General features: G+C 47.8%; 2 protein-coding genes and 1 long non-coding RNA gene across 6 annotated transcripts; 1 reads left to right on the plus strand and 2 right to left on the minus strand.

The window, feature by feature from the left end:
• Positions 1-16290: 16290 nt before the first annotated feature.
• sprn (shadow of prion protein) lies at positions 16291-16734 on the minus strand. Its single transcript, XM_072282084.1, has one exon. It carries the CDS (start codon positions 16732-16734, stop codon positions 16291-16293), a length of 444 nt encoding a protein of 147 aa, XP_072138185.1.
• LOC140212209 (uncharacterized) lies at positions 16734-29944 on the minus strand. 3 transcript variants are annotated; one of them, XR_011889668.1, is made up of 4 exons: positions 29740-29944; positions 28362-28525; positions 26719-26796; positions 16734-16753 (listed from the first exon to the last, which is right to left on the minus strand). It is a non-coding gene; the product is annotated as an uncharacterized lncRNA (long non-coding RNA). The 3 variants fall into 3 exon arrangements; XR_011889667.1 differs by lacking the exon at positions 16734-16753 and adding an exon at positions 21683-22409; XR_011889666.1 differs by lacking the exon at positions 16734-16753 and adding an exon at positions 21683-22494.
• Positions 29945-35779: 5835 nt separating this feature from the next.
• Positions 35780-57895, plus strand: echs1 (enoyl CoA hydratase, short chain, 1, mitochondrial). 2 transcript variants are annotated; one of them, XM_072282918.1, is made up of 8 exons: positions 35781-35953; positions 40820-41017; positions 42869-42996; positions 45073-45172; positions 52093-52197; positions 55528-55647; positions 57550-57617; positions 57702-57895. In XM_072282918.1, the coding sequence occupies exons 1-8, from the start codon at positions 35863-35865 to the stop codon at positions 57765-57767; spliced, it is 876 nt and encodes a 291-aa protein (XP_072139019.1). In that variant the 5' UTR covers positions 35781-35862; the 3' UTR covers positions 57768-57895. The 2 variants fall into 2 exon arrangements, with proteins under 2 accessions (XP_072139020.1, XP_072139019.1); XM_072282919.1 differs by lacking the exon at positions 52093-52197 and having other exon boundaries at positions 35780-35953.
• Positions 57896-71712: the final 13817 nt, after the last annotated feature.

Here is a 71712-nt window from a genome sequence, read left to right on the forward strand (position 1 = left end):
TGAGGAAAGGTGCAGCTGACTCATATCGTTCCATATCACCAAATCATATAGTTCCCCCGTAGCCCGGTAGCACATGCTTTGCGGCCCGGTGGTTGGGGACCACTGTTCTAGACTCCCCCACCATGGGAAACAACTTTGCCACTTCCACTCTGTCCATGCCTTTCAACATTCGAAATGTTTCTATGAGGTCCCCCCTCATTCTTCTAAACTCCAAGGAGGATAGCCCAAGAGCAGCCAAATGTTCCTCATATATTAACCCTCTTTATTCCTGGAATCATTCTAGTGAATCTTCTCTGAACCCTCTCCAACGTCAGCACATCCTTTCTTAAATAAGGAGCCCAAAACTGCACACACTACTCCAAGTGGGATCTTACCAGTGCCTTATGGAGCCTCAACATCACATCCCTGCTCCTATACTCTATTCCTCTAGAAACGAATGCCAACATTGCATTCGCCTTTTTCACCACCGACTCAACCTGGAGGTTAACCTCAAGGGTATCCTGCACAAGGACTCCCAAGTCCCGTTGCATCTCAGAACTTTGAATTCTTTCCCCATTTAAATAATAGTCTGCCCGTTTATTTCTTCTACCAAAGTGCATGACCATACCCTTTGCAACATTGTATTTCATTTGTCACTTCTCTGCCCATTCTTTCAATCTATCCAAGTCTCTCTGCATACTCCGTTTCCTCAGCACTACCAGCCCCTCCACCTTTCTTTGTATCATCAGCAAACTTAGCCACAAAGCCATCTATTCCATAATACAAATTGTTGATGTACAACATAAAAAGAAGTGGCCCCAACACTGATCCCTGTGGAACACCACTGGTAACCGGCAGCCAACCAGAATAGGATCCCTTTATTCCCACTCTCTGTTTCCTGCCAATCAGCCAAGCTTTATCCACGTATGTAACTTTCCCGTAGTTCCATGGGCTCTTATCTTGTTTAGCAGCCTCATGTGCGGTACCTTGTCAAAGGCCTTCTGAAAATCCAAATATACAACATCCACTGCATCTCCCTTGTCTAGCCTACTTGTAATTTCCTTAAAAAATTGCAATAGCTTTGTCAGGCAGGATCTTCCTCTAAGGAAACCATGCTGGGTTCTGCCTATCTTGTCATATGCCTCCAGGTACTCCGTAACCTCATCCTTGACAATCAACTCCAACAACTTCCCAACCACCAATGTCAAGCTAACAGGTCTACAATTTCCTTTTTGCTTCCTTGCCCCTTTCTTAAATAGCAGAGTGACATTTGCAATCTTCCAGTCCTCTGGAACCATGCCAGAATCTATTGACTTTTGAAAGATCATCGCTAATGCCTCTGCAGTCTCCACAGCTATTCCCTTCAGAACTCGAGGGTGCATTCCATCTGGTCCGGGAGATTTATCTACCCTTAGATTATTCAGCTTCCTGAGTACTTCCTCTGTTGTAACTGTGACTGCGCACACTTCTCTTCCCTGCCACACTTGTATGTCCAGTATACTGCTGATGTCTTCCTCAGTGAAGACTGATGTAAAATACTCATTCAGTCCCTCCACCATCTCCTTATCTCCCATTACAATTTCTCCAGCATCATTTTCTATCGGTCCTATATCCACTCTCACCTGTCTTTTACCCCTTATATACTTGAGAAAGCTTTTAGTATCCTCTTTGATACTATTTGCTAGCTTCCTTTCATAGTTCATCTTTTCCCTCTTAATGACCTTCTTAGTTTCCTTTTGTAAGCTTATAAAAACTTCCCAATCCTCTGTCTTCCCACTAATTTTTACTTCCTTGTATGCCCTCTGCTTTGCTTTTACTTTGGCTTTGACTTCTCTTGTCAGCCACGGTTGCATCCTTTTTCCATTCAAAAATTTCTTCTTTTTTGGAATATATCTGTCTTGCACCTTCCTCACTTCTCACATAAACTCCAGCCACTGCTGCTGTGCTGTCCTTCCTGCTAGTGTCCCTTTCCAGTCAACTTTGGCCAGTTCCTCTCTCATGCCACTGTATTTTCCTTTACTCCACTGAAATACCGACACATCGGATTTCGGCTTCTCTTTCTCATATTTCACAGTGAACTCAATCATGTTATGATCACTGCCTCCTAAGGGTTCCTTCAACTCAATCTCTAATCATCTTCATTACAGAATACCCAATCCTGTACAGCCGATCCCCTAGTGGGCTCAAAAACAAGCTGTTCTAAAAAGCCATCTCATAGGCATTCTACAAATTCTCTCGAGATCCAGTGCCAACCTGATTTTCCCAATCCACTCACATGTTAAAATCCCCCACAATTATCATAACACCGCCCTTCTGACAAGCCTTTTCTATTTCCTGTTGTAATTTGTAGTCCACATCACTGCAGCTGTTTGGAGGTCTGTATATAACTGCCATCAGGGTCCTTTTACCCCTGCAATTTCTTAGCTCAACCCATAAAGATTCTGCACCTTCCGATCCTATGTCACCTCTTTCTAATGATTTAATATCATTTCTTACCAATAGTGTCAGAATGGGAGAACACACATCATCTACTCTCATCCTGAACACCGATACACCACAGGAGTGTGTTCTCAGGCCCATCCTCTATTCTCTTTTCACCCATGACTGCTCTACCATTCACTCCACCAACACCATTGTCAAATTTGCTGACGTTACCACCCTAATAGGTATCATATCAGACTGTGATGAGACAGCATATAGGGAGGAGGTACAGCATTTGACAGAATGATGTTGTCATAATAACCTGGACTTGAACATCACAAAAACCAAGGAGCTGATAGTAGACTTCAGGAAATCAAAGCGCATCGAGCACTCTGCTCTGCACATATACGGGAAAGAGGTGGAGAGAGTAGAGAGTTTCAAGTTCCTCGGCGTCCACATCTTGGCTGACCTCACCTGGACTGCCCATATCTCTTATCAGGTGAGGAAGGCCCAACAGAGGCTCTACTTCGTAAGGAAGCTAAAGCACACTCTCCTCCCTCATCACCTGCTGATCAACTTCTATCAGACAACTATAGAGAGCCTCCTGACGTATTGCTGTGCAGTGTGGTTTGCCAGCTGCACAGAACAGAACAGGAAGGACTTGCAGCGGGTGATGAGGGTAGCAGAGCGGGTTATTGGCACAACATTACCCTCCCTCAGAGACATTTATACTGGCAGACTTCAAAAGAAGGCTACTTGTATTTCAAAGGATCCCACTCATCCTGGACATCACCTGTTTTCCCCTCTACCTTCTGGGAAGAGATACAGAGCACTAAGGACGAAAACAAAGAGACTCCTTAACAGCTTCTACCCACAAGCAGTGAAATGTATAACACCCCCTTCCCTTCTCCTGCCCCCCTCCTAAGACGGCGGCAGCTAAATGCATCACACTTCCAGGAATGGCAGGTGTGCAATAGTCCTACCCCCCCATCCATATATTGTTAATTTTGGACTGCATTCCTGAGGATTTAGAGTTTATTTTATGTATATATTCTTTGTCATGCTGCAAAACGTTGAGCTGCTAAACTGTGTTTCATTGCTCCACAACAATGACAATAAAGATATTCTATTCTATTCTAAAGCCACGTCACCCCCTCTGCCTACCTGCCTATCCTTCTGATACACCGTGTATCCTTGGATGTTCAGCTCCCAGAGACATGCATCCTTTAGCCACGTCTCAGTGATGGCCACAATATCATACCTGCCAATCTACACAAGATCATCCACTTTATTCCTTATGCTGCGTGCATTTAAGTATAACATCTTAAGTCCAGTATTTGGTACTTTTTGCTTTGATTGCACTGCAACTCATCCCAATGGCTGCAAATTTGCCCCATCACCTGCCTGTCCTTCCTGACATCTTCATTGCTCATTATGTTAGATTTATTTCTGTTTTCCCCCTCCTCTGCTCTATCATTCCAGTTCCCATCCCCCTGCCAAATTAGGTTAAACCCTCCATAACAGCTCTAATAAACCTTCCCGCCAGGATATTGATCCCATTCGGGTTCAGGTGTAACCCGTCCTTTTTGAACAGGTCATTCTTCCCCCAGAAGAGATCCCAATGATCCAAGAATCTGAAGCCCTGCCCCCCGCACCAGTCTCTCAGCCACGCATTCATCTGCCTGATCCTACTATTCTTGCCCTTGCTAGCACGTGGCACAGGTAGCAATCCCGAGATCACTACCCTGGAGGTCCTGCTTCTCAGCTTCCTTCCTAACTCCTGGAAATCTCTCTTCAGGACCTCCTCCCCTCTCCTATCTATGTCATTGGTACCAACATGTACCAAGACAGCTGGCTGCTTGCCCTCTCCCTTCAGAATATCCTGGACCTGATCCGAGACATCTTGTACCCTGGCACCTGGGAGGCAACACACCATGCGGGTATCTCTATCAGGCTCACAGAATCTCCTGTCTGTTCCCCTGACTATGGAATCCCCTATGACTACCGCATTTCTCTTCTCCCTCCTTCTCTTCTGCACAACAGTGCCAGGCTCAGTGCCAGAGACCTGGTCACTGTGGGCGTCCCCTGTCAGGTCATCTCCCTCAAAAGCATCCAAAACGAGATATTTGTTGCTGAGGGGGATAGCCACAGGGGTGCTCTCCACTATACGGGCATTTCCCTTCCCTCTCCTGACAGTCACCCAGTTTTCTGACCCTGTAGCCTAGGGATGACTACCTGCCTGTAGCTCCTGTCTATCACCTCTTCACTTTCCCTAATAAGCAGTAGGTCATCAAGCTGCAGCTCCAGATCCCTAACACGGTCTCTGAGGAGCTGCATGTCTATGCACTTGGCGTAGATGTGGCCATCAGGGAGGCTGGAGGTCTCCCAGGATTCCCACACCTGACATCCTGAACAAAGTACTAACCCTGCAGACATGCTACCTAATTCTACAGGAATAAAACAAGGAAAAATAAGTCTACTCACCCACTTACCTTGCCAAACACATGAACTTTTTAAACTGTTAGCTCGTACCATTAGCTGTGTGAGCCCTGCTGTTCCTCTGTCTGTCCGGGCCGATTCGCCAAGGAGAAAAAAGAGTTGGTGCCTTGCTCTCGCCTCTTCTGGTTAATGCCTAAGCCCGTTGAGCCAAAGCCCTACACTCCACTGCCCACTGTATAGGGTGGTCTTTTTTCTCAAACTCTCTGCGCTGTCCTGTCTATGTCACATGCCTGCGCAGTCTCATCCTTCTTGTACTCAAAGTTTTTAAAAAACTTCACCGGCACCAGCACGTGTCATGAAATTTGTTAACTTAGCAGCAGCAGTTCAATGTAATACATAATATAGAAGAAAAAAAACAAAAATAAAATAATAAATAAATAACAGTATATGTATATTGAATAGATTAAAAATCATGCAAAAGAACATGGTATGGGAGGCGGATTTCCCATGCAGTGAGGTACGGGAGATGGATTTTCCGCGGGTTACCCATGCAGTGAGGTAGGGGAGGCAGATTTCCCATGGGTTACCCAGGTGGTGAGGTACGGGAGGCGGATTCCCCATGTGTTACCTGTGCAGTGAGGTACAGAAGGCAGATTTCCCCCAGGGTACCTGTGCAGTAAAGTGCGGGAGGTGGATTTCCCACAGGTTACCTGTACAGGGAATTGGCACAGAGGCAGCAATCAGTCACATACCTTCCTACCCACCCAGAGGTTTCAAGGTCTTAGTGTTGGGTGTTGGTGGGACCTTTGTACATGGGTGCAGGCATGAAGAATGTTTCTCCAAGACTTATTCAGCCAGCACATCAAGTCATCAATCATACAGGCAAACATATCAAACTTCACACAGTACATCAGCTCGGTTCACAAACTCACTGAAATTGACATCAACAATAAACACTGTGCATAAAGTATTTTATTTTAGGTACTGTAAATATTTCACAATGCTAAAGCACTCCAAACAATGTGGAAAACAGTAAACAGATCTTACAATATATTGGCACTATGTGTTACATCCGTGTTTTCTGAAAGGCTTTCCAATCCATCTAACATTGAAAAGTGTTACAATTTATCATGTATGTATTATACAAATACCTCAAACATAAATGTTTATGCAATGATTGTTCATCAAATTGTTTTTTCAGTGGTCATGTTAAGTACTATTACTTAATGCTGAAATATAAAATAGAAATATTCTTCCTGTCACAAGACTTCATAAAAGTTTCTAAAGTATCACTTTGACCACTATTAAAACATTTCAAATATCACTTCCACAATGTAAATATTAAAGAAACTACAAGCAGCTTACCTACCAATAAGACAGCCACCATTATGGGCAGGGCATAATTCCCTGATCTTTAATTTTTAAAAAACTTTCTTGATTCTTCTACTGGGAGAAGAAACACGTTTAAAGAAGAATTATGTCAGATATTAACGTTTTGTCTTTGAAATTTTCAAGACTCAGAAATATTTAAGGTATAAAGGAGCAGGTTGCTAGCTGAAGTTATCAATCCTGATCTACAATGCATCTGTTCCAATGCTCTTATTTTGTGCCAAGAGATATGATTAAATAAAATTTCTTTGTGAAAATTGCAATGTTAGTAAAATCCACTTATTAAAACCTACTAATGACAAATCAGCAATCTAATTGTATTGAGATATTCCAAAGTTAATCAGAATGAAGCTTATTTTAAAACTAAGAGGTTGCAGAGCTCTGGCTGAACTGGGCAAAGGATGGTGATTTTCAGCTCTCTCGCTGGTGTCCTTGTGTTGCTCCTTGCTGGGACGAGTGGTTTCTGAAGGATCATGCATACTTGAAAAGTTATTTATTTACTGATACACTGCAGAATAGTTCCTTTCAGCCCTTTGAGCCACATTGCCAGCCACCCCTAACAACCCCGATTTAACCCTGAGCTAATCACAGGGCAATTTACAATGACCAATTAACCTACCTGGTACATCTTTGGACAATGGGAGGTAACCAGAGCACTTGGAGATGATCTGTGCATTCCACGGGGCAGCGGGGGGGGGGGGCGCGCAAATACCAACTCCTTACAGATGGTGCCTTGCCCAGTACTGGTGGATAAACAGTTCACACACAAACTTATCTCCTATACACACAAACACTGCATATCACTGTAGCAACTTGTGTGCTGGGACCCCACTGACAATCAAGCACCTATCTATACATTTTTTAATATAAATTTTGATTGTTTTGTTTTTGGGAAAAACAATCAATTGGAAGGAGATGCATCAGATTGGCAGGAGATGCATCCATTTCATAAAATTATGGTTAGTCTAATACTAACTTCATCTCCGCATCCAGCCCCTTGCTGACTGAGAATCTATCTGCCTCCGCTTCCAACATATTTCAAATATTCTTCCACTGCAGAAAAAAATTCCATAAACAACCTGAGTTTTAAGACTTAGCATTAACTGGGCCACAATGTGTTTTCAAAGAGTGAAATGTCCAGCTATTAACCACTTTGGAACTGCTTTTAGCCCATAATTCATAGGAGCAGAATGAGCCCACCGAGTCTGCTCTGCCATTCCAGCATGGCTGATTTATTAAACCTCTCAGTCCCATTCTCCTATGTTCTCCCTGTAACCTTTGACACACTGACTAACCAGGAACCTATCCACCTCTGCTTTAAACATACTCAATGGCTTGGCCTCCACAACTGACTGGGCAATGAATTCCACAGATTCACAGCCCTCTAGATAAAGAGATTCCTCCCCATCTCTGTTCCAAAGGGACATCCTTCCTTTGAGGTTTTTCCCTCTGATGCTAGACTCACCCACTATAGGAAACATTCTCTCCACATCCACTCCATCTATGTCTTGCAAATTTTGATGAGATCCCTCTTCATTCTTCTAAACTCCAGCACATTATTTTCCTTCTTTAAACGTTCCTACAATCTTATCTAAAACCACTTGCTGTGAAAGTAAGTTTGCACAAAGCTGATTGAATAAAGATTAAGTTTAGCTTGCTTTATTTTGTTGAATAATCTCAAGAGAATGCTACAATGCAAATTTCAAGTCTCAGTAAGAGTTAGATATGGAGATAGATTAGAGATAAACTAAAAATTTGGGGAGAATCTGAGACAAGTACACTCAGTGGCCACTTCGTTAGGTACACCAATACTCCTGCTTGTTAAACTGTCACGGTCCGGTCCATCGACCCTTGCTCCAGGTTTTCCTGTCTACCTTGTTTCTGTTCTTGTTGAGCTCTAATTGAGGCAGCTGATGCTCGTTGGGGCTGGCTGCATAAATACCTTCAGAGACCAGGGTGTGGCTGCTGGATTGTTCTTGTCCTTACTCCTTGTATCCCTTCCTCTGCCTTCTGTTTCCTCGCCTGAAGCCTTGCCGGTAACTCTCTCCTCGTCTGAAGTTCTCGTTTCGCCTTGCATTGCCTGAAGCCTTGCCTCGTTTTGCTGGTAAGTCTCGCCTCGCCTGAAGTTCTCGTTTCACCTTGCAATGCCTGAAGCCATGCCTGGTCTTACTGGTAACTCTCGCCTTGTCTTGTCTACAGTCTTGTCCTGAAGCCACCCGTACTTAGCTCCCTTCCTAACCCTTGCCTCCGTCGGGTAAGCCAGGCCGTATTGCCGTTACCTACGGTTGGTTCTGTCCCTTCCTAACCCTTGCCTCTGTCGGGTAAGCCAGGCCATCTTGCCGTTACCTGCGGTTGGTTCTGTCCCTTCCTGTCCCTCGCCTCCATCAGGTGGTGATCCGCGCCCTGCCCAGGAGAAGACCCCAGCCTCCAGCCTCCTGCCAAGCCTCGCCTCAAGTCTCCAGCCTCCTGCCAAGCCTCGCCTCAAGTCTCCAGCCTCCTGTCAATCCTCGCCTCAAGTCTCCAGCCTCCTGCCAAGCCTCGCCTCAAGTCTCCAGCCTCCTGTCAAGCCTCGCCTCAAGTCTCCAGCCTCCTGCCAAGCCTCACATCAACCCTCCAGCCTCCTGCCAAGCCTCGCTTCAAGCCTCCAGCCTCTTTCCAAGCCTCGCCTCAAGTCTCCAGCCTCCTGCCAAGCCTCGCCTCAAGCCTCCAGCCTCCTGCCAAGCCTCGCCTCAAGTCTCCAGCCTCCTGCCAAGCCTCACCTCAAGTCTCCAGTCTCTAGCCTCAAGCCTGGACTCCAGTCTCCTGCCTCCTGTCAAGCCTCGCCTCTAGTCTCTAGCCTCAAGCCTGAAGACTCCAGCCTCCTGCCAAGCCTCGCCTCAAGTCTCCAGCCTCTAGCCTCAAGCCTGAAGACTCCAGCCTCCAACCAAGCCTTGCCTCAAGTCTCCAGCCTCCTGCCAAGCCTTGCCTCAAGTCTCCAACCTCCAGCCTCCTGCCAAGCCTCCCCTCAAGTCTCCAGCCTTCAGCCTCCTGCCAAGCCTCGCCTCGTCTCCAGCCTCCAACCTCCTGCCAAGCCTTGCCTCGTCTCCAGCCTCCTGCCAAGCCTCGCCTCAAGTCTCCAGTCTCCTGCCAAGCCTTGCCTCAAGTCCCCAGCCTTCAGCCTCCTGCCAAGCCTCGCCTCAAGCCTCCAGCCTCTTTCCAAGCCTCGCCTCAAGCCTCCAGCCTCCTGCCAAGCCTTGCCTCAAGTCTCCAGCCTCTAGTCTCAAGCCTGGACTCCAGTCTCCTGCCTCCTGCCAAGCCTCGCCTCAAGTCTCCAGCCTCCTGCCAAGCCTCACCTCAAGTTTCCAGCCTCCTGCCAAGCCTCACCTCAGGTCTCCAGCCTCTAGCCTCAAGCCTGGACTCCAATCTCCTGCCTCCTGCCAAGCCTCACCTCTAGTCTCTAGCCTCAAGCCTGAAGACTCCAGCCTCCTGCCAAGCCTCGCCTCAAGTCTCCAGCCTCTAGCCTCAAGCCTGAAGACTCCAGCCAAGCCTTGCCTCAAGTCTCCAGCCTCCTGCCAAGCCTCGCCTCAAGTCTCCAGCCTTCAGCCTCCTGCCAAGCCTCGCCTCGTCTCCAGCCTCCTGCCAAGCCTCGCCTCAAGCCTCCAGCCTCCTGCCAAGCCTCGCCTCAAGTCTCCAGCCTCTAGCCTCAAGCCTGAAGACTCCAGCCAAGCCTTGCCTCGTCTCCAGCCTCCTGCCAAGCCTCGCCTCAAGTCTCCAGCCTCCTGCCAAGCCTCGCCTCAAGTCTCCAGCCTTCAGCCTCCTGCCAAGCCTCGCCTCAAGTCTCCAGCCTCCTGCCAAGCCTCGCCTCAAGCCTCCAGCCTCCTGCCAAGCCTCGCCTCAAGTCTCCAGCCTCTAGCCTCAAGCCTGAAGACTCCAGCCAAGCCTTGCCTCGTCTCCAGCCTCCTGCCAAGCCTCGCCTCGTCTCCAGCCTCCTGCCAAGCCTCGCCTCAAGTCTCCAGCCTCCAACCTCCTGCCAAGCCTTGCCTCGTCTCCAGCCTCCTGCCAAGCCTCACCTCAAGTCTCCAGTCTCCTGCCAAGCCTTGCCTCAAGTCCCCAGCCTTCAGCCTCCTGCCAAGCCTCGCCTCAAGTCTCCAGCCTCCAGCCTCCTGTCAAGCCTCGCCTCGTCTCCAGCCTCCTGTCAAGCCTCGCCTCAAGCCTCCAGCCTCCTGCCAAGCCTCGCCTCAAGCCTCCAGCCTCTTTCCAAGCCTCGCCTCAAGTCTCCAGCCTCCTGCCGAGCCTTGCCTCAAGTCTCCAGCCTCTAGTCTCAAGCCTGGACTCCAGTCTCCTGCCTCCTGCCAAGCCTCGCCTCAAGTCTCCAGCCTCCTGCCAAGCCTCACCTCAAGTTTCCAGCCTCCTGCCAAGCCTCACCTCAGGTCTCCAGCCTCTAGCCTCAAGCCTGGACTCCAGTCTCCTGCCTCCTGCCAAGCCTCACCTCTAGTCTCTAGCCTCAAGCCTGAAGACTCCAGCCTCCTGCCAAGCCTCGCCTCAAGTCTCCAGCCTCTAGCCTCAAGCCTGAAGACTCCAGCCAAGCCTTGCCTCAAGTCTCCAGCCTCCTGCCAAGCCTCGCCTCAAGTCTCCAGCCTCCTGCCAAGCCTCGCCTCAAGTCTCCAGCCTTCAGCCTCCTGCCAAGCCTCGCCTCGTCTCCAGCCTCCTGCCAAGCCTCGCCTCAAGCCTCCAGCCTCCTGCCAAGCCTCGCCTCAAGTCTCCAGCCTCTAGCCTCAAGCCTGAAGACTCCAGCCAAGCCTTGCCTCGTCTCCAGCCTCCTGCCAAGCCTCGCCTCAAGTCTCCAGCCTCCTGCCAAGCCTCGCCTCAAGTCTCCAGCCTTCAGCCTCCTGCCAAGCCTCGCCTCAAGTCTCCAGCCTCCTGCCAAGCCTCGCCTCAAGCCTCCAGCCTCCTGCCAAGCCTCGCCTCAAGTCTCCAGCCTCTAGCCTCAAGCCTGAAGACTCCAGCCAAGCCTTGACTCGTCTCCAGCCTCCTGCCAAGCCTCGCCTCAAGTCTCCAGCCTCCTGCCAAGCCTCGCCTCGTCTCCAGCCTCCTGCCAAGCCTCGCCTCAAGTCTCCAGCCTCCTGTCAAGCCTCGCCTCAAGTCTCCAGCCTTCAGCCTCCTGCCAAGCCTCGCCTCGTCTCCAGCCTCCTGCCAAGCCTCGCCTCAAGTCTCCAGCCTCTAGCCTCAAGCCTGAAGACTCCAGCCAAGCCTTGCCTCATCTCCAGCCTCCTGCCAAGCCTCGCCTCAAGTCTCCAGCCTCCAGCCTCCTGCCAAGCCTCGCCTCAAGTCTCCAACCTCCTGCCAAGCCTCGCCTCAAGTCTCCAGCCTTCAGCCAAGCCTCGCCTCAAGTCTCCAGCCTCCTGCCAAGCCTTGCCTCAAGTCTCCAGCCTCCTGCCAAGCCTCGCCTCGTCTCCCGCCTTCAGCCTCCTGCCAAGCCTCGCCTCGTCTCCAGCCTTCAGCCTCCTGCCAAGCCTCGCCTCAAGTCTCCAGCCTCCAGCCTCCTGCCAAGCCTTGCCTCAAGTCTCCAGCCTCCTGCCAAGCCTCGCCTCAAGTATCCAGCCTTCAGCCTCCTGCCAAGCCTCGCCTCAAGTCTCCAGCCTCCTGCCAAGCCTTGCTTCAAGCCTCCAGCCTCCTGCCAAGCCTCGCCTCAAGCCTCCAGCCTCCTGCCAAGCCTTGCCTCAAGTCTCCAGCCTCCTGCCAAGCCTCGCCTCAAGCCCCCCGCCTCCAGCCTCCTGCCAAGCCTCGCCTCAAGTCTCCAGCCTCCTGCCAAGCCTCACCTCGTCTCCAGCCTCTAGCCTCAAGCCTGGACTCCAGTCTCCTGCCTCCTGCCAAGCCTCGCCTCTAGTCTCTAGCCTCAAGCCTGAAGACTCCAGCCTCCTGCCAAGCCTCGCCTCAAGTCTCCAGCCTCCTGCCAAGCCTCGCCTCAAGCCTCCAGCCTCCTGCCAAGCCTCGCCTTGTCTCCAGCCTCCTGCCAAGCCTCGCCTCAAGCCTCCAGCCTCCTGCCAAGCCTCGCCTCAAGCCTCCAGCCTCTTTCCAAGCCTCGCCTCAAGTCTCCAGCCTCCTGCCAAGCCTCACCTCGTCTCCAGCCTCTAGCCTCAAGCCTGGACTCCAGTCTCCTGCCTCCTGCCAAGCCTCGCCTCTAGTCTCTAGCCTCAAGCCTGAAGACTCCAGCCTCCTGCCAAGCCTCGCCTCAAGTCTCTAGCCTCTAGCCTCAAGCCTGAAGACTCTAGCCTCCTGCCAAGCCTCGCCTCTAGTCTCTAGCCTCAAGCCTGAAGACTCCAGCCTCCTTCCAAGCCTCGCCTCAAGTCTCCAGCCTCCTGCCAAGCCTCGCCTCAAGTCTCCAGCCTCCTGCCAAGCCTCACCTCATCTCCAGCCTCTAGCCTCAAGCCTGGACTCCAGTCTCCTGCCTCCTGCCAAGCCTCGCCTCTAGTCTCTAGCCTCAAGCCTGAAGACTCCAGCCTCCTGTCAAGCCTCGCCTCTAGTCTCTAGCCTCAAGCCTGAAGACTCCAGCCTCCTGTCAAGCCTCGCCTCAAGTCTCTAGCCTCTAGCCTCAAGCCTGAAGACTCCAGCCTCCTGCCTCCTGCCAAGCTTCGCCTCTAGTCTCTAGCCTCAAGCCTGAAGACTCCAGCCTCGTCCTGCCTGCCAGCCAAGCCTCGTCCTTGCTTAGTTCTGGGGTCTGAGCCAGAGGCAAGACCCAGGTACTGGGTCCTTGTCCAGTCTCTGGCTCGGAGTCCAAGCCCGGGCTCCTAGCTATCTTGTCCAGTCCTGTTCTGGGTTCCCGGTTTTCATGTCCATGTCCTTGCCCTCACCCTGTATCCTAGTCCTGTCCCTAGTACTTCTGTGTCTTGCACTTGGGTTCGTCCCCAGCCACCTCCATATGACATAAATGCAAATTTCTAATCAGCCAATCATGTGGCAGCAACTCAATGCATAAAAGCATGCAGACATGGTCAAGAGGTTCAGTTGTTGTTCAGACCAAACATCAGAATGGGGAAGAAATGTGATCAAAGTGGCTTTGGCTATGAAATGATTGTTGGCACCAGATAGGGTGGTTTGAGTATCTGAGAAACTACTGCTCACCTGGGATTTTCAAATACAGTAGTAGAATTTAGTGAGAATGGTGTGAAAAACAAAAAAAGTATCCAATGATTGGCAGTTCTGTGGGTGAAAACACCATGTTAATGAGAGAGGTCAAAAGAGAATGGCCAGACTGGTTCAAGACAACAGGAAGGCGACAGTAACTCAAATAACTACACACTAAAACAGTGGTGTGCAGAAGAGCACCTCCAAATGCACAACACATCGAGCCTTGAAGTAGATTGGCTACAGCAGCAGAAGAAAATGCTGAGTTCCATCAGGTACCTAATAATATGGCCACTGACTGCATACACAAGTGGTCTGAAGAATGGGAAGGAGCATATTAATGGAGAAAATATAATCTGTGTTAAGAACAGGTGGACTGAGTTGAGCAATTTGCTGAATTTTGAGATGCTCCACTTATAAAAATGAAGCCAACATAAGTTATTTTTTTGACTTTTCAAGTGAAATAACTTGCATAAACTTGGTATTAAACTTAAACCAATCACATTCATTTATTATAAATTATCACAACAAATGCATTATTTTCCCCTCAAGTGCCCAACAGTAAAGTGCTAGACAAATAAAATGTTTACAGACCCCTGCCTGTGACCCATGGGGAGATCTGGGGTTAGTGAGAGATACTATTAGCCACGGCCTTTGTGGAGAAGGTTCATGTGTCCACAGCTAAAGATGGACAGGAAAAGTCACTACGGAAAATACCCACCCTACAAACTACAGGAATTCTGCAGGTGCTGGAAATTCAAGCAACACACATCGCTCCCTACGCAACTCCCTTGTCCATTCGTCCCCCCCATCCCTCCCCACTGATCTCCCTCCTGGCACTTATCCGTGTAAGCGGAACAAGTGCTACACATGCCCTTACACTTCCTCCCTTACCACCATTCAGGGCCCCAAACAGCCCTTCCAGGTGAGGCAACACTTCACCTGTGAGTCGACTGGGGTGATATACTGCATCTGGTGCTCCCGATGTGGCCTTTTATATATTGGCGAGACCCGACGCAGACTGGGAGACCGCTTTGCTGAACATCTACGCTCTGTCCGCCAGAGAAAGCAGGATCTCCCAGTGGCCACACATTTTAATTCCACATCTCATTCCCATTCTGACATGTCTATGCACGGTCTCCTCTACTGTAAAGATGAAGCCACACTCAGGTTGGAGGAACAACACCTTATATTCCGTCTGGGTAGCCTCCAACCTGATGGCATGAACATCGACTTCTCTAACTTCCGCTAAGGCCCCCCTCCCCCTCGTACCCCATCTGTTACTTATTTTTATACACACATTCTTTCTCTCACTCTCCTTTTTCTCCCTCTGTCCCTCTGAATATACCCCTTGCCCATCCTCTGGGTCTCCTCCCCTTGTCTTTCTTCCCGGACCTCCTGTCCATTGATCCTCTCGTATCCCTTTTGCCAATCACCTGTCCAGCTCTTGGCTCTATCCCTCCCACTCCTGTCTTCTTCTATCATTTTGGATCTCCCCCTCTCCCTCCAACTTTCAAATCCCTTACTCACTCTTCCTTCAGTTAGTCCTGACGAAGGGTCTCGGCCTGAAATGTCAACTGCACCTCTTCCTAGAGATGCTGCCTGGCCTGCTGCATTCACCAGCAACTTTGATGTGTGTCACCCTACAAACTGCCTCTTCCAAAACCTCCCTTCTGGAAAGTGCTAGCACACTATTAAATCAGAAAATTCACATTATCTTAAAAGTATCTCCCTCCAGGCAGTTTATCTGATCAACCATTCTAGTTAGCCCCCTCCCAGCCTCCTCTATTACACCAGTCACTGCACTGTACACACTTTAAACCACTTTTCATAATGCTGTTTACATTGTAAATACATGCTGGTAATTATTAATTTATGCACATTTTATTCCATATCTGTGTTTTAACCTCTAATTTTATTTTTATATAATTCTTTGTTATAATTGTTGAATGATGTTTTTTTGTTGGATGTCGCATCCTGACCATGGCAAATTCCTAATACATGTAAATGTCTATGGTGAATAAAGTTGACCCTTGACCTTTGACCCTTAAGGAAATGGAACCTGCTCCTGTTTCTCTTTCCTGCATCCTCTTCCTGTCATATATGAGTCACTTTAAGTGTCACCTAGCCCTCAACTTTCAAAGGTTCAAGGCTAGAAACTCTACACAAACACACTATAGTAACAGTTACCTTATTAAATTAATGAATACAAAATAAAGACATGGTTTTTACTCACCAGAATTTGTCCTAGATGACAATTCAGCAGCAGGAAATTGTAATAAGAATGGGCCTATGTTACTTGCAAAGTGGAGACATTGAGTATTGATTAAGTTTTATTTTATGCCCACTTTTGACAACATTTCATTCACTGATAGGCGTATTCGTACAAGCCTGGATTAATTATTGGAAATAATAGCAGCCTGAGTATTCCTTTCTCAGTTAAACCAATGGAGTTACAGGGGGCTGGGTCCATGCATCATCTCCAGCTGTTTTGGTTACAAGATAATGCCCAATGGAAAAACACAAAACTTTAATCCGTTGCTGAACTCTGTAACATCTGAATTCAAGGGTGAAATCTTACTTTTTTTGCCAACTTTAGTGAAAATCCAATGTTTATAAAGTACCACAACACTGCCACCTGCCCACAGTTGAGCTTTTGGGGAGATTTATGAGGAGGGTAGGTGCCTGATGGGGAAGTTGTACCTGAACCTCAGCGGTAACTGCAAAACTCTGAAACTATTCGTCATATTTTTATCCACTTGTACCCAGATAACGACAGAAATTTCCTAATAACCGTGTTTGCATTACTTGGGGAACTGCTCTGGAAATTTTACACTCGATACTACATATTACATGAAACCATTTGGTGCTACAACATTTAGGAGACTAAACTAATGAACCTTCCAGAGAAGGGCTTGGCCACTGCAGCAGTGATAAAGTTAGAACTGGAAACCACACTTACAAGTGGAAATATTTCAAGGTCAGTAGAACGCACATGGGTGGTAAACTAGAGGAAAACCACAATGTCACAGCAGAAGATGTCCACGCCCTATAACCATAGACTCCCGCTTCTGACGTGCAGTTCCTCTCCAGAGAACAGTTCTTGCTTACGTACCCCTGGGTGCCCTCGTCCCAGGTCAGCCTGGATCTCTGCAGCCTCCCGGCCATGACTCCAGCTGCAACACCGGCAGCGGCCCCTGCCGCAGCCACCCGCGCCCTGGAGCCGTAGGACCGGCTCCAGCTGGAGTACTTGGGCCGCACTCGCGTAGCGCGGAATCGCCCGCGAGCTGAGCCACGCGCCGAGCCTCGAGCTCCTCCTCTCCCTCCCTTGCAGGTCACACCTTCGCAAAGGATGGCCACCAACAGAACGAGCATCCAGCACGTGGCTGTCGTTTTATTCATCACAAGGAATCCAGGTGACCTGGACAGATGAGAGTTAACCATGAACACAAGAGATTCTGCAGATGCTGGAAACACACACAAAATGCTGGAGGAACAGGGCAGGGCTGGCAGCATCTATGAAAATACACAATCAGTCGTCGTTTCAGGCCGAGAGCCTTCATCAGGACTGGAAAATAAGGGGAAATTGCCAGAATAAAAAGGTGGGTGGGGAGGGAAGGAGGACCCTCCTCTGTTTTTTTTCCTCTTTTATTTTTCCCCACCCCTTTCCCTCTTTTATTCCTCACTCTGGCCTCTTACATCTTCTCCTCACATGCCAATCACCTTCTCATGGGGCCCCTCCTTCTTTCCTTTCTCTGATGGTCCACTCTCCTCTCCTATCAGATTCCTTCAGTGGGCTGAGAAGTGGCAGATGGAATTCAACCCGGAGAAGTGTGAGGTGGTACACTTTGGAAGGACAAACTCCAAAGGAGAGTACAAAGTAAATGCAGGATACTTGGTAGTGTGGAGGAGCAGAGGGATCTGGGGGTACATATCCACATATCCCTGAAAGTTGCCTCACAGGTGGATAGGGTAGTTAAGAAAGCTTATGGGGTGTTAGCTTTCATAAGTCGAGGGATAGAGTTTAAGAGTCGCGATGTAATGATGCAGCTCTATAAAACTCTGGTTAGGCCGCACTTGGAGTACTGTGTCCAGTTCTGGTCGCCTCACTATAGCAAGGATGTGGAAGCATTGGAAGAGGAGATTTACCAGGATGCTGCCTGGTTTAGAGAGTATGCATTATGATCAGAGGTTAAGGGAGCTAGGACTTTACTCTTTGGAGAGAAGGAGGATGAGAGGAGACATGATAGAGGTGTACAAGATAATAAGAGGAATAGATAGAATGGATAGCCAGCGCCTCTTCCCCAGGGCACCACTGCTCAATACAAGAGGCCATGGCTTTAAGGTAAGGGGTGGGAAGTTCAAGGGGGATATTAGAGGAAGGTTTTTTACTCAGAGAGTGGTTGGTGCGTGGAATGCAGTGCCTGAGTCAGTGGTGGAGGCAGATACACTAGTGAAGTTTAAGAGACTACTAGACAGGTATATGGAGGAATTTAAGGTGGGGGCTTATATGGGAGGCAGGGTTTGAGGGTCGGCACAACATTATGGGCCAAGGGGCCTGTACTGTGCTGTACTTTTCTATGTTCTTCAGCCCTTTATCTTGGCTTCATCTATCATCTTCTAGCTTGTTTCAAAGCTTCAAAGTAAATGTACATTTTGAGCAGAGACATTCCGGGCCGAGATCCTTCTTCAGAACTAGAAAGGAAGGGGGAAGATGCCAGAATAATAAGTGGGGGTAGGGGAAGGAAGTTAGTTGGAGATGATAGGTGAAGCCTGGTGTACGGGAAAGATAAAGGGCTGGAGAAGAAGGAGTCTGATAGGAGAGAAGAGTGGACCATGGGAGAAAGGAAAGAAGAAGGGGACCCAGGGGAAGGTGACAGGCAGGTGAGAAGAAGACGTAAGGGGCCAGAAGGGGGAACAGAAGTGGGAAGAGAGAGGGGAAAAGAAAAGGGAAAACAAAAAATTAGGTGTAACCGATGTTCATGCTATCAGGTTGGAGGCTACCCAAACAGAACATGAAGTGTTGTTCTCCACTCTGAGAGATGGTCTCATTGTGGTGGAAGGGGAGACCATGGAGAATTAATCAATTGTAGAAAGACCCAAAAATGGGTAGGAACGTCACACGAGAAACTGGCAGAAGCACAGAGTTTGGGAAAGGTCTTTATAGTTGAAAGGGTGTACCTTCTGCCAACAGGCCTGGTATGAAAACACCAATGCCCTTGAACAGAAAAGCCTACAAAAAGCAGTGGATTCTGCCCAGTCCTCCCCACCTTTGAGCACATCTACATGGAGCACTGTTGCAGGAAAGCAGCATCCATCATCAGGTCCCCCATCACCCATCACCCAGGACATGCTCTCCTCTCACTGCTGTGATCGGGAAGGAGGTACACGAACTGCAGGACTCACACCACCAGGTTCAAGAACAGCTATTACCCCTCAAACATCAGGCTTCTGAACCAGAATGGATAATTTCACTCATATTCACTCAATGCACCATTCGCACAACTTATGGAATCACTTTCAAGGACTCTTCATCTCATGTTTTCCATACTTATTGCTTTTTCTTTGTTTCTTTGCATTTACTGTGAACACCCACAAGAAAATGAATCTCAGGTTTGTATATGGTGACATATGTGTACTTTGATAATAAATCTACTTACTATACTTAACGTAGATTGAGGCTTTTCACTGGTTCTGAATGTACACTGGACCAATGAAGTTTCAAAGGCTCGAAGATTCATTATAATATCAGAGAATACATACAGTATACAACCTGAAATTCTTACTCTTCACAGACATCCACAAAACAAAAACCCCATAGAATGAACGATAGAAACATCAAAGTCCCCAAGGCCTCTCCTCCCCCTCCCTTCACCCAAGCAGCAGCAAGAGCATCGACTCTTGCCCTTTCACACCAGCAGAAGCACCGCACTGCGCCCCACCCCACCCCACCCCACCCCCAGGCAACAGCAACGAGACCCTGGCCCAGAGTCCACCAAAACTACGGTCCATGACCCAGCACTTCAGTGTGTCAGACAGGCTTTCTCACTGAAAATCCTCACCTCCCAAATGGGACATGGTTTGTACATAATATGCAGCTGATCACGTGACTTTGTGTTCACAATGTGTGGGTATAACCTACGTATACACTCAGTGCCCATTTTATTAGGTACACCTGTCATTAATGCAAATATCTTATCAGCCAATCATGTGGCAGCAGCTCAATGCATAAACATAAGAACATAAGAAATAGGAGCAGGAGTCGGCCATCTGGCCCAATGAGCCTGCTCTGCCATTCAATAAGATCATGGCTGATCTGACCATGGACTCATCTCCACCTATCTGCCTTTTCCCCATAACCCTTAATTCCCCTACAATGTAAAAATCTATCCAACCTTGTCTTAAATATATTTACTGAGGCAGCCTCCACTGCTTCGTTGGGCAGAGAATTCCACAGATCCACCACTCTCTGGGAAAAGCAGTTCCTCCTCATCTCCATCCTAACTCTATTCCCCCAAATCTTGAGGCTATGTCCCCTAGTTCTAGTATCACCTACCAGTGGAAACAACTTTCCTGCCTCTATAGTTTCTACCCCTTTCATAATTTTAAATGTTTCTATAGTATCTCCTCTCATCCTTCTGAATTCCAGTGAGTACAATTCCAGGCCACTCAATCTCTCCTCAAAAATCATGCAGAAATGGTCAAGAGCTTCACTTGTTCAGACCAAACATCAGAATGGGGAAGAAATGTGATCCAAGTGATTTGGAATGATTGATATTACCAAACAGGCTGGTTTGAGTATCTCAGAAACTGCTGATCTCCTGGGATTTTCATGCACAACAGTCTCTAGAGTTCACAGAGAATTGTGTGAAAAACAAAAATATTTGATGAGCAGCAGTTGTGTGGGCAAAAATGCCTGGTTAATGAGAGAGGTCAGAGGAGAATGGCCAGACTGGTTCAAGCTGACAGGAAGGTGACAGTAACTCAAATAACCACACGTTACAACAGTGGTGTGCAGAAGAGCATCTCTGAATATACAACACGTCAAACCTTGAAGTGGACGGGCTACAGCAGCGGAAGACCACACTGGGTTCCACTCTTGTGGGGATATACCTTCACAATGTGTTGGTTTCATTATTAGCAAGAACTTGGATAATCTGCATTTACAAGTCACTATGTGATTTAATACATCAAAAACATTCATTCCTTATTTTTCCAATTTTCTGGCTGGAGTGTTTATTTTATTGGCCATTGCTTTTCCCTTGAGCCTGCTTCCTTCAACACCACATTTCAATGCTGATACAATTAGTCCCTGGATCCTTGGTTGAGAGGACAGTACTGGGATCCATTCAGCTGAGCCAAATCCTCGAAATGGAAGCCTTCGTACAGCTCCGTTAACTGGGTAGTCCGAGTTAGGTAATGGTATTTAGACGAGGAACTGGCCTTTATAAAGGGTTTGCCATAGTAGACAAATCACACACACCTTATCGAAGACATTGGAATAGAATTAGGCCATTCAGCCCATCGGATCTGCTCTGTCATTCCATCATAGCTGATTTATTATCCCTCTCAACACCATTCACCTGTCGTCTCCTTGTAACCTTTGACCCTCTTACTAATCAAGATTAAACCAACTTCCACCTTAAATATACCAAATGATTTGGCATCCTCAGTTGTCTCTGGTAATGAATTCCACAGATCACCACCCTCTGGCTAAAGAAATTTCTTCTCACCTCTGGACCATCCACCCCTCCCCTGCCCTCAATGTAATTTAAAACCTAGCTGTTTGCACCCTTTGTTCTGTCAAATATTCTTTGACTTGAAACATTAACTCTGTTTCCCTCTGCACAGACACTGCCTGACCCGCTGAGTGTTTCCAGCATTTTCCATTCAGATTTCAGATATCCAGCTTAGCAGTTTCCGTTTCCATTTTCAGTTAGACTGCCACCTACAGGCCAGAATTAAGGCATACTGTACTCTGCGCAGTCCCCACCTGGAAGCCGCGCTCTGAGCTGCCGTTATCTCAGTCACTAATACAATGGCTCTTGCCGTGATCACTCTCCGCCTCCCTTACCCTGCCTCACAATACCACACCCCAACGATAAAGGGTCACAAGAAAGCAGAGGAACAACATGATAGAGGTGTACGACATACAGGTGTGTCAAGGTAAGAGGCATAGATTGAGTGAATGACCAGAGACTTTTTCCCAGGGTGGAAGTTGCTAATATGAGTGTTCGTAATTTATTGGTGATTGTGGGAAAGTATAGGGAGGGTATCAGAGGTAAGTTTTTTTAATACACAGAGTGTTGGGTGCACAGAACATCCTGTCAGGGGTGGTGGTAGAGGCAGACACAGTAGGGACATTTAAGAAACTCTTAGGTAGGCACAGGAATTGTAGAAAATGGAAGGCTATGTGGGAGGGAAGGGTTAGATTGATCGTTAGTATGTTAGAAGGTCGGTACAACACCATGGGCTAAAGGGTCTGTTCTATGTTTCACGTTCTCGCCTCGTCTCAGAACAGGCTATCACTGACACAGAAATTCATCATCTTCCTAAGTAAATTTATGATCATAGTACCAATGTCACTTTAAGATTTATTTACAGAAAAATAAAGAAATACAGTACAAGTTATGAAAGTTTATAAATAAAGACTGACAAACAACCCATGTACAAAATAAGTCAAATTGAGCAAATACAAAAATGATAATATCAAGGACATGAGCTGTTAAGTCCTTGAGAGTGACAGCCTTTGCTTAACCAAGCAATAGGGTATCTGAAAATCCAAGCACAACATCCTAGGCTATCAGGCAGCACTGATCCCTGCTCCTCCTATGTGCACTGGAGATCCGGACTAGCAGTGACAGCTCAATGTACTAGTGAGACTCCAACAACATTATGGGCACAAAATCCACCTGATTCATGTCAGAGTGCGAGCCAACGTCACCACCTTCTTCCAGGGCAACACATCAACTGCATCACTCGTCAGTGAAGATTCCCGAGGTAGACGCTGTACTGAGACTTGTTGCCTGACCTGCTGAGTTCCCACTTGGCTCTGAACTTGGTCGGGGGTAAGATTACTGGGTGGACAGAAGAGAAGATTCAGGATGTTCTCTATGGAAATGCAACATCCTCACCAACGCTTGACAACCTCTGTCCTACCACCTTCGAAACAGAGAAGCGTCATTAAGGATGAGATTGAGAACCATGAGATCATGCATCAGATGCCAGCAAATCCTATGTAAGTGTTGGAACAACTGGTCCTCCACATCATCACAGCAACCCCCTCCTCTCCTCTCATCTACAGGTCCGCACTGGCTTCGTCAGTTACACCAAATGTGAGTGGAACCACATCGTCCTGTCAGATTCCGGAATGGTCCATCAACACTACATCATTATTCCTCTTTTGCACTATTTATCTATTTACTGTAATTTATAGTATTTTTTACATCTAACACTGTGTAGCTGCCACAAAACAACACATTTCATAATGTATGTTGGTGATAATAACCCTGATTCTGATTCTGAAGCTGGGGGCATTGCCTATTTCACTTATACAACTGCAGGATAGATTGACTGAGAAACCAGGAAGTCAAGGCCCGTTCACTAGAACCAAGTCTGCAAAGCACTGGGTGGGGGAAGTTGTCCTCCACTAATGTCTGCAGGCCTGAGTCAATGCCACTGGAGGCTGGAGACCAAGCTTGGTGTTAAAGGACTGTGTAGTGCATGGGTGGGAAGGTGAACGGGGCTTGGTGTGGCTGTATTGTTACCTGTTATGTTCTGTGTTGTTTTGCCAAGCATTGTGGGTGCCAGGTGGTGTGGCAATACTTGTGGGCTGCCCCCAGCACACCCTTTGGGTGTGTTGGTTGTTAACACAAATGATGCATTCCACTGTATGTATAGATGTGCACGTGATAAATAAATCTGAATCTTGGATGAATCATTATGCTAGAATGAACCTTGAACCATTATAAAGAAACCTTTGAAAAGTTAGGACTACTCACTACAGCAGAGGTTAGGAGGAAGGAATCAGAACATTCTCTGAATGAGGAAACAGTGAATGAGAGTTTTGTCGCATCAGAAGGCAAAGTGAGGTGGAATTTTTCACAAAAAAAACTGTTAGATCATAGAATAGACACAAGAGATTCTGCAGATGCTGGAAATCCAGAGTAACACACACAAAATGCTGGAGGAACTCGGCAGGTCAGACAGCAAGTACGGAAGTAAAAACATGCTGTAAAAATAGCTGCAACACACATAAAAGTTGCTGGTGAACGCATCAGGCCAGGCAGCATCTCTAGGAAGAGGTGCAGTCGACGTTTCAGGCCGAGACCCTTCGTCAGACTAACTGAAGGAAGAGTGAGTAAGGGATTTGAAAGTTGGAGGGGGGGGGGGAGATCCAAAATGATAGGAGAAGACAGGAGGGGGAGGGATGGAGCCAAGAGCTGGACAGGTGATAGGCAAAAGGGATACGAGAGGATCAATGGACAGGAGGTCCGGGAAGAAAGACAAGGGGAGGAGACCCAGGGGATGGGCAAGGGGTATATTCAGAGGGACAGAGGGAGAAAAAGGAGAGTGAGGGAAAGAATGTGTGCATAAAAATAAGTAACAGATGGGGTACGAGGGGGCGGTGGGGCATTAGCGGAAGTTAGAGAAGTCGATGTTCATGCCATCAGGTTGGAGGCTACCCAGACGGAATATAAGGTGTTGTTCCTCCAACCTGAGTGTGGCTTCATCTTTACAGTAGAGGAGGCCGTGGATAGACATGTCAGAATGGGAATGGAATGTGGAATTAAAATGTGTGGCCACTGGGAGATCTTGCTTTCTCTGGCGGACGGAGCGTAGGTGTTCAGCAAAGCGGTCTCCCAGTCTGCATCGGGTCTCGCCAATATATAAAAGGCCACATCGGGAGCACCGGACGCAGTATATCACCCCAGTCGACTCACAGGTGAAGTGTTGCCTCACCTGGAAGGACTAGCGTACCCCACAAGCGTACCCCATCTGTTACTTATTTTTATACACACATTCTTTCTCTCACTCTCCTTTTTCTCCCTCTGTCCCTCTGAATATACTACTTGCTCATCCTCTGGGTCCCCCCCCCCCCCCCGTCTTTCTTCCAGGACCTCCTGTCCATTGATCCTCTCGTATCCCTTTTGTCTATCACCTGTCCAGCTCTTGGCTCTATCCCTCCCCCTCCTGTCTTCTCCTATCATTTTGGATCTCCCCCTCCCCCTCCAACTTTCAAATCCCTTACTCACTCTTCCTTCAGTTAGCCCTGACGAAGGGTCTCGGCCTGAAACGTCGACTGCACCTCTTCCTACAGATGCTGCCTGGCCTGCTGCGTTCACCAGCAACTTTTATGTGTGTTGCTTGAATTTCCAGCATCTGCAGAATTCCTGTCGTTTGCGTGTAAAAATAGCTACCTTTCAGTCAGGTCCGCGTTCAAGATTTCAGAAGCAGAGCTTCAAGTCAGCTTTCTTTGAGTTGGACAAAGGAGTGCATATAGTGAGCTACTTTTCAATCAGGACATTGATTGAGATTGAGAGTTTTGAGGCAGATTCCTTAGTCAGAGGAACAGAAACAAGGTTCTATGGTGTTATAGAGAAATCCGATTGGTATATTGCCTCCCTTGTGCCAGGATCAGGGATGTCTCGGATTGAGTCCATGGCATTCTCAAGGGCAAGGCTGAGCAGCCAGGAGTCTTGATACATATTGGCACCAATGACATAGATCGACAAGGTGAGGAGGACCTGAAATGAGATCATAGGGAGCTGGGTAGAAAGCTGAGAAACAGGACCTCCAGGGCAGTCGTGTCTGGACTGCTGCCTTTGCCATGTGCCACTGTATAGGCTAATTTAGCAGGTGAATGCATTGCTGAGAAATTGTTTCAAAGGGCAGGGGTTCAGATTTGTGGATCATTGGGATCTCTTCTGGTGAAGTACAACCTGTCCAAAAGGAATGGGTTACACCTGAATCTGAGGGGGGTCCAATATCCTTGCAGGCAGATTGGCTAGAGTTGTTCGAGTGGGTTTAAACTAACTTGGCAGGGGGATGGGAACTGGAGTGATAGGGCTGAGGATGAGGTAGTTGGTTTACAACAGAGGCAATGTGTAGTAAGGAGAGGCTGATGATAGGGCAAAAATGCAGTCAACGGGATGAGTTACAATGTAAAAGGCAGACAAAATCGAAAAGGGTGTACACAGGACCGAAGGTGTTATATCTGAATGCATGCAGTATACAGAATTAGGTCAATGAATGCCTAGCTCAGTTACAGATGGGCACGTATGATGTTGTAGGCATCACTGAATCATGGCTGAAAGAAGATTATGGCTGTCAGCTTCATGTTCAATGATACATATCATATCAAAAGGACAGGCAGGAAGGCAGAGGGGGCGGCATTGCTCTGTTGGTAAAAAAAATGCCATGGCTTTTTAGAGCAGCTCATGGTTGAGCCCATGAGGGGAACAGCTTTCATGGATTGGGTGTTGTGCAATGAATCAGAATTGATTAGCGAGCTTAAGGTAAAGGAACCGTTAGGAGAAAGTGATCGTAATATAATTGAATTCACCCTGAAGTTTGAGAAGGGGAAGCTAAAGTCAGATATATCAGTATTACAGTGGAGTGAATGGAATTATAGAGAAATGAGTTGGCCAGAACTGACCGGAAAAGAACACTGGCAGGGATGACAGCAGAGCAACAAAGGTTGGAATTTCTGGAAGAAATTCAAAAGCCACAGGATATATATATCCCAAAGAGGAAGAGTTATTCTAAAGGAAAGATTCTAGCATGAATAAAGCAGTGGTTGGTTGGCAGGAAGCAAAGAGTGGGAATAAAGGGAGCCCTTTCTCATTGTCTGCTGGTGACCAGCAGGGTTCCACAGGGGTCTACATTGGGGACCAATTCTTTTTACTTTATATGTCAATGATTTGGATGATGGATTTGATGTCTTTGTTGCAAAGTTTGCAGATGATATGAAGATAGCTGAAGGGGCAGGTAGCTTTGAGGAAGGAGAGAGGCTACAGAAGGACAGACAGATTAGGAGAATAGGCAAAGAAATAGCAGATGGAATACAGTGTTGGATGGTGAATGGTCATGCACATTGGCAGAAGGAATGAAAGGGTTGACTATTTTCTAAATGCAGAGAAAATACCAAAAACTGAGGTGCAGGATTCCCTAAAGGTTAATTTGCAGGTTGAGTCTGTGGTGAGTAAACCACAGGAGAAAGGAAAGGAGGAGCACCGGGTGAGGTGATAGGCAAGTAAGGAGAAGCGGTAAGAGGCCAGAGTGGGGAATAGAAGAAGGAGGGGGAGAGAAAAATGACCGGAATGAGAAATCAATGTTCATACCATCAGGTTGGAAGCTACCTAGATGGATCATGGGATAACTTACCATGAGGATTGAAGCAGAGACTATATGACCCACGTGTATGCTGTCCGGCTGCAACTTCACTCAACCCAGAACAGTGACCTGCAACAAGAAAATCACAAGAGCATCTGCTGGAGATGATAACATATGGGTCTATTACATGAAACTGTAGTTGTGAACTTTTCCATGGTTCAGGACATTTACAAGGACAGGTGTGTAAAAAGGGCCCATAGGATCACTGGGGATCCCAACCACAATCTATTCCAGCTGCTGCCATCTGGAAAGTGGTACTGCAGCATAAAAGCTGACCAACAGGCTCCAGGACAACTTCTTCCACCAGGCCATCTGATTGATGAACTCACGCTGATTTCAGTGTATTTCTATGTTACACTGACTGTTCTATTTATTATAATTATAAATTACTATGATTGCACATTACACATTTAGATGGAGATGTAATGTAAAGAGTTTAACTCGTATCTGAAGGATGTAAGAAATAAAGTTCAACTCAATTAAGAACAGGTCTGTCGGAAAACCTTTGAAACTTATCCCAAATGTGTTTCTTGCCAAATTTCATTAGGAGTTTGAGGAGATTTGGTATGTCACCAAAGACTCCAGCAAATTTCTGCATATGTGCCGTGGAGCTGTACGGCATTGGAACTGGTTGAATCACTGTCTGTTACAGAGGGGCCACCGCACAGGATCGGAAACTTGTGCAGAATGTTGCAAAGTTATTCAGCTCCATCATGGGCAATAACCTGCCCGACATCAAGACGCAATGCCTCAAGAAGGCAGCATCAATCAGTAAGGACACTCACCACCCAGGACATGCCCATGTCCTTCCCTCACCTTCAGATTTCTGAACAGAACAAGAACCTATGAACACCACCTCAGTGATGCTCTCCTTTTGCATGTTTGTCTTACTGTATCATATTGTATATTTCATGCATTGCACTGTACTGCTGTCACAAAATAACACATTTCATGACACATCTCAGTGATAATAAACGTGATTCTGATGTCACCTTAGGATAGGTAACCTACAGCCTGTGATTTTGTTGCCTTTACTGAAACGGGGTCAACATCCACAAAGCAAAAAGGAAAAGGTAATTGAAGTCTCACAAACCATTGACAAATTTTAACAGAAATGTGAAAACTCACCATGAGATCCCTGCCATGATCTGTAACTAGGCTATGCCTGCAACTGACTGGATCATCAAATGGGTCACCAATTGCTTCAGTCTGCAAGTCTGATTCGTTAGTATAGTTCAGTGTGCCCTGTTCTTTCATTGGTGCATAAATGGGTTGTCAAGGCAACTGTTTTTCTGCACCACATGGTTCTCTCTAATAAATCTTTGAAAATGCCAATTACAATCGCATCTAGTCAACGCAATTGTACAAACCCCCCATAACACAAATAAAATTAGAACGGACGGAACAATGGAAAGCAGTCTATGTTCTATATCCCGCACTGGACCTTGTAATTGGACAATCCAATATCACTGATCATCAAAATGTAAAATAATGGCTTCAGAATTTATCAGGGTTACGACGAGGACCGCGTCCCCGGGGTCACCCATCGAAAAAAAAAACAGCCATATCAAACAAAATTGCAAAGGTATCATTGCCGTTATCAGAGATTATTTGCCTACAATAAAAACAGTTACCTTCAGTATGTCGATTCTCCTTGTTGTAAAATGACACGGATACCTTCCGTCTCTGTGTTGTACAATGAAAACAAAATACCTTCAGTGTGCCGTCTCTGTGCTGTATACTTTCAATATAACCGTCTGCGTTGTGCAATGTCAGACACCATCAGTATTCCCCGTCTCTGTACAGTACAATGTCACAGACACCATCAGTGTTCCCCGTCTCCGAGCTGAACAGCCTTCAACCGCGCCCGCTCTCAGCCTGTCAGGACCGTGCGCTGAGTTCACATTCACCATGGAAACTGCCTCTCCTACTACACTATTTAAACGCCCTCAGTCGTAAGGATCTCCATCCCTCAGCAAGCCCCGGCCTGCAAATGCTCTGCTCCTCCCCTTCCCTACTACCGCGGGGGTCTCACCTTCCCCTCTGCCTTGGTGACTGTCAGCTCCCACCCCACATCTCTCCCCACCTTCGAGTCCGTACCCCGCCCACCCCACACCACCCACGTCTCCCCCGCCTTCTGTTCAGACCCCCACACATCTCACACGCCCACCCCACCTTCCCTTCTAACCTCACCCATCCCGTCAGCCCCACACCGTCACCGCTCCCCCGTTCCCCACCCCGTCACCGCTCCCCCCCGTTCCCCACACCGTCTCCGCTCCCCCCCGTTCCCCACACCGTCTCCGCTCCCTCTGTTCCCCACAGTCACCGCTCCCCCCGTTCCCCACCCATACCGTATCCGTTCCCCCGTTCCCACCCACCCCGTCACCGCTCCCCCCCGTTCCCCACTCCGTCACCGCTCCCCCCCGTTCCCCACCCACACCGTCTCCGCTCCCCCCGTTCCCCACCCACACCATCACCGCTCCCCCCGTTCCCCACACCGTCACCGCTCCCCCCGTTCCCCACCCACACCGTCACCGCTCCCCCCGTTCCCCACACCATCTCCGCTCCCCCGTTCCCCACAGTCACCGCTACCCCCGTTCCCCACAGTCACCGCTCCCCACCCACACCGTCTCCGCTCCCCCCGTTCCCCACCCACGCCGTATCCGCTCCCCCGTTCCCCACCCACCCCGTCACCGCTTCCCCATTCCCCACCCACACCGTCTCCGCTCCCCCTTCCCCATCCACACCGTCACCGCTCCCCCCGTTCTTCTCACCGTCTCCGCTCCCCCCATTCCCCACAGTCACCGCTCCCCACCCACACCGTCTCCGCTCCCCCCATTCCCCACCCACACCATCTCCACTCCCCCGTCCCCCACCCACCCCGTCACCGCTCCCTCTGTTCCCCACACCTTCCCTTCTGTACGCCCCCTCCCTACAATTTAAAACTGGTTTAATCTCCGAGGGTCATCTCCCCGACATGTTCGCTCTGTATCTCTCCCCACCGGTGCTTACCCTCAGGCTTTCCGTTTCTGATACGGATGGGGCTTTGGTAAAGTGAAGTTAGCCCCGGAAGAACGTGTGCCTTTAAAACGGGGCCAAGAACGACGTCTCATCACCCCGCCCTCGAATTCTGTCGCTCGCTTCACTGGAGACTGCAGTGGTTCATGTATCCCACCACCCCGGTTCGCACACGCGGTCGGCATACACAGTCTGCACGCCCAGTAGTTCGAACATCCAATCCCCACAAGCAATCCGCACGCACAGTTCTCACACTCAATCCACACGCACGGTTCGCACACGCAATCCACACGCACGGTTTGTACACGCGGTCGGCAGATACAGTCTGCACACCCAGTTCCAACATCCACTCCCCACACGCAATAGGTACACACAGTCCGAACCACCAATCCACACACACGCAGTCCCACATGCAATCAGTACACACAATCTGCACACCCAGTTCACACACAGTCCCCAAATGCAATACGCACATACAGTCCACACACCCAGTTTGTGCACACAGCCCCCATGTGCAATTGGCAAACACAGTCAGCACATGCAATCTCTATAGGCAATCCACACATGCAATCTCTACAGGGAATCCACACACACAGTCCATACACGCAGTGCCCACACACAATTGGGAAACACAGTCCACACACCCAGTCACCCACACACATTCTCCACATGCGATTCTTGTCCGGATTCCCAACACCTCATTCACAGCCATTTCACTTTCCCTACCCTAATCCCTAACCGAGCCTGTCCCTCCCTCTCAGGGGCCCGCTAATGATTGCCAGCTGCAGATCTGAAACATCAGCTCCATCACTCTCCCCACAGCCGCTGCCCGGCCTGCTGAATATCTGTGTTTAATTCTCATTTCCCCAGCACCCGGGGCATTTTGGTGCAATCCCAGGGCACGGCTCAGTGTACTCAACATAAAGACTGCACGTTGGGGATTCAGGTTTATTATCGCTTACATATCATTGATTCAGCTTCATGGTGTTGCTAACTGCCCTGAATTCCACTCCTGGGTGTTGTGAACTTAGGAAACCTCCTGCGAATTGGTGAATGGGTGACACGGTGACTTGCAGATGCTGGAATCTGGACTAACACACTAAGTGCTGAGGAACTCAGTGGGCCAGGCAGCATCTGTGGAGGGAGATGGATGGTGGAAATGTCCCGTTGTTGTTCAAATTTATTGTTATTCAGCCTTACAGATGTATGGTGGTGGTGGTGTTTGTCTATCGTGTTTGAGTATGACAGGAAGCCGGTGCGGGACAGGTTTTAAAGTGGAAAAGCCATTGCACTGAGGCAGTTCCATTTTCTTAACCTTGGAGGTTTAGGTCTAGTGTCACACTGGAACCTAGTCTCTATAATCTGTACACGCAGGATCTCCACTGTCCCACCACCTCCCTGTCACACTGGAACCTAGTCTCTATAATCTGTACACGCAGGATCTCCACTGTCCCACCACCTCCCTGTCACACTGGAACCTAGTCTCTATAATCTGCACACGCAGGATCTCCACTGTCCCACCACCTCCCTGTCACACTGGAACCTAGTCTGATGTCACTGCAGTCCTTTGTGTCCAAGTTCTGCCATGGCTCTGTAAAATCCAAACCCCAAACCCCATCTGTACAATGTCATTTTAAACACTCTGCAATATTCGGGGTCAATCAATAATTTGCATCAGGATTGATGACGACTCATCCTGACTCCAGCACCCACCCACACCCCCCTCCTCCTTCAGGCCTTTTACCCTGGTATTCTCATCTCCAACTGCCAGTCCTGATGCAGGATTTCAGCTTGAGATATAGTCTGTCTGATTCCTCCCACTTCCTGCAGGGATGTCACCCGACTCGTGGTGTTCCTCCAGGAGACAGTGTTGCTCCAGATTTCCAACATCTACCATCACTTTCTCAGCAGCATCACCCTCCTCCTACACTCAGTCTGCCTGTAATACTCACCAACTTTCCATCCCCCTCCTCCTACACTCAGTCTGCCTGTAATACTGACCAACTCTCCATCCCCTCCTCCTCCTACACTCAGTCTGCCTGTAATACTGACCAACTTTCCACCCCCTCCTCCTACACTCAGTCTGCCTGTAATACTGAACAACGCTCCATCCCCTCCTCCTCCTACACTCAGTCTGCCTGTAATACAGACCAACTCTCCATCCCCCTCCTCCTACACTCAGTCTGCCTGTAATACTGACCAACTCTCCATCCCCTCCTCCTCCTCTTACACTCAGTCTGCCTGTAATACTGACCAACTCTCCATCCCCTCCTCCTCCTACACTCAGTCTGCCTGTAATACTGACCAACTGTCCATCCCCCTCCTCCTACACTCAGTCTACCTGTAATACTGACCAACTCTCCATCCCCTCCTCCTCCTACACTCAGTCTGCCTGTAATACTGACCAACTCTCCAACCCCTCCTCCTCCTACACTCAGTCTACCTTTAATACTGACCAACTCTCCATCCTCTCCTCCTCCTCTTACACTCAGTCTGCCTGTAATGCTGACCAACTCTCCGTCCCCTCCTCCTACACTCAGTCTGCCTGTAATACTGACCAACTCTCCATCCCCTCCTCCTCCTATACTCAGTCTGCCAGTAATACTGACCAACTCTCCATCCCTTCCTACACTCAGTCTGCCTGTAATACTGACCAACTCTCCATCCCCTCCTCCTCCTCCTACACTGTCTGCCTGTAATACTGACCAACTCTCCATCCCCTCCTCCTCCTACACTCAGTCTGCCTGTAATACTGACCAACTCTCCATCCCCTTCTCCCACACTCAGACTGCCAGCAATACCCGCTAACTCTCCACTGCCATTCCTCTTGGCTGCTTTGAAACCAACATTTACCAATGTTGCAGCATAGCTGACTTCTTGGCCCACAGTCAATGAGAGAAGATAAATGTGTTATAGAAACTGCTGGCTGATCATTGTGTTAGGGGTCTAGAATAGAAATGCAAGGACATAATGCTGAGGCTTTACAAGACTCTGATCAGTCCGCACTTGTACTGTGAGTATTTAGGGACCCTCATCTGAGAAAAGATGCCATGGCACTGGAGAGGGTCGAGAAGAGATTCATGATAATGATCCCAGGAATGAAAGGGTTAACTTATGAGGCGTGTTTGCCGGCTGTGAGTCTTAACTCACTGGCGTTTAGAAGAATGAGGGGGAATCACATTGAAACCTAGGACCAGAGGGCACAGCCTCAGAGTGGAGGGACATCCTTTAGAAGAGCGATGAGGATAAATTTCTTTAGCCAGAGAGTGGTGAATCTGTGGAATTCATTGCTGCAGGCGGCTGTGGAGGCCAAGTATACTTAAAACAGAGGTTGATAGATTGTGGATTAGCAAGGACATCAAAGATTACATGGGGAAGGCAAGAGAAAGGGGTTGAGAGGGATAATAAATCAGCCATGATGGAATGGCAGAGCAGACTCAATGGGCTGAATGGCCTAATTCTGATCTTATATTTTATGCTATTATGGGAAACCTAAGATATCCAGGGAGGCTGTCGGGGGGAGTTTGAAGGCACTTTGCAGAAGTAGTTCAATTTCTTTGACCACCATAGTGACTGAACAAACCGTCGCTAGACCAGGAACTGACACGTAATGGAGAGTATGATGACTTGCTGCACCAGTGATCGGGATTCAGTGCCTGTGATTTCCGTGAGGAGTTTGTACATTCTCCCCAGGACTGTGTGGGCTTCATTCGGGTGCTCCGGTTTCCTCACACATTCCTAACACGTACGGGTTAGGGTTAGTGAGTTGTGGCTATGATTTTAGACCATATGACACAGGAGCAGAATTAGGCCATTCAGCCCATCAAGTCTGCTCCATCGTGGCTGATCCCGGATCCCACTCAACCCCATGTACCTGCCTCTGTGCAAGATCTTTTGATATGTTGGTGCTGAAAGCATGTTGACACCTGTGGTATGCGCCTCCCCGTCCCCCTGCACATACTCTTGTTATGTTGGACATTGACACAAACAGCATGTTTCACCATGTTTTGATGTACTGTACATGTGACAAATACACCCAACCTAATCTAGTCTTTGCCTGTTAGGTCAAGTCCAATCTAGAGAATGACTGCTCATTCCCGTTCTGACATGTCCACAGCCTCACCTTCTGCCACGATGAGGCCAGACCATCAATTTCTCCTTCTGTGAATGTTTATTTTCTTTACCCCTCCTCCATTCCCCACTCTGGTCCTTTACTTCTTCTCACCTGCCTATCCCCACCCCGGTGCCCCTCCCTCTTCCTTCTTCTCCAGCCCTTTACCGCTCTGGCCCGTCTGACTTCACCTATCACCTTCCAACTTGCCCTCCTCCCCCCCTCTACTTTTTTTATTCTGGCATCTCCCCTCTTCCTTTCCAGTCCTGATGAAGGGTCTCAGCCCGACATTATGACTTCATAGATGCTGCCTGACCTGCTGAGTTTCTTCAGCATTACTCTGGATTTCCAAGATCTGCAGAATTGCTTATGTTAATGTCTGATCATTGCTGCACTCACCCCCGATGCCAGGAGGACATACCAGACCTTTGCACACCTGGACCAAAGACCTGAGCTCCAGAGTCGGGTGATACCTCCTGCCCTTCACAAGGGGTCTCGGTAAAATGGGCATCAAATAGAGTCAAACATTGTGCAAGGTGGCGTGGCTCAAGGAGGTCGATCCTCCTAATCTATCACTGCAGCGGTTGCTCAGGTAGTGTCCTAGACCCAACCACCTTCACGAGGGGTTTTCTTTCAGTCATTATGTCAGCAGCTGGGTTGCTTGCTGTCGATCATACAACAATGAATTCCAATTATATCTCCAAAACTTGAGGCGGTCCATGTCTGCATGTAGCAATACTTCGATAACAGTCAGCCAGGAGACATAAACCATAAAACATAGGAGCAGGATGAGACCATTCATCCCAGCAGCTCTGTTCTGTCATTCAATTGTTGCTGATTTATCATCCCTGTCAATCCCACTCTCCTGCCTTCCCATAACCTTACTAATCAAAAACATAATCAACTTCCCCTTTAAATATATCCAGTGACTTGACCTCCACAGCCTTTAAACCCTCAGATCACTACCCTATAACAAAATAAATTCCTCCTCATCTCTGTTCTAAAGGGATATTCTAGGATGTGCACTCTGGTCCTAGACTCTCCCACTATTGGAAACATCTTCTCCGTCCACTCTATCGAGGTCTTTCAATATTCAATAGATTTCAATGAGATCCTCTCTCCGTCTTCTAAATTCCAGCAAGTACAGGCCCACAGCCATCAGATGCTACTCATACGTTAACCCTTTCATTCCAGGATGCCACTTGCCGAGGACTGGTGTGTGTTCTCCCAACTTTTCCTTCCTGAAGTCCATAATCAATTCCTTGGTCTTACTGACATTGAGCTCCAGGATGTTGTTGCCGTACCTTTCAACCAGCTGATCTATGTCACTCCTGTACTCCTCCTCATCACCATCAGACACACTCTGTGGACAACAGTTATGTCATTGGTGAATTCATAGTGCTTGGCGTAGAGGGAGTAGAGCAGTGGGCTAAACACACATCCTGACTGGTGCATCTTGTCCTGCTGCGGAACAACCAATGGCAAGGAACAGAAATGTCTACAGAAAGTAGCGGATACTGTACAGCCAAGTACATCATATGCAGGGAAATCTGATTGATACGGACATGTGTGCAGGATAACGCGTGGAGTTGATCGGCCGAACAGCCTGTATCGGTGTTGTATGAGTCTTTACAAAGGCGCAGGGCGGCCGGAAACGGGAACCCGCCGCCAGACCAGCTCTCCGCAGAGGCGATGCCCGGAATCCGCGCCGCAGCGCTGGACCTGTCAGTCATCGGGTTGATTGACAGGCAAGGGTGGTCTGGGGCGCGTCATCTGGCTGATTGACAGGGGAAGTGCCCGGGGCGTGTCATTGGGTTGATTGACAGGCAAGGGTGGTCTGGGGCGTGTCATCTGGCTGATTGACAGGGGAGGTGGCCATGGGCGTGTCATCGGGGTGACTGACAGGAAAGGGTGGCGCGGGACTGGGACAGCGTGCGCGCTCTCGCGAGACGGCGCCGCGGCTGCAGCAGACGGCCCGACACAGACAGATAGACAGACAGGCAGCGATGGCGTTACTGTGCAGAGCCGCTGTGGCTTCGCTGTGTGCGCCCCGGATTCTGCCTTCTGTATTAGTTGCAGCCCGGGTGAGCGGCGCAGGTAAGCTTCTGTCCCGTCCTACGGCCGTGCGTCTGCAACCCAGATCGGGCCTTCTGCAGAATACCGGGGCGGAGAGCCCATGACCTTGGGTCTTTAACCAGCCGGACGAGCCGCCCACCTAAATGTAGCCGGATGCTTCGAGAACGCTGTCCCCTGTCAGAGTGGCATTGCCGGAGATTCCCTGGTCACTGAGGCGCAGAAAGATGGCCTCGGTCCATTCCCCTCCATACCTGATCTGCGGAGTTCCTCAGCGTTTTGTGTGTGTTGCTGAAGATTTACAGCATTTGCAGAATCTTTTGTGTTTGGTCGCCAGGTCTAACTTGGGATGGACACGTGATAGCAACAGGCCTGGGTGAAGGATCTCCCCACCACAGACTTCTTCGGGGGGGCGGGGGCTTTATTCTAAGTTCGAGGGAAACGACACCACCTGCCCCAGGCTGTCTGCATCCTATGTGAAATCAAAACTCAAGAAGTTTTGAGTTAGTTAGAAAAGCATTTCTTGATTAGTTTCATTCTAGTAGTTTTGCACGTTGATAAGTGAGCAATAAGTAATCTCTGGTGCTTCCCTTGGAATCTAATCGTTGAATAAATTGCTTCCAAGTTGGTGGTATTGTCAATCGTTCAGATTGTTGTTGGGACTCTACAATTCATGTTCTCATTATTATTTATTTTCTTGCATTTGCACAGATTTTCTTCTGTGCATTGGCAGTCAGTTTTTGACTATTGTATTTGCTTGTTCTATTGTGAACGCCTGCAAGAAGACGAATCTCAGGGTTGTATATGGTGACAAATATGTACTTTGATAATGAATTTACTTTGAACTTTGCAAAGCTGGGCTGAGAAGTGGCTGGTGGAGTTCAGTGAAGTGATACAAAGTTCAAGTATATTTTATTATCAAAGTATGTATACATTATACAACCTTGAGATTTGACTCCTAACAGGCAGCCACAAAACAAAGAAACCCAAAAACCTATAAAAAAGGAAGACCGTTGAACACCCAGTGCACAGAGGGGGAAAAACAAATCATGTAAACATTAACCACAAGTAAATAGTGTTCTGAAATGAAATTCACAAAGCGAGTCGAGACCCATAGGTCAGCACAGAGCTGAGTAAACATCGCGGAGCAGCGAACTGCACTATCCCTCATCTCGGGCCCCGACACACTGACCTTTTCCATCTGACCCAGTGCCTAAATTGACGACCAAACCTTGGATTCAACTGCTCGGAGCAGCGAGCTGAACCAGCTGGTCCCTCACCTTGGGCCCTGACACCCTGGCCTTTTCCATCTGACCAGCACCCAAGTCAACATCCTAACATCAGGTTCAGTCGCCTCGATTTGCTCTGGGCCTGGACCCCGATGCCTCGATTCAGCCTGTACCCAATCCTCCTGATTCGGCCTGACACTTTGGAAAGTTGAATTTGAAGCCAGAATACGGGGTGAAAGGCAGGATTCTTAGCAGTGTGGAGGAACAGAGAGTCCTTGGGATCCACGCCCATAGCTCCCTGAAAGTTGCTGTGCTTGTTGGTAGAAAAGTTAAGAATGCTTAAGGTGTGTCACCCTCATTTGTTGGGATTGTGTTCAGGAGCCGTGAGGTAATGTTGCAGCTCTATAAAACCCGGGTTAGACCAGACTTGGAGTATTGTGCTCAGATCTGGTCACCTCATTAGGAAGTTTGTGGAAACTTTACAGAGGGTTCAGAGGAGATATACCAGGATACTGCCTGGATTAGAGAGCATGTCTTAGGGTAGGTTCAGTGAGCTAGGGCTTTTCTTTATTTTCTCAGTGTGGAAGTTACTAATATGAGGGGATATAATTTTAAGATGATTGCAGGAAAGTATAAGCGGCATGTGGGAGGCAAGTTTTTTTTTTACAGACTGTTGTGTATGTGGAATGTAGTGCCAGGGTGGTGGTAGAAGCGGGTACATGGGTGGGGAGGGGGTGAGAGGGGAGTGCAGGGAGGGGTGGGGAGGTGCAGAGAGGGGAAGGATGGGTGAGAGGGGAGTGCAGGGAGGGGAGGGATGGGTGGGGAGGGGGTGAGGGGAGTGCAGGGAGGGGAGGGGGTGAGGGGCATGCAGAGATGAAGGGGGTTGAGAGAGGAGAGGATAGAGGTGGTAGGGGAGGGGAGCAGGACTGGAAAACTGCAAGTGTCGCTCCACTCTTTAATAAGGAAGGATGACAAAAAGAAAGGAATTTATAGGCCAGTTACCCGAACCTCTGCGGTTGACAAAGTGTTGGAGTATATTATTAAGGATGAGGTTTTGGGGTACTTGGAGACTAATGATAAAAATAAGTCAAAGTTAGCATGGTTTCAGTAAAGGGAAATCTTGCTTGACAAATCTGCTAGAATTTTTCAAGAAAGTAACAAGGTGATCAAAGGAAAGGCAGTGGATGTCATTTACTTGGATTATCAGAAGGCATTTGATAAGGTGTCACATGAGGCCGCTTAACAAAATAAAATCCTATGGCGTTACAGGAAAGATACTGGTATGGATATGGAATGGCTGACAAGCAGGAGACTGAGTGGGAATAAAAGGGGGCTTTTCTGGTTGGTTGCCAGTGACAAACGGTGTTCCTCAGGGGTCAGTATTGAGACTGCTACTTTTCACATTGTTTCTCAGTGATTTAGATAATGGAATTGATGGCTTTGTGGCAAAGTTTGCGATGAGATGAAGATAGGTGGAGGGGTAGGTAGTGCTGAGGAAGCAATGCGATTGTAGCAGGACCTAGACAAATTGGAAAAATGGGAAAAAAGTGGCAGATGGAATACAGTGTTGGGAAATGTCTGATAATGCATTTTGGTAAAAGGAACAATAGTGCGGACTATCTAATAGGGAGAAAATTCAAACATCAGAGATGCAAAGGAACTTGGGAGTCCTTGTGTAAGTCTCCCAGAAGGTTAATTCAGAGGTTGAGTCTGTGGTTAAGGACTGGCATTTATTTCAAGGGGAATGGAATATAAAAGCAAGGAGATAATGCTTGAAATACTAGTCAGGCCATATTTGGCATATTTTGGTCCCCTTATCTCAGAAAGGATGTATTGTCATTGGAGAGAGTCCAGAGGAGGTCCACGAGGATGATTCCAGGAATGAAGGGGTTAACATATGAGGAGTGTTTGACAGCTTTGGGCCTGTATCCTCAGGAACTTAGAAGTATGTGTGGGGATCTCATTGAAACCTACCGAATGTTGGAAGGACTAGATAAGGTGGATGTGGAGAGGATGCTTTTTCTGGTGGGGGTATCCAGAATTAGAGGGCACAGCCTCAAAATTGAGGGGCGACCTTTTAGAACAGAAGTAAGGAGGAATTTTTTTTTAGTCAAAGAGTGGTGAATCTGTGGAATGCTCTGCCACAGACTGCGGTGGAGGCCAAGATCGTGGGTATATTTAAAGTGGAAGTTGGTAGAGTCCCAATTGGTCGGGCATCAAGGGGTATGGTGAGAGGGCAGATGAAATGGTGGAGCAGAGTTGATGGGCTGAATGGCCTAATTCTGCTCCGATGTCTTGTGGTCTAAAGCAGCTGAGATGTGACAGCTTCCAAGGGGTGATGAATGTATTTCATTGGGGGTTTCCAAAGTCCTATCCATAAGACATAGGAGCAGAATTAGGCCATTTGGCCCATCAAATCTGCACCGCTATTCCATCATGGCTGATTTATTGTCCCTCTCAATCCCATTCTCTTGCCTTCTCCCCATAACCTTTGATGCCCTGACTAATCAAGAACGTATCTGCTTTCATTGACCTGGCCTCCACAGATCACTATGCTCTGACTGAAGAAATTCCTTCTCACCTCTGTTCTAAAGGGACGCCCTCATACTCTGAGGCTGTGCCTTCTGGCCCTAGACCCCCCCCCCCCCACTATAGGAAGCATCCTCTCAAGATCCACTTTAACTCTCCCCTCATTCTTCTAAACTTCATTGAGCCATCAAATGCTCCTCATACATTAACCCTATCTATGACAGAGATGAATGATGATTGCTTCTGTGAATATTGTGAATCTTTGCAATTCTGTTCCCAAAGAGCAGAGCTTTCCTGGTTGTTGAGATCGATCAGTTATTAGAGCTCGGAGACAAAATGGAGTCCTACTCAATGACCAGAACAGCTGTGAATGGTGCCACAGGTAAAGGTTCCAGGGGCTGACCACTCTCGGTGTTCATACTTCAGCTCTTTAACCTAAGAACGTAAGAGGATTGGGCCAAACACAAGCAAAAGGACAGCATGGTAGTGTTGGGATTGGTAGATCACTTTACAGCAGAGTTCCCAACGTTTTCTATGCCTGTTTCCATGCTGTCTGGCTCAATGACTGATCGTGGACCCAGGCTGGGAGTCCTGCTTTACGGCATCGGCAACCACCGACTGGAGTTCATTTTCTTCCGTGTGCATGTTCTCCCTGTGACTACTGGGTTTCCTCCGGGTGCTCCAAAAATGACAGGTTAGGGTCAGTGACTTGTGGGCATACCGTGTTGTTGCCAGAAGCGAGGTGACACCTGTGGGCTGCCCAGCACAGTCCCTGCTTGGTTTGATACAGAACCACACAGTTCACTGTCTGTTTCAATGTAGAGCTAATCTTTAAAGAAACTCATCTGGCTCAGGTCGGAGCCTTGGTTAGCATTGATGTGTTGGGCTGCAGACCCTGTTTCCATACTGTATGGCTGAATGACTGTTACCATGTTGCTGTGCTGTGGTGCCTTCACTGTGGATTGTGTGTGCACCGTTCTGCTGTTGTGTTCCAGGTGAGGAATGATGGACTAATGAGTTCCCACAAAGTCTGTTGAAATCTTTATAAAAGCATTCTCCATTGGAAAGATTTCTGGAAGATTGCCTTCATGTGTTCATTGTTCACGTTTCTGCAATGTGTCCTTCTGTCCAGGGGCTCAGTACCAACACATCCTGGTGGGAAAGAGGGGTGAGCGGGAGAACGTGGGGTTCATCCAGCTGAACCGCACGAAAGCCCTGAACGCATTGTGCGACGCACTCATAAATGAACTCGGTCAGGCTCTGGATGAGTTTGAAAACGACCCAGCAGTTGGAGCCATTGTCCTCACGGGAAGTGAAAAGGCTTTTGCAGGCAGGTACCTGGTGAGGTGTTGGTAATTTTTCAGAATCAGGTTTAATATCACTGGCACATGTGAAATGTGTTGTTTGGCAGCAGCAAGTACATGGTAATTGTAATTTACAGATTTCATGAGAAGTATGTGTAGATGTATATGTATATATACATATTTATTGCAGTAAGTGAGGGGAAAAATAGGTGGTGTTCATGTGTTCATTGTCTGTTCAGAAATCTCATGGTGGAGGGGAAGAAACATTTCTGTTCACAAACGTTCAGAGATGGGATGATTGTGCCAGTTAGATTAGGAGAGAGGAAGAAGTGAGATGGGCCAGAGGGAGGGTGGTTACCAGAAGTTTGGTGGACCTAGTTTATACCAACTGATAGCGATCACTATAACTGGTCAACAGAGTAGTCAGGATCTCCTAGTGGCCAACCATTTCAATCTCTCTTTCCATTCCCACATCAACGTCAGTCCATGGCCTCTTCCACTGCCACGTCGTGTCCAAACGACAACTCCTATTCCACCTGGGCAGTCTCCAACCTGGCGCCATGAGCATTAAATTCTCAAACTTCTGGTAGCCTTGCTGTGTGGCTGTGCTGCTGCTGCTACAAGTTAGCTTAACACTGTCGCTGTGCATGTGGCATCACACTCGACTTCTGACTTTGATCTGTCATTGTGCCTGTTTGATGATTATTCCCAGACCGTGAAGTGAATTTAAATTCAGGTGGAATTGAACTTGGTCAGTCCGCCAGGCATCACACACTGATCCACGCCACCCCTTTTTCCATTGCTGTCAGTGAGCAGACCGTGGCATCCCTCACTCTCTCTGCTGTTTCCGTGCCAACCATGCACTTAGGCAGCTGACCCCCCCCATCTCTCCATCTAGACCTGTCCACCTCCACCTCCTTTGCCTTCAAAGGTTCAGGTTGACTCTGCCTTCACTCACCTTCTGACATCTTTCTTTGCTGTAGTGCTATTTGTTTCCTGATACGTGTCCCCTTGGGTTCCTTTACTGCCTTAGAAAGTTACTATGCAGATACAGATTCCAGTTGTAGTAAATAAAGATTCAAAAGCCAGTAGATACTGCAGGTCAGAAATGAAACACAATAGGTCAGACAGCGTCTGTGGAATGAGAGATGGTTAATGAAGAACTTTTGTCAGAACTTGGGGAGGTGGGGAAGCATGAGTTTTAAATTGCAGGGAACGTGGGGAAGGGGTGGCTAGGACAAAGGGGTTATCTGATAGGATGAAGTTGGGGTTGGATAAGATTTAGATGATGTAGTAATTTTAACTTCTGGTAATGACTTTTTCTTCCCCATTCTTTCTCTTTGACATTCTCTATTCTGACTCTCCTTTTACTCCTCCTCACTTGTCTGCCTGTCACCTCCCTGTGATGCCCTTCCTCCTTTCCTTTCTCCCATGGTCCATTCTTCTCTTCTACCAGATTCCCTTTTCAGTCCTTGACCTGTTCCACCTACAGTATCTATCACCACCCAGCTTCTTACTTAATCCCTCCTTTCCCACCTTCCCCCTGAGGTGTTTCACCTGTCACCTTCCAGCTTGTACTGCTGTCCCCTGTCCCTCCTCCCCCCTCCCCAGCACCTTATTCTGGCCTCTCCCACCCCCTTCTAGTTCTGATAAAGGGTCTTCACCCAAAATGTCGACTGTTTATTTCCCTCTGTAGATGCTGCCTAACCTGCTGAGTTCCTGCAGTATCATGTGGGCGTTACTCAGGTTTTCCAGTATCTGCAGTGTCTCTTGTGTTTCTAATTGAAAGTGAAAAGACAAAGGAATGTAAAAGCTGTGAAATGTAGAGCCGTACAGAGTGCTAAGCAAGTTATAATTGGGTTTTGATCTCCCGTTAGCTGGCGCTGACATCAGGGAAATGGAGAACAAAACATTCCACGATTGCTACACTGGAAACTTCCTGTCCCACTGGAACCGCATGGCCACAACCAGGAAGCCCGTGATTGCAGCTGTCAACGGCTATGCTGTAAGTAGAACGGAGGATCCAAACCTGAAATTCTTCTCACCACTGCCTTCGTGTTCAATCTGGTGTAGTTGTGGATGGGAGAAAGTCACGTGACCCAGGAGAACTTTGTCCATGAGTAGCCCTTGTGTTAGTATGTCCATTCCTGATGTTGTCTCGCACACAAATGGAAAAAAGGCCATTCAGCCCCTCAAACCTGCCTCATTATATGACATGATTATGGTTGATCTGCCCCAGGCTTCAACCCCCTGACCAGATGTGATTCCTCTGGGTGTCCCTACGTTCCAAAGGTGTGAGGATCAGCAGGTTAATTGTCCCTCATGAGGGTGATGAGGTAATGGGCCAGTTCCATGCTGTATGTCTTTTCTGTCTGTTCCCCGTAACCACCAGTTCCCCAATCTTTCAAAAACTATCTCCCTCCTCTTGTTGAAGTAATTGCAGTGATTCAACCTCCACCAACCTGTGGGGTTGAAAGTTCCAGAGCTGACCACCCTCTCTGAAGCAATGTTCCACACATCTCCTGTCCCCATATGTTGTAACTGTGCTCCTTTTTTAAAGTTTCATTTCATTATCAAAGTATGTGTGTACAATACAACTTTGGCAGCATGGTAGTGTAGTGGTTAGCACAATGCTTTACAGTACCAGCGACCCGGGTTCAACTCACGTTGCTGCCTGTAAAAAGTCTGTACGTCCTTCCCATGACTGTGTGGGCTTTCTCCCGGTTCTCCTGGTCCCTCTCATGTTCCAAAGATGCACTGATTGGTAGGTTTGGTTGGCTCAGATCAAACTGGGTGATTGCTGGGCGGTGTGCTCCGAGCCGGAAGGGCCTACTCTACATCAAAAAATTTAAAAAACACAGTTTGTCTACTCCAGATAGCCATCAAGTACGGAAAGACAATTGGGGTTGATGAAAGAACAGACAGAATCTCCCCGCCCCCCCCCCCCAGCATGAAAAAGAAAAACAAAATTCATAGACCCCCAAATCCCCCCACCACAGCATGAAAAAGTGACAATAACAGTTCCTGACTCCCTCACTTGTGGAGAGAGAAAACAGTGACCACAGCACCAAATCCCCAACACCTCCTCTTACACATAAAATAGGGGGATGCCGGTACTCAGTGTAATAGAGCTTGAGATGTTTCTGTCCACACGGACTAACTGTCAAGAAGTCCAGGATCCAGTTACAGAGAGAGGGGCTGAGACCCAATAAGGACAGTTTACTCACCAGGTTCTGAGGGACGATCATATTCGACTCCAAGGTGAAGTCGATAAACAGCATCCTGGCATAGGTGAGGAACCATTTTCCAAGTGGGACAGGACGGAGTGGAGTGCAGAGGCTATCGCATCATCAAGACTGATTTGAACGATAGGTGAACTGGGAGGGGTTCAGTATGGCAGGAAGATGGGAATTTAATATGATCCATAACCAGCGGCTCAAAGTACTTCATTATTGTTTGCATTTTTCCAAACTGGTGGTCTCCTGGAACCCAGTGAGTTTTGGAAATCGCCATTCAGTACCTGGACTATCACTGCAGCCTCCTCCTTTAATGGCCTTTGATGCGGCCCAACAAGCCACACCATCCAGCGGCTCACCAATTTTAACCCTAGCCTAATCATGGGGCAATTTACGATGATCGATTAACCCAGTAACCGGTACCTCTTGGGCTGTGGGACAAAACTAACACCTGGAGAAAGCCCACACATTTCATGGCGAGGGAGTAGAGACTCCTTACAGGGGATGGTGCAATTGAACTCTGAACTCCGATGCCCCGAGCTGTAATGGTGCCATGCCAACCACTGTACCACCCATTTGCAGCTTCCGTGTGACTCAGTTTTGGTCAGTCACAACAACAGAAAGATTCATGAACCCCCAAACAAAACCAGAGGGGTGTGGGCGCGGAGAAACCCTGTGTGCGTTTCCTTGATGCAAGTATGGAGCAGTGGCCTTGACTTCGAACCTCCTGGTTGCGTTCCACTCGGGGAGAGGGCCGCTCTGAGTTTGATGCGCTGATGTTGAAGGGGTGGGGGGTGGGGGGAATTGGGAACGCGAGATATGACTTTAACCGTCCTGTTCCGCAGCTCGGAGGAGGCTGTGAGTTGGCCATGATGTGTGACATCATCTATGCAGGTGACAAGGCACAGTTTGGACAACCGGAAATCCTGCTCGGAACCATTCCAGGTAAATTTTCTGTCCAGTGTTACTAACTGATTGAAAGTTTTCCAATAAGATCGAGGGCAGGAGTTGCCGGAGGGGATTTGAAGGTTTCATTGTTGAGTGTTTGTTGGTAACATCCGCCATTCTCTGAAAGTCTAATCCCATCACCTTCCATGCACTGAGGGCTGAAACCCTGGTAGGTAAATGCCTGCTCTGTGAAAGTTATTTTGCATCAAAGAAGTTGTTACTTGCTTTTCAAAGTTACTAATTTGAAGATATTGCTAAATGTTTGCTTTGAACCCTGTGGGGAATATTAGTGATTATGTGTGCTGAGTGTATGCATGGTATAAGATCATTTGACATGGGAGCAGAGTTAGGCCATTTGGCCCATCGTGTCATCCCCACCATTCCATCATAGCTGATTTATTATCCTCCAACCCCATTCTCCTGCCTTCTCCCCAAAACTTTTGACACCCTTACTAATCACAAACCTATCAACCTTGCTTTAATTATACCCAGTGACTTGGCCTCCACAGCCAGTAGTAGCAAAGAATTCTACCCTCTGTCTAAAGAAATTCCTCCTTATCTGTGTTCTTAAGGAACATCCTTCTATTTCAGGCTGTGTGCTCTGGTCCTAGAACCCCCACTATAGGAACCATCCTCTCCATGTCCATTCTCTCTAAGCCTTTCAATATTCAATAGGTTTCAATGAGATCCCCTCTTATTCTCCTAAACTCCCATTATTATAGGGCCAGAGTTATCAAACACCACTCGTATGTTAACCTCTCATACCTGGGATCATTCTTGTGAACCTCCTATGAACCCTTCCCCATGCCAGCTCATCCTTTCTGAGATATGGGGCCCAGAACTTCTCACAGTACAAGGATGTAAACTTGTGGAACGGTGACGATTTGTGGACCCTGTCTACAGTGGGTCACTGGGCTTTCCCCACAGCCGGGCACCCTGCAGACACTCAGGAAACCTGGTGATAGAGGGTAGAACCTCTTAGCCTTTATAACACACAGACTCTGTAGCATTCAATGTGCCCTTGTGATGTGATCCGTTACTGCTGCCACTTGGGTAGCTCAGCTCACGGGCAGTGCAGCATGCTGCAACATCTCTGAGCAATCCTAGAGTCCTCGAGCACCACAGCTTAAAATCAGGCTCAAGAGACACGTTGTGCAAATAAATAAATAAATAATACTGACTCCTTGGTGAGCCTGTCTGTAGATTGTGGAATCAGTTCAAAGGTGTGGTGAGTGAAGTTATCCACGTCGGTTCAGGCGCCTCATGGTTGTAGGGTAATAACTGTTCCTGAACCTGGTGGTGTGGGACCCAAGGCTCATTGTGGTGAGTGAAGTTATCCACGTCGGTTCAGGAGCCTCATGGTTGTAGGGTAATAACTGTTCCTGAACCTGGTGGTGTGGGACCCAAGGCTCCTTTACTGCCTGCCCGGCGGCTGTAGTGAGAAGAGAGTGTGGCCTGGATGATGGATGCTGCTTTCTTGTGTGGTGCTCCATGTAAATGTGCTCAGTGGTGGAGAGGGCTTGACCTGTCACGGACTGGGCCAGATCCACCACTTTCTGTAGACTTTTATGGCCTTGATGTTTCCATACCAGGCTGTGATGCAACCAGTCTGGATACTCTTCACCGTGCATCTATAGAAGTTTGACAAAGTTTTTGATGACCTGCCTAATCTTGGAAGAAAATAGAGGCCCTGCCGTGCCTCCTTTGTGATGACACGTACAGCGGACCCTCCGCTATGATTATGCCAAGGAACTTAAAGCTACTGACCACCTTCACCCCGGAAGCATACACGTAAACATCCAAAGTTACAAGTTGGAAAGTCAATTTGAAACTTTTAACCAGTCAGTCAGCATCTGTGGAAAGACAGAGAGAGAGATAGAGTTAATGTTTTGGATGTCTGACCTAGAAACTCAACTGGTCAGCATCTGTGGGAAGGAAGAGAGACAGAGTTAATGTTTTCAGTGTCTGACCAGAGTGTTTCCAACATTTGGTGTTTTGTGTTTGAATTTGGAATTGAAAGAAGAGTTATGTTTCTGCAGAGTGAGGGAAGGGAACAATCTGGATTGTTTGTAAACTTAGCATGGACTCAGGACTGAGTGGCCTCTGCTGTAATATCAGTACCACAGGTTTGTATAGCATGGACTCAGACCGTTCAGCTTTCTGCTCCCCTACTGAGTTGTGTGCCACATAAAACAGAACAGCATATTCAAGCCCTTTGGCTCACGGTGATGTGCCAACCTTATAACCTATTCTAAAGTCAATTTAACCCTTCCCTCCCACATAACCTGCCAATTTTCTATCATCCAAGTGCCTATCTAAGAGTTTCTTAAATGGCCCTAATGTATCTGCCTCTACCATTCCACTGGGAAGGCACCTCACACATCCATCACTCTGTTTTAAAAAAAATATTACCATAGGACCATAAGATGTGGCAGAATTTGGCCATTCGGCCCAACGAATCTGCTCCACCATTTCATCATGGCTGATCAGTTTCCCCCTCAGCCCCAAGCTCCTGCATTCTCCCTGTATCCCTTCATGCCTTGTTTAATCAAGGATCTACCAAACTCTGCCTTAAGTATACATAAAGACTTGGCCTCCATAGCTGCTTGTGGCAATGATTTCCACAGATTCACCACTCTCTGGGTAAAGAAATTCCTTCTCATCTCCATTCTAAAAGGATTCTGAGGTTGTGTCCTCTGGCCGTAGACTCTCCCACCATAGGAAACATCTTCTCCACATCGACTCTATCAAGGCCTTTCACCATTTGATAGATTTCAGTCAGGTCACCCCTCATTCTTCCGAATTCCAGTGAATAAAACCCCAGCGCCATCAAACATTCTTCATATTTCAAGCCATTCAATCCTGGAATCACTGTCGTTGCCTTATAACCATATAACAATTACAGCACGGAAACAGGCCATCTTGGCCCTTCTAGTCCATGCCGAACTCTTACTCTCACCTAGTCCCACCGACCTGCACTCAGCCCATAACCCTCCATTCCTTTCCTGTCCATATATCTATCCGATTTAACTTTAAACGACAATATCAAACCTGCCTCATCCACTTCTGCTGGAAGCTCGTTCCACACAGCTACCACTCTCTGAGTAAAGAAGTTCCCCCTCATGTTACCCCTAAATTTTTGTCCTCTAACTCTCAACCCATGTCCTCTTGTTTGAATCTTCCCCAATCTCAATGGAAAAAGTCTAACCACGTCAACTGTTATCAATCCCCTTCATAATTTTAAACACCTCTATCAAGTCCCCCCTCAACCTTTTACGCTCCAACAAATAAAGACCTAACTTGTTCAACCTTTCTCTGTAACTTAGGAGATGAAACCCAGACAACATTTTAGTAAACTCCTCTGTACTCTCTCAATTTTATTGACATCTTTCTTTTAATTAGGTGACGAGAACTGTACACAGTACTCCAAATTTGGCCTTATCAATGCCTTATACAAATTCAACATTACATCCCAACTCCTATACTCAATGCTCTGATTAATAAAGGCCAGCAAACCAAAAGCTTTCTTCACCATCCTATCCACATGAGATTCCATCTTCAGGGAACTATGCACCATTATTCCTAGATCCCTCTGTTCTACTGTATTCTTCAATACCCTACCATTTACCATGTATGTCCTATTTTGATTAGTTCTACCAAAATGTAGCACCTCACATTTTTTTCAGCATTTAGCTCCATCTGCCATCTTTCAGCCCACTCTTCTAACTGGCCTAAATCTCTCTGCAAGTTTTGAAAACCTACTTCATTATCCACAACTCCACCTATCTTAGTATCATCTGCATACTTACTAATCCAATTTACCACCCCATCATCCAGATCATTAGTATATATTATAAACAACATTGGACCCTATACAGATCCCTGAGGCACACCGCTACACACCAGCCACTAACCTGACAAACAGTTATCCACCACTACTCTCTGGCGTCTCCCATCTAGCCACTGCAGAATCCATTTTACTACTTTGATATTAATACCTAACGATTGAACCTTTCTAACTAACCTTCTGTGTGGAACCTTGTCAAAGGCCTTCCTGAAGTCCATATAGACAACATCCACTGCTTTACCCTCGTCAACTTTCCTAGTAACCTCATCAAACAGTTCAATAAAATTTGTCAAACATGACCTTCCACACACAAATCCATCTTGACTGTTACTAATCAGACCCTGTCTATCCAGATAATTATATATACCATCTCTAAGAATACTTTCTATCAATTTACCCACCACTGACGTCAAACTCACAGGCCGATAAATGCTAGGTTTACTCTTAGAACTTGGCTTCTCCAGTTTCAGCACATCCTTTCTAAGATAAGGGGCCCAGAACTGCTCACAGTACTCCAGGTGAGGCCTCACCAGTGTTTTATAAAGTGGCAATGTTACATCCTTGCTTTTATATTCTGGTCCTCTTGAAATGAATGCTAACATCGTACTTGCATGCCTTATCACAGACTCAGCCTGCAAATTAACCTTTGGGAATCCTGCACAAGGACTCCCAAGTCACTTTGCGCCTCAGTTTTGTGAATTTTCTCTCCATTTAGAAAATAGCTCTTTCATTTCTTTTACCAAAGTGCATGACCATACACTTCCTGACACTGTATTCCATTTGCCATTTCTTTGCCCATTCTCCTAATCTGTCTCAGTCCTTCTGTAGCCTCTCTACTTTCTCAAAACTACTTGCGCCACCACCTGTCTTCTTATCACCTGCATACTTTGCAACAAGGCCATAAATTCTATTGTCTAAATCCTAGACATATAACGTAAAAATTGGTCTCCACACAGATCCCTTTTGACCACCACTCATCATAGCAGCCATCCAAAAAAGGCTCCCCTCATTCACACTCTTTCCTCCTGCCAGTCAGCCACTGCTTTATCCATGCTGCAATATTTCTTTTAATATCACGGGCTCATAGCTTGTAAAGTAGTCTCATATGTGGCACCTTGTCAAAGGCTTTCTGAAAATCCAAGTACACAACATCAACCAATTCTCCTTTGTCTATCCTGCTTGTTATTTCGTCAAATAATTCTAACAGATTTGTCAGGCAAGATTTTCCCTTGAGGAAAATATGCTGACTATGGTTATTTTATCATGTGCCTCCAAGTACTCTGAGACCTCATCCTTAATAATCAACTCCAACATCTTCCCAACCACCGAGGTCTGTAGTTTCCTTTCTTCTGCCTCTCTCCCTTCTTGAAGAGTGGCAGCATTTGCAAGTTTCCAGTCTTCCTGAACCATTCCAGAATCTAGTGATTCTTGAAAGACCAGCACAAATACCTCCACAATCTCTTCAGCCACCTTGTTAAGAACCCTGGGGTGTACACCATCTGGTCTGGGTGACTTACCTACATTCAGACCTTTCAGTTTCCCAAGGGTTCTCGTAATGGCAACTTCCACACCTCAGGACTCCTGACACCCGGAACTTCCGCTATTACCACAGCGTGCCTCTTCTCCCCCTTCCCATCTGAATCACAGAGGCATACTCTGTGCCAGAGACCCGAACACTGTGACTTTCCTCTGTTCGGACAACCCCTCCCCCACAACAACAGTTTCCAAAGTGATGTCCCTGTCATTGAAGGGGATTAGCTCTGACGTTCTTCCTATAATTTCCTCCCGTCACCTTCAAATTATGCTCCCTCATATTAGCCATTTGCACTTTGGAAAAACGTCATTGGCTATCCACTCAATTTGTGCCTCAAGTCATCTTGTCCACCAATATAAAGTCACCTCTCATCCTCCACACTCTAAAGGGAAAATTCCTAGCTCACTCAACCTATCCTCATAGGACCTGCTCTCTAATCCAGGCAGCATCCTGGTAAATCTCCCTGCTCCCAATACATAGAGCACTTAACATAGCCAACATGTTGGGTTTAAAGAGCTATCTGATGGGGAAGGGGGAGGTAATAGACATAGAAACATAGAAAACCTACAGCACAATAAAGGCCCTTTGGCCCACAAAGCTGTGCCGAACATGTTCTCACCTGAGAAATTACCTGGGGTTACCCATAGCTCTCTATTTTTCTAAGCTCCATGTACCTGTCCAGGAGTCTCTTAAAAGACCCTATCGTATCCACCTCCACCACCATCGCTGGCAGCCCATTCCATACGCTCACCTGTCTCTGCGTTTTTAAAAAAAACTTACCCCTGACATCTCCTCTGTACCTACTTGCAAGCACCTTAAAACTGTGCCCTCTTGTGCTAGCCATTTCAGCCCTGAGGAAAAAGCCTCTGACTATCCACACGATCAATGCCTCTCATTATCTTGTACACCTCTATCAGGTCACCTCTCATCCTCCATCGCTCCAAGGAAAAAAGGCCAAGTTTACTCAACCTATTCTCATAAGGCATGCTCCCCAATCCAGGCAACATCCTTGTAAATCTCCTGTGCACCCTTTCTATGGCTTCCACATCCTTCCTGTAGTGAGGCGACCAGAACTGAGCACAGTACTCCAAGTGATATACGGGAATTTCCAAGGATCAGGGCCTGGCAGGTGGAACATAGGCTTTCCTGTTGCAGAAACTGCTGTTGGAAAGTAAGTTTGGAATTGGCAGAGTTGCTGTTTTGGGTCGGAGTAGAGTATTTAGAGTATTTGAGATGCGTTGTGGTTACAGCCCCTTCCAGGTGACCAGTTAATCTGCTAATTGGTACGTCTTTGGAATGTGGGGGAGAACAGGAGCACCTGGAGAAAATCCACATAGTCATGGGGCGAACATGCAAACTCCTTACAGACGGTGGCGGGAATTGAACCCTGGTCACTCGCACTGTAACAGCATTACACCAACCACTATGCTACCCTGCTGCCCCAATGTTTGTGTGTTGGTGATTTTGTTCTGTAATTTCTGCCAGACAATTATAACCCAAGGTGCATGTAATCACACTCTCTGCTGCTTGGGGCAGGTGCCGGAGGAACTCAGCGACTGACCAGAGCTGTAGGGAAGTCACTGGCAATGGAAATGGTCCTTACCGGAGACCGGATTTCTGCTCAGGAGGCCAAAGCAAGTGGTATGTCATGGACTATTGCAGCCTCTCAGTTCACATTGTCTCACACACTTCTCCATACCCTGGGCTAACCAGAGGAACAGAGCAGAGCTACAACACGCATCTGCTTGGCTCTGCTGTGTAAATTGTCTGTTTGTGAGCCCGTCCCACTCCAGGGCTTACTTTAATATTTTATATACACATTCCTTGTAATTGGTAATATCTTTATGCATTGCACTATACTGCCTCACAGAACAAATTTCACGACTTGTCAATATTAATAAATCTGATTCTGAAGGTTCAAAGTAAATTTATTATCAAAATATTTATGTCACCATATACAACCTTGAGTTCATTTTCTTGATGGCATATTCAAATTCAATAACCATAATACAATCAATGAATAGTATACATAATAGAATGGAATTTGTAATGAAGATTGACGCACTTTGACACGTTGCTAAGGGAGTGCAGCACTGTCAGAGATGCAGACTTTGAAATGTTGTGTTAAGCGTGTTTTAAAACACCCTGTTATGCTGGTCAGACCTTGGCTCATTCCTACTGCAGCTTCTGACAGAGCGACTGAATCTCTGGATTTTATGTCAAGCTCCAAGTGGGAGTTTTCGCTGTACCTTCAGGATTAAATGTACCTTAAGGCCTTGGCCCAAAATGTCAGCTGACCTGCTGAGGTCCTCCAGCATTTTGTGTGTGTTGCTCTGGATTTCCAGCATCTGCAGAATCTCTAGTGTTTATAAATATTGTTAGACCCGTTTCCTAACTGTTAGTGATTCATGCATTAGAACACTTAGATCCTTCGGAATTCTCATTTACCATCTCAATTTAGATCATCTATACTTTGATTCCTCTTACCAAAATGTACGAATCAGAATCAGGTTTATTACCACTGGCATGTGTCATGAAATTTGTTATCTTAGCAGCAGCAGCAGTTCAATGCAATACATAATATAGAAGTGAAAAAATAAATAAGTAGATCAATTACAGTATACGTATAATAGATTAAAAACCGTGCCAAAAAAAAGGTGAGGTAGTGTTCAAGGGCTCAATGTCCATTTAGGAATCAGATGGCAGAGGGGAAGAAACTGTTCCCGAATCGCTGAGTATGTGCCTTCAGGCTTCTGTACCTCCTACCTGACGGTAACAGTGAGAAAAGGGCATGCCCTGGGTGCTGGAGGTCCTTAATAATGGACGCTGCCTTTCTGAGACACCGCTTCCTAAAGATGTCCTGGGTATTATGTAGGCTAGTGCCCAAGATGGAGCTGACTAGATTTACAACCTTCTGCAGCTTTCGGTCCTGTGCAGTAGCCCCCCCCCCCCCCCCCCCATACCAGACAGTGATGCAGCCTGTCAGAATGCTCTCCACGGTACATCTATAGAAGTTTTTGAGTGTATTTGTTGACATAACAAATCTCTTCAAACTCCTAATGAAGTATAGCCGCTGTCTTGCTGCCTTTATAACTACTTCGATATGTTGGGACCAGGTTAGGTCCTTGGACACCCAGGAACTTGAAGCTACTCACTCTCTCCACTTCTGATCCCTCTGAGGATTGGTATGTGTTCCTTCGTCTTACCCTTTCTGAAGTTCTCAATCAGCTCTTTTGTCTTACTAATGTTGAATGCAAGGTTGTTGCTAGGACACCACTCCACTAGTTGGCATATCTTGCTCCTATACACCTTCTTGTCACCACCTGAGATTCTACCAACAATGGTTGTATCATCAGCAAATTTATAGATGGTATTTGAGCTCTGCCTAGCCACAGAGTCATGTGTATAAAGAGAGTAGAGCAGTGGGCTAAGCACACACCCCTGAGGTGCACCAGTGTTGATCCTCAGTGAGGAGGAGATGTTATCACCAATCCACACAGATTGTGGTCTTCCGGTTAGGAAGTTGAGGATCCAATTGCAGAGGGAGGTGTAGAGGTCCAGGTTCCTCAACTTCTCAATCAGGATTGTGGGAGTGATGGTATCAAATGCTGAACTATAGTCGATGGACAACGTCCTGTTGTAGATGTTTGTGTTGTCTACGTGGTCTGCTGTTGACCTATTGTGGCGATAGGCAAACTGCAATGGGTCCAGGTCCTTGCTGAGGCAAGAGTTCAGTCTAGTCATGACTAACCTGTCAAAGCATTTCATCACTGTCGATGTGAGTGCGACTGAGTGATAGTCATTAAGGCAGCTCCCATTATTATTCTTAGACACTGGTATAATTGTTGCCTTTTTGAAGCAAGTGGGAACTTCTGCCCGTAGCAGTAAGAGATTGAAAAGGACCTTGTGCTTCCAAATATTAAACTTCCTTCGCCAGGGTATGCACAGTCACTCAATTTGAGACAGAAAATAATCAGTTTCTGAAGAGAGGCCATGTACTTTCTGTTACGTACCCTGTAACTGGGTTGCCAAACTAGCAGAAATGGACCACTCAGTTGGAGTCTGGATTACTGGAACTAAGAAAGTTTTATTAAAGAAATAAGCAACACAGTACTCTAATAGTAAGGATATAAATGCAACAGGTTAGCAATGAATAAACACACATGTACACAGAACTAGGATAATAGGATCAATCAAGCTCTATCGCAGTCTAGGGGTAAAATGATCAGTCACAAGTGACAGAGTTCAGATTAATTCAGTTCGCAGTAGTCGCCGTCGTGTCATTGGAGAGAGAGAAAGAACGAATGAATATGCAAATCGGATTCCAAACAGACCTTCGATATTCCTCGCAGTTAGCTTTCGGGCGAGCCCTTTGTAATGTCTTCTGAGGTCACCGACTGTGACCCCTCCGTTCCGGATATGATCGTTCCTCTGCGGTGAACCCGGCACCCAGGCAAGGGCGGACACACACACCAGGTTCCCGCCGACCGAATCTTTCCACCCTGTGTGTCTATGGCTGGTCCCATGACCGGTCCTCCAAAAACTCCCACCGACTTGTGGGGGGCACACCGCTTCCAGGGTCTCATTACCTCATGGTGTCGTGTGTGGTGTCTTAGCGAACCTGCCCCTTTTTATCCCTCTGCTGGGGTATCACCTGTCCATCACACTTCAAACAGTTCAGGGTTCAAAAGGAGCCGGTCTTGACAATATTCAGACCGGTGCCTCCTTCTGTTAAACTCTCTCGTCTCTTCATTAACATTTCCAAATGCTGCTCCATTGTCTTACTTATCTCTCTCTCCTGAAGACAGGTGGCAGATCAACTGTTGATCCCACTGGTGCTAGCACAGGACAGTTAACATCTTAGTCTATGTGTACTTTTGTAACCCTCTTTCGTCACATTTCTAACAGTTTTCGCAGCCCACCTCCAAGGACCTAATTCTGGAAAATAATAATTGGGTTTTCTTTCGCAAGGGCTTGTTAGCAAAATATATCCAGCGTCTCAAGTGGTGGACGAAGCAGTCAGATGCGGGGAGAAGATAGCTTCCAACTCGAAACTCATCACAGCAATGGCAAAAGAGGCAGTGAATGGCGGTGAGCAGATTCAACTTTTTTCTTCGTTGCATGTTATTATAAAGGGAAACATGTTATTTCTTCATTATATGACTACTCCAGTACACAGTGAATTTCAGTGTAATTTAGAAGAATTATTTAATATTGAGATTAGTTGTACCTGTGCTTTTAAATATAAAATGACTCATGAAATCTGTCTGTTTATTTGTTTAGAGATAGAGTACAGTAACAGACCCTTATGGCCCAATGAGTACCCACCGCCTAGTTACACCCACGTGGCCAAATAACCAACTGACCTGTGCGTCTTTGGAATGTGGGAGGAAATCGGAAGACCCAGAGGAAACGCTGAGGGTCCCGGGGGAGAACATACAGGTTGCTCACAGGGTCACGGGGAGAACGTACAAACACCTCACAGGGTCACGGGGAGAACGTACAAACACCTCACAGGGTCACGGGGAGAACGTACAAGATCCTCACAGAGAGTGCTGGAATTGAACCTGGGTTGCTGGCACTTTAAATGCGTTTCACTACTGTGCCGACCCCAGGCCGTGTCCCCCAGGCCGACCCCAGACCGTGTTCCCTAGACCTATTCTCGACTGTGTCTCCTAGTCTGACTCTACAGTTGGTAGGAATTGGGAAAGGTTTGGTGGCCGATTGTTTTCCTGTACACTGCAGAGGGGTTTACTGTTCAAAACACCTTTTGCATGATTTCAACATCGCAATTTTTTCTATCGTTCTACACAGACATAGAGTTATACAAAATGGAAACAAGCCCCTTTGGCACATTTGGTCCATGAGAACCAGAATGACCCGTCCAAGCTAGTTCCTAACCTTCTAAACCAGGGGTTCCCAACCTTTGTTGTGCCATAGACCCTTGCCATTAACGATGGGATCTGTGAATGCCAGGTTGGGAACACCTGCTCTAAACTTTGCCAATCCACGTTCCTGTTATAACTGCATCCGCCTCATCCACTTCCTCTGACAGTTTATTCCACTCATTCCGTGGAGTGTTCTGTGTGCTTATTGCCCCTCGGGTTCCTGTTAAGTCTCTCCCCTTTCACCTTAAAGCTCTTCCATCTAAATGTAGACTCCTCAACCCTGGGAAAAAGACTGTGTGCAATCACATGATGTATGCCTCTCACAAATTTATATACCTCCATAAGATCAGCTGTCAGTCTCCTAAGGATTAAAGTCCTAGCTTGCCAACATTTCCCTATGCCTCAGTCAAAGTCCTTGGGCAGCACAGTAGTGTAGTGGTTAGTGTAACACTATTACAGCACCAGGGATCTGGGTTCCATTCCCGCCGCAGTCCGTAAGGAGTTTTCAACATTCTCCCCGTGACCACGTGGGTTTCCTCCAGGTGTTCCAAAGACGTTTCGGGTAGTGGGTTAATTGGTGTATTCAGGCAGAGTGGATTCATGGGTCAGAAGGGCCTGTTACCATGCTATATCTCTATACCAGTAAAAATTTACCTTGTTTTCCAATCTGTCACCTTTTTTTTTCTTAAATATTGTTGCTTCCTTGTTCCTGTTTCATGGCAGTGCTGGAGAAATACAAACTGGCCTGTGTGTTGGTGAGAGTTTAAGCTGTGGTCAGCCGGCAGTGAAGGGAATATCAGAGGTCAATTCTCCACATTGTCTTCTCTTGCTCTTATCCTGGGAACAGAGACTCTGGAACACACTGTAGGATTAAGAGGGAATGTGAAAAGTCATTTCATGAATGTCTTCCACTGTAGCCCATGAATCTTTTATTGGAATTGGTAAATGATAGCCACTGTCTCAGTCCTTAAAAACCTTTTCATCAAGTTGGAAGTCAAAAACTGAGTAAATTTTGCTCAATGTTCTTCCGTTGTCACTGAGTGATAGCTACAAAGATCAGACAGTATTTCATGGTTGTGCTAAACCATCCTGTACTTTATTACAGCTTTTGAATTAACGTTGGCGGAAGGAAATCGACTAGAGAAACGTTTGTTTCATGCGACCTTTTCCACTGTAAGTAACTTAAATTCAGTTAAAATGGAATTTTGGGCTCATCTACCAAAACTTTGTAATCGTGCTGTGTAAACTTTGTTTCAGGTTGATCGGAAAGAAGGAATGAGTGCATTCATTGAAAAGCGGAAGGCTAATTTCACCGACCAGTGAGTCGGAGTTGTTCCAGGAACATAAACGGCTGGAAATTGAACAGTTGAGAGCTGAGGTAATGGAAATGTGGACTTCTACATCCATAATTACATAATTCCCCATTTCAAATAAATACTATGTTTCTAATACTTAGATATTCTGTTTCATTTTTTCTTTATGGTTGGGGTGGCCAGAATGAGAGTAATGATGTAACTTGAGTAATTGTAGTTAGTCAAATCCTTTGTCATCACTGAATCATTTAAAATCATTTTCTTCAGTAATGTTACTCTGTTTGTGGCTTTATTAGATACCTTGTCACACAAGAATTAAATGATGCCATGCAATAAACACAGGAGCAGAATTGGGCCCTTTAGCCCATCGAGTCTGTTCCACCATTCTTGAGTCTCAACATGGATAAAACAGAAGAAGATGATTGTGAGTTGCAGGAAGGAGCAGGTCAGCCACTCTCTATTGCACATCAATGGCTCTGCTGTGGAGAGAGTGAAGAGCACAAAGTCCCTTGCTGTGCACATAATGGACGATCTAACCTGCACCCACAATATCTCCTCAGTAGTCAAGAAGGCACAGCAGCGTCTACACTTTCTGAGGAGATTGAGGTGAGCAGGGCTCTCCACTACCATCCCAACAACTTTTTTCAGGAGCACCATTCAGAATGTACTTGCTGCATCATTGGGAAGCTGCAAGGGAGACCCCGGTCTCACCGGACCGTGAGACCCCACAGAGGACAGTAAACATAACCGAAGGGGTCACCGGGGTCTCCCCCCTCCCCCCCCCCAAGTTGTGACATTTACCGGGAACGTTGCAGACAAAGGGCCCAAAGCATTGTTGACGATCCCCACCACCTGTCCCACAATCTCTGTGACCCACCACCCGTCCACAATCTCTGTGACCCACCACCCGTCCCACAATCTCTGTGACCCACCACCCGTCCACAATCTCTGTGACCCACCACCCGTCCCACAATCTCTGTGACCCACCACCCGTCCCACAATCTCTGTGACCCACCACCCGTCCCACAGTCTCTGTGACCCTCCACCCGTCCACAATCTCTGTGACCCTCCACCTGTCCCACAATCTCTGTGACCCACTACCCGTCCACAATCTCTGTGACCCACCACCCGTCCCACAGTCTCTGTGACCCACCACCCGTTGCACAGCCTCTCTGACCCTCCACCCGTCCACGATCTCTCTGACCCACCACCTGTCCCACGATCTCTGTGACCCACGACCTCAGGAAGGAGGTACAGGTGTATCAGGACTAGGATGGGTAACCGCGGAGGTCTTGTCACTAGGACGGCGAGCTGTTTGCTTTACTGTTTACATCTGCTGCACTTTAGTACGTTTTGTATGGTCGTATATGTGTACAGTCAGATGACAATGAACTTGAACCATCATGACTGATTTATTATCCCTGTCAGCTCCATTCTCGTGCCGTCTACTCGTAGCCTTTGATACCCTTACTAATCAACAATCTGTTAGCCACTGCTCGAAATACACCCAATGGCTTGGCTGTCACAAGTGTCTGTGACAATGAATTCCACAAATTCACCACCCTCTGTCTAGTGAAATTCCTCCTCATCTCTCTTCTAAATAGACATCCCTCTAACCTTCTGGTCCTGACTCCCTCACTACAGGAAACATCTTCTCCATATCCACGTTATCTCGGCTTTTCAATACTTGATAGGTTTCAATGAGATCCCTCCCTCGTTTTTCTAAGCTCCAGCGAGTACAGGCCCAGAGCCATCAAACGCTCTTCATATGACAAGCCATTCAATCCTGGAATCGTTTTTGTGAACCTCCTTTGAATCCTCTCCAGTTTCAGCACATCCTTTCTAAGATAAGGAGCCCAAACCTGCTCACAGTACTCTTAAGTGAGGCCTCACCAGTGCTTTATAAGGCCCCAACGTTACATCCTTGCTTTTATATTCTAGTCCTCGTGAAATTAATACTGACATTACATCTGCCTTCCTCACCACAGACTCAACCTGCAAATCAACCTTTATGGAATCCTGTACAAGGACTCCCAAGTCCCTTTGCAGCTCAGAGTTTTGTATTTTCTCTCCATTTAGAAAATAGTTAACCCTTTCATTTCTTCTGCCAAAGTACATAGCCATACACTTCCTGACCCTGTATTCCATCTGACATTTCTTTGCCCTTTCTCCTAATCTGCCTCAGTCTTTTTGCAGCTTCCCTGCTTCCCCAACACCAGAACAGGCTCTCTTTATTCCCGTTCTGCCTCCTGCCAATCAGCCAATGCTCTATCCACGCTAGTAACCTTTCCTGTAATACCGTGGGCTGTTGACTTGTTAAGCAGCCTCATGAGAGGCAGTTTGTTAAAGGCCTTCTGAAAATCCAACAGCACAGCACCCATCGATTCTCCTTCGCAACGCTCACAACACGCTGGAGGAGCGCAGCAGGTCGGGCAGCATCCATGGAAAAGATCAGTCGACGTTTCGGGCCAGAACCCTTCGTCAGGACTATCCTACTTGTTACTTCTTAAAAATTCCATGATTTGTCAGGCAAGATTTTCCCTTAAGGAAACTGTGCTTACTATGGCCTATTTTATCATGTGCCTCCAAGCACCCTTGACTTCATCTTCCCAACAACTGTGATCAGATAATTTCCTTCCTTCTGGCTTTCTCCGTTGAAGAGTCGAGTGATATTTGCAATTTTTCATCTTCCCAGAACCATGCCAGAATTAACTGATTTGTGAAAGATCATTACTAATGCCTGTACTGTCTCTTCAGCCATCTCTTTTAAAACCCTGGGGTGTAGTCTATTTGGTCCAGGTGACTTATCTACCTTCAGACCTTTCAGCTTACCAAGCACCATCTCCCTAGAAACGGCAACTTCACTCGCTTATGACCCCTGACACTCTTGAACTTCCACCATACTGCTACTACTAGCTTGTGTCCTCCACAGTGAAGAATGATGTGAAATACTTACTCAGTGTGTCTGCCATTTCCTTGTCCCCCATTACTACCTCTCCAGCATCATTTTCTAGCAGTCCGATATCTGCTGTCGTCTCTCTTTTACACTTTATATGTCTGAAACTTCTAGCATCCTCTTTAATTTTATTGGCTGGCTTAGCTTCGTATTCCATCTTTACCTTAATGACCTTTTTAGTTGCCTTCTGTTTTTAAAATCTTCCCAATCGTCTAACTTCCCACTAATTTTGCTCTTTATATGCTCCCTCTTGGCTTTTATGTTGACTTTGACTTCTGTTGTCAGCCACGGTTATGGCATCCTGCCTTTAGAATACTTTTTCCTCTTTGGGATGTATTTATCCTGCACATTCCAAATTTCTCCCAGAAATTTCAGCCAATGCTGCTCTGCCATCATCCCTGCCAGTGTTGCTTTTCAATCAATTTTGGCCAACTCCCCTCTCACGCCTCTGTAATTCCCATTACTCTACTGTAACACTGATACCCCTGACTTGAGATTCTCCTTCTCAAACTTCGGGGTGAATTCTATCATTGTCATCACCTAAACCCTAAGGGTCCTTTACCTTAAGCTCTCGAATCAATTTGGTTCATTGCACAACACCCAGTCCAGAATAGCTGATCCCCGAGTGTGCTAGAAATACCCTAACAACAGGAATTCTGCAGATGCTGGAAATTCAAGCAACACACATCAAAGTTGCTGGTGAACGCAGCAGGCCAGGCAGCATCTCTAGGAAGAGGTGCAGTCGACGTTTCAGGCCGAGACCCTTCATCAGGACTAACTGAAGGAAGAGTTAGTAAAAGATTTGAGAGGGGGAGGGGGAGATCCAAAATGATAGGAGAAGACAGGAGGGGGAGGGATGGAGCCAAGAGCTGGACAGGTGATTGGCAAAGGGGATACGAGAGGATCATGGGACAGGAGGCCCAGGGAGAAGGATAGGGGAGGGGGACCCAGAGGATGGGCAAGGGGTATAGTCAGAGGGAGAAAAAGAGTGAGAGAAAGAATGTGTGTATATAAATAAATAACAGATGGGGTGGGGGGGGAGGTGGGGCATTAGCGGAAGTTAGAGAAGTCAATGTTCATGCCATCAGGTTGAAGGCTACCCAGACGGAATATAAGGTGTTGTTCCTCCAACCTGAGTGTGGCTTCATCTTTACAGTAGAGGAGGCCGTGGATAGACATGTCAGAATGGGAATGGGACATGGAATTAAAATGTGTGGCCACTGGGAGATCCTGCTTTCTCTGGCGAACAGAGCATAGGTGTTCAGCAAAGCGGTCTCCCAGTCTGCGTCGGGTCTCGCCAATATATAAAAGGCCACATCGGGAGCACCGGACGCAGTATATCACCCCAGCCGACTCACAGGTGAAGTGTCGCCTCACTTCACCCTCTTGGGATTCAGCACCAACCTGATTCTCCCAATCTAGCTGCATATTGAAATCTCACATGACTATCAAAACATTGCCCTTTGACATGCATTTTCTATCTTCTGGTGTAATTTGTAGATCACATCCTTGCTGTTTGGTGGCCTGTATATAACTTCTATCAGGGTCTTTTCACCCTTCAAATTCCTTAGCTCTACCCACAATGATTCAACACCTTCTGATCCTCTGTCACCTCTTTCTAATGATTTGATTTCATTTTTTACCAACAGAGCCTTGCCACCCCCTCTGCCCACCTGCCTGTCTTTTTAATACAATGTGTATCCTTGGATGTTAAGACCGTAAGACATGGGAGCAGAATTAGGCCATCTGGCCCATTGAATGGCAGAGCAGAGTCAATCATGGCTGATCTTTTTCCTTCCTCCTCAACCCCACTCTCTGGCCTCACCATAACCGTTGATACCATGTCCAATCAAAACCCTATCAATCTCTGCCTTAAATACACCCAACGACCTGGCCTCCACAGCTGCATGTGGCAATAAATTCACTACCCACTGGCTAAAGAAATTCCTCTGCATCTCCATGTTTTACGCGGACGCCCCTCTATCCTGAGGCCGTGTCCTCTTGTCCCCCCCCCCCCCCCACCATGGGAAACATCCTTTCCACATCTACTCGGTTTAGGCCTTCCAAAATTGAAAGGTTTCAATGAGATTCCCCCCCCCCACCCCCATTTCCTTCTAAATTTCAAGTGTTTCAACGTTTCAAAGGTATATTTAATGTCAGAGAAATATATACAATATCCATCTGGAAATGTTTTTTCTTTGCAAACATCCACAAAAACAGAGGAGTGTCCCAAAGAATGAATGACAGTTAAATGTTTGAACCCCGAAGTCCTGCCCCCCCACGAGTAAGTGGCAGCAAAGCAACGATCCCCCCCCTCCCCCCAATGGCAAAAAAAAGCATCGGCACCCAAGCATGAACAAAGCAACAGCAAAGACACAGACTTGCACCACCCCAAAGACTACTCGTTCACCCGGTATTCGCCATACCACAGGCTCTCCTCTCTCCCTAATAACAGAGAAAGAGGTGTCTCTGTTTCACAGTGAGGGGGGAGACACAACGAACAACTCACTGATTTACGATCCATCACTTTTTCTAAGCCCTGTGCCCAAAGAACTCAGGTCTCTGGTACATAGCCAGTGATCCTCCATCTCCCACGACACACTGATTTCCTGCCGGGACACTGACCTTCGATCCGCCGTCTCTCGAGCCACGAGATCCCGGACCTCCAAAGGCAAGCTAAGCTCTTAGACTGCATCCTTGGCATGGTGAATAACGGCTGGTTGTGAAACCCCGAGAGCAGATCCCATTCCTGCAAAGAACCAAAGTCAGCGTGTAACTCCAGATCAGGGTCTTCAAAAGAACCCTGAAAGGGGAAAATAGAGATACTAAAGATGGAAATAGAGCTGTTTCTGAAGATGCAAGCAAAGGAGTGGCCATTTAGTGCCATCATAACTAAACTCCACCTTCTCCAGCGAGTACAGACCCAGAGCCATCAAATGTTCCTCGTACGATAATCCTTACATTCCCGGAATCATCCTTGTGAACCTCCTCTGAACACTCTCCAATGCCAGCACATCTTTTCTAAGATGAGGGGCCCAAAACTGTTCACAATACTCAAGGTGAGGCCTCACCAGTGCCTTATAAAGCCTCAGCATCACTTCCCTGTATTCAAGATGTCTTGAAATGAATGCTAACATGGCATTTGCCTTCCTCACCACCGACTTAACCTGAAAGTTTTTCTGCACAAGGCTATTTGCATCTCAGATTTTGGATTTTTTTCCCATTTAGAAAATAGTCTGCACATTTATTTCTTCCTCCAAAAGTGCATGACCATACATTTTCCAACATCATATTTCATTTGCTACTTTCTTGCCCATTCTCCTAATCTGTCCAAGTCCTTCTGCATCCTGTTTCCTCAACACTACCTGTCTCTCCACCAATCTTCATGTCATCTGCAAACTCTAGCCATCTATTTCATCATCTAAATTATTGATATACAGCATTAAAAAGAAACGGTCCCAACACCGACCCCTGCGGAACACTGGTCACTGGCAGACGACACCGACCCCTGCAGAACACTCGTCACTGGCAGACAACACCGACCCCTGCGGAACACTGGTCACTGGCAGACGACACCGACCCTTGTGGAACACTGGTCACTGGCAGACACCGACCCCTGGGGAACACTGGTCACTGGCAGACAACACTGACCCCTGCAGAACACTCTTCACTGGCAGCTGACCAGACAAGGGTGATTTTATTCCCACTCGCTGCCTCCTACCAATCAGCTAATGCCCTATCCATGTTAGTAACTTTCCAGTAATAAGCTCCCAGATATAATACTCTGTCAGCAATGATTCAGTGGTGTCCACAATGTCATGCATGACAATCTGTAACTGTAACTGTGCTACAAGTTGATCTACCTTATTCTGTATACTGCTCACATTCAAAGAAAACATCTTCGGTCCTGTAGTCATCCTTTTGATTTTCTCCACCGTTTACATTACAATTCATCTTGTTGACTGCAATTTTGCCCAATCATCAGGCTCTCTTAACTACACACTGCCTCTGTTGGTAAAACAACTACCTGAACCTCAGCACCAGCACCCCTGCCAAATTAGTTAAACCCTCCTGAACAGCTCAAACGAACCTTCCCAGAAGGATGTTGATCCCCTTCAGATTCAGGTGTAAACACCACTTTTGTATAGTCCTGAAATGAATGTTAGCATAATATTCTGCAAGATGATCTTCAGGGAAGTGTTGTCTTCTTCTATGGCAAAAGATTTAGGCAGTAGAGCAATATAGTGTGGATTCAAGCACTCGTGTCATAAACCAGTCCAAACTGACCACAGGGCACTAGCATCTGCCCCCTGCCCAGGCCACACTGACCACAGCCCACTAGCATCTGACCTCTGCCCAGTCCACACTGACCACAGGGCGCTACTGTCTGCCCCCTGCCCAGTCCACACTAACCGCAGGGCACTACCGTCTGCCCTGGCCACACTGACCACAGCCCACTACCGTCTGACCTCTGCCCAGTCCACACTGACCACAGCCCACTACCGTCTGCCCCCTGCCCAGTCCAGGCTGACCACAGGGTCCTACCCCAATTTTCTGCAGTGGTCCCATTTCCCTGTAGGCCCCGTACAGAACAAAGTTCCCCTGTCTGCCCCTCCCAAAATCTTGAGCGGATAGGCTGCAGTGAGCCAACCTAGAGTTGTATTCTGGCTCCTGTCTAATGGAAGAATAAATTGATTGGCCGTCCATTGGCAGTGCGTTGACCCCGGGATCGCAGGCCCATCGTGCTGAGCTTTTGGAGGAGCAGCGGGTCGGGCAGCGCCGGTGTACGGAGGAGAGAGAGGAGCGCCGCTCAGGGTTGGTGCCGGAGCCAGTGGCCACGAGATGGCGCTGTCTGACCGCAGAGGGACTGGGAAATGATCGGGAACTTCAGCAAGATTTGTACCGTATTGGATTGGTAAAGGGTGGACATAGCGGGGCGCAACTGGACCCATTCGGTGTGGGTCTGGTCTGCCGGTGGCACAAGGTCCCCGTGCTGTTAGATCAGTGTCCTGGAGTAGTTGTAACGCGAACTTGGTCCAAGGTGCCGGGTAAAACTAAAGCACAACTCTTGGGACACGGACACGGAGACGGGCCGTGATGGGAGCCAGGGTTACGGGGCGAAGTCGGGAGAATGGTGTTGAAGGGGATTGTAATAAATCAGCCATGATGGAATGGAGAGCAGTCTCGATGGGTTGAATAGCCTAATTCTGCTCCTATGTTTTATAGACTCCCGGCAGGACTATTGATGGTTGCCGCAGGTAAAACGTAGTGTTACCCGAGGAGTTCCGGAGGGGGAGGGAGGTCCCGAGTGATCCATAGGCCAACACATGTTCCCACGTCCTCCAGCCAGATCCCGAGCGCAAGGAACGGCGGCAGGTCCACGGCTCGCTTCCCAGGCCGATTCCCACAGCCAGAGAGGAGTCGGCGGAAGACTCGCTCCCTCCCGGAGCTGGGGATCTGCGCCTGTTCGGTTCCAGGGAGGTACGGTGCCCAGTAACTGCTTGTGTTCACCTACTGGGAGCCGAGGGCGGCGGGGCTGGAGTGAAGCGGACACGGGAGGTACCAGGTTTTTTTTAATTTCAAAATATACTTTATTCAAAAATAAATATATACAATAAACCATTCAATAACTTTTCATCGTTTACATACGTTTCCATTATACTCAGTAAATATCCGTATTTATAGCCACCCACGTGGCACTCCAGTAGTTCAGCTCAGCATATCATTGTTGAGGGGTATACTCCCCGCCCACCGACCCCTCCCACTCCCACGGGTGGAGAAACCTATACTGTGGTCCTTCCCCACCGGGCCCTTGCGGTGGCTGCACCGAGTTTCAGTGCGTCCCTCAGCACGTACTCCTGCAGCCGAGAGTGTGCCAGTCGGCAGCATTCTCCCACGGACATCTCCATGTGCTGCTAGATCATCAAGTTTCGGGCTGACCAAAGAGCGACTTTCACCGAGTTGACGATCTGCCAGCAGCACCGGATGTCGGTCTCCGTGTGTGTCCCCGGGAACAGCCCGTAGATCAGAGAGTCCTCTGTTACGCAGCTGCTGGGGATAAAACGTGACACTAGCCCGTCCATCCTCCTCCGCACCCTCTTTGCGAACTGGCAGTGTGCAAAGAGGTGGGTCACAGACTCCTCCTCACTGCAGTCCTCCCGTGGGCAGTGGGGTGCGGAGACGACGTTCCGGGCGTACCAGGTTGTGGGATCAGAGATGGTAGGGGGCGGGGAAGACGGGTTACGTTATTTGGGACGCAAACACGAGGAATTCTGCAGATGCTAGAAATTCAAGCAACACACATCAAAGTTGCTGGTGAATGCAGCAGGCCAGGCAGCATCTCTAGGAAAAGGTACAGTCGACGTTTCGGGCCGAGACCCTTCGTCAGGACTAACTGAAGGAAGAGCTAGTAAGAGATTTGAAAGTGGGAGGGGGAGGAGGAGATCCAAAATGATAGAAGAAGACAGGAGGGGGAGGGATGGAGCCAAGAGCTGGACAGGTGATTGGCAAAGGGGATATGGGAGGATCATGGGACAGGAGGCCCAGGGAGAAGGAAAAGGGGGAGGGGGGGAACCCAGAGGATGGGCAAGGGGTATAGTGAGAGGGACAGAGGGAGAAAAAGGAGAGAGAGGGAGAAAGAATGTGTTTATATAGATAAATAACGGATGGGTTACGAGGGGGAGGTGGGGCATCAGCGGAAGTTAGAGAAGTCAATGTTCATCCCATCAGGTTGGAGGCTACCCAGACGGAGTATAAGGTGTTGTTCCTCCAACCTGAGTGTGGCTTCATCTTTACAGTAGAGGAGGCCGTGGATAGACATATCGGAATGGGACATGGAATTAAAATGTGTGGCCACTGGGAGATCCGCTTCATCCCTCCCCCTCCTGACTTCTCCTATCATTTTGGATCTCCCCCTCCCCTTCCCACTTTCATTTCTCTGACTAGCTCTTCCTTCAGTTAGTCCTGAGGAAGGGTCTCGGCCCGAAACGTCGACTGTACCTCTTCCTAGAGATGCTGCCTGGCCTGCTGCGTTCACCAGCAACTTTGATGTGTGTTACGTTATTTGGGAGCAAGATTGCAAATGCTGGAATCTGGAGCAACAGACGAACTGTCGGATGAACAGCGGCTCAGGTTGCATCTGTGGGAGGAAAATGGACAGTCGACATTTCGGGTCCCCCTTTCTCTCTTTCCCCTCTTTCACTCAGTCCCTCCATTTCAATCCCTCTTCCCCTGCCCTCGTTCGCCTCTCCCTCTTCTACCTGAAGCTGCGTGGTAGAGGCAGATGCGTTAGGGGGATCTTAGAAACGAAATCAGTTCCGGCGGACTGAGGGGATGAGATCTAATGGCCGGGAAGACGGTTCTGCAATGCTCTTTGGTTATGACAGGCCACCCACTGCAACCTCAGTTTGTGACGATTATTCGTGCCACCAGATGTGGACTTCTGAGGTGAAGAGAGTGGAACTTTTACAACTTCACCCTCCCCTAACCTCTCTAACGTCCCCCCCCCCCCCGCTGTCTCGCAGAGTAATTATTGTATGAATCAATTAAACTCACTTGAAGATGATTGAAATCCCACGAACCAGAACTGGGAGGTCGGTCAGTTTGAGTCTCCGCAGGAGGCCGCAGCTTTGACCCAGATACTTCCCCACTCCCCGCCCAACCCGGCAATAAGCAGAGGCCTTTGCCTCTCGCTTGCGGCCTAGCCAAGGATACCAGCACCCGAGTTCCCTAGACTGCGCTGGTGAGGGCTAAACTATGCAATTCAGCTCGCAATCCCTTCCTGACCTCCTCCACGCTTCCCCTTTATGTGTGGGGAACGAATGTTTCACTCTCTGCGCGTGTTCATACCGCCTGTTTAAAACATTATACAGGTTTCCCAGCCGACTCTTGGCACGTGATCTGTTTGATCCCGTCAGTGGCATCAATGACGTGCCACGAACAGGTTAATTTCCAAACCTTCCAGCTTTTCATAACGAATAGAAAGGCCAAAAGGCGGGAAATCCGTTTATGTGATCGGGATGGACGCGAGTTACGGAGTTGCTATGCTGAGCACTCTGGGTTGAGTTCATTTCCCTCCATGCCCTGCTCATTCAAGTACCTGTCCAGGGAGCTCTTTAACTTCCCCTTCCTGTTCACCCCTCCCGTTAAACCATAGCACCTAGGATGGCGTGGTAGCTCAGCTCTTCACATGTCCGTGATCCGGGTTCAATTCCGCCGCTTCCTGTACGTTCTCCCCGTGACGGCGTGGGTTTCCTCCGGGTGCTCTGGTTTCCTCCCACAGTCCACAGACCTACCGGTTGGTAGGTTAACCGGTCACTGTAAGTTGTCCGGTGAATCAGGGGATTGCTGGGCGGCGCGGCCCCATGGGCCTATTCCGCGCGGTGTCTCCATTCGGTCCATCGAGTCTGTTCCGCTATTCCATCATGGCTAATTTATTAACCTCTCAGCTCCATTTCGTGCTTTCTTCTCGTAACCTTTGAACCTATCAAGCTCTTCTTTAAATAGTGTATACCCAATGACATGGGATCCGCCGTCGTCTGATCCACAGACTCTCTGCCCTCTGGCTGAAGAAATTCTTTCTCATCCCTGTTCTGAAGCGAACTCTCTCCATTCTGCTGTGCTCTCTGGTCCTAGACTGCCCCGCTATAGGAAACATCCCCCCGACGCCCACTCTCCAGACCTTCCCCACAGCTCATTCCAATGAAGAATTCACCCGAGACTTCCTTTAAACCTTCTCTCTCTCTGACCCTAAATCAATGACGGTCAGTATTAGACGACCTGTCGTGCGAAACAGGCTCTGATTGTCGGCTGCTCTCTGTGCCTGAAGGTGTGTGTCGGTGCTGGAGCCGGCTGACTGTGCACTCCTCTGCAGCCTCTCGATCCCGTGGATTGGAGATTGGAGCCTCTGTACGAGGGGCTGATGGAACCGGTCAGGATACTCTCCATGGTACACCTGTAGAAATTTGTTAGTCTTTGGTGCGTGCTGTCTTCGTGATTACGTCAAATGCAGGGACCTATGCAGGGTTCCCAAACTTCTTTATGCCGTGGACCAAGGGGCAGGATAGCTCCTCTGAGAAGTTTACGCCCAGAGACAAGTAGCCCGACGGATCCTCAAACATGAGCGCCCACCGCCCTTCTGTGAAAACGAGGCCCATCGCTGCCGCCTCATTGTCTATATTGAAGGTACAGAACCGTGGAGTTATACTGCCTGGAAAACGGGCCCATCGGCCCAACTCGTCTGCCGACCAAATCTTCACCTGAGCTACCTCAATGGGCGAGATCCCTACCTGTCCGAGCGTTTTAAAAATGATACCTCTGTACTTGCTTCGACCAATTCCCCGGTAGCTTGTTCCATAAACTTACCATCCCCGTGTGAACAAGTTTTAAACCCCTACCTACACACACACACACACACACACACACACACACACTGTGCTGGATGGGTATAAAAACCATTTTCAAATCCAGTTCCAATTGGGATTAGTTTGTTGTCAAATACAATGAAATACTGTATGTTGCCTGCGTGAGACTCACAGAATAACCACAGAGACGGGCAGAGCGGTGCAGAAACTACTGAGGTCTAAAGTGGTGCAAAAAGAATCGCTGATAATTACGGACCAGCCGATGGCGGGAGAGTTAAGAGATCGGAACATTTGTAAATATCAGCATTAACGCGGAATCCGCAGAAATCCCGGCAAGGCGCTGAATTATCCTCAGTTCAAAAAGGAAAAGAACTGATACCACGTGGAATTATTTTACTGATTTATGTAGAGATACAGCGCGAATCTCTAAACTCTACGGTCTGGGGCCTATGGTCTCTGGCCTAATCTCTGCGGTCTGAGCGGAGATACAGCGCGGATCAGGGCGCTCCTGGGCCAACAAGCCTCACTGCCCAGCAACCCATCTACAGTACTTCACACGAACCTAATCACATGACAATTTACAATGGCCAATTAATCCACTAACCTGCACGTCTTTGGAGAGTGGGGGGAGACCGCAGCACCCGGAGGAAACTCAGGCGCTCAGGGGAAGGATGTACAGACCACTCCGGAATAGAACTCCAATGCTCCCATCTGTTTTGGCTCCTTGCTAACCGCTATGTTATCGAATTATCGGAGTGAGGTCGGCCGAGAGTAGTGTTTCAACAAGCCGCCTGGAGGGGAGAATCACAACCTAGTGCGACCCGGTTCTCTCGATGCAGTACAAGGCTTCCACAAAACACACGAAGCCATCTCTTAGAATGATCCTGTAACCGGATCTAGCATGGCGGGAGGGAGGGAGAGAGGTGGAGGGCAGGAGAGAAAGGAGTAGGGAGGGGAGGCAGGGAAGGCAAGCAGGAGGGAGGGAGGGAACAAGGGTGGGAAGGAGCGAGGAGGGGAGGGAAAGAGGGAGGAGGGGAGGGGAGGGAGGGAGTTGGAGAGAGGAAGGGAAGGAGAGGGGAGGGAGGGGAGGAGGTGGAGAGAGGATGGGAAAGAGAGGGGAGGGAGGGAGGGAGATGGAGAGAGGAAGGGAAGGAGAGGGATGAGGGAGATGGAGAGAGGATGGGAAGGAGAGGGGAGGGAGGGAGGGAAGGGACAGAACGAGGGCGGGAGGGAGCGAGGAGGGGAAAGAGGGAGGAAGGGGAGGGGAGGGAGGGAGGGAAGGGACAGAACGAGGGAGGGAGGGAGCGAGGAGGGGAGGGAAAGAGGGAGGAAGGGGAGGGGAGGGAGGGAGATGGAGAGAGGATGGGAAGGAGAGGGGAGGGAGGGGAGGAGAGCGAGGAGGAAGGCGATGGAGAGAGGAAGGGGAAGGTAACAGAACGCTTCACAACCCTTCCGGCGCTCCACACGAACCGCCGATGTTCAGATGTGGACAAGGGTCACCAACGCTCGGAGGCACAGCACGGCTTTTCAAAAATTGCATTTCTATTCAAACTCAAGACAGTTTGAAATTAATTTTGAAGGAGGTACATTTTGATTTAATTTGAAGTTCAGACGAAACATGTTCTTTGTTAACTAAT

The sequence above is a fragment of the Mobula birostris genome, chromosome 18, assembly GCF_030028105.1.
Source record: "Mobula birostris isolate sMobBir1 chromosome 18, sMobBir1.hap1, whole genome shotgun sequence".
Taxonomy (NCBI): Eukaryota; Metazoa; Chordata; class Chondrichthyes; order Myliobatiformes; family Myliobatidae; genus Mobula; species Mobula birostris.

Coding starts and splice junctions, on each gene's coding strand:
- echs1 (XM_072282918.1), top strand. CDS start 35,863: ATGGCGTTACTGTGCAGAGCCGCTGTGGCTTCGCTGTGTGCGCCCCGG. Junction 41,018..42,868: donor AAGTGAAAAGGCTTTTGCAG/GCAGGTACCTGG, acceptor ATCTCCCGTTAG/CTGGCGCTGACATCAGGGAA. Junction 57,618..57,701: donor TTCATGCGACCTTTTCCACT/GTAAGTAACTTA, acceptor ACTTTGTTTCAG/GTTGATCGGAAAGAAGGAAT.
- sprn (XM_072282084.1), bottom strand. CDS start 16,734: ATGAATAAAACGACAGCCACGTGCTGGATGCTCGTTCTGTTGGTGGCC.